The following is a 62402-nucleotide window of genomic DNA, read 5'->3' on the forward strand; positions in this document are numbered from 1 at the left end:
AAAGCAAAAAAGCAGTAAGATGCTACACGTTTGGTCAATACAGGAAAATAATAGGATAAATAGACATTTCAAGAGTTAAAAGAGGTGTTAAACAGAAAAGTTTTTAGACCATTTAAAAAAAAGGAAGTGTTGGGGAAAATCTGAGGGCCTCAGGCAGGTTGTTCCAGCTAACAGCAGCACAGTGAGTAAAGGCGGCCCTGCCCTGGATCGAGTGGATCCTTGATAGTATAATTCAATTTTCCTTTCTAATTGAGACTTGGAAAATGGTCAAAAATCGAAATTGAAGAATGAAAAACAGTCAAATAATTGAAAATTGAAGCTGAAAATCAATTTTCAAACTGAATCGAAAAACACAAAAACAAGCAAAGTCTCACCCTATTTTTCAATTTGGCCATTCCCTTTTTATCATTATTCATTTTGGATTGGAAAAATGCAGAATTAGCCAAGAGTACACTGAAAAGTCAATTTCAAACTTCAAAATTGAAAAATGGAAGTCACGTGACCAGTTCAGAGTACGCCCACTTCAAGGTACGCCCACAGAGAGACAGCAAACGGAAATCAATTGCTGAAAGTAAAAATAAAAGTATGTTGTCACTCTGTAAACTTAGCCTTGGTTAAATTTGGCTAAAGGTCACGATTGTTACTATGGATATACATTTTAGGTCTTGTTTTTCGGCCAAGAAACTGTCATCGACCCGCGCGGCATTATCAATAGTTAACGGGCATTATTGGCTAACTTAGTTAACGTACTTTCCGGCTCTGAACAGCTCGCCAAGGTAAGCCCATGTTAGCCATCAGGCTAACGCTAGCATATCTCTCAGATTAGCGTTAATGTTAATTATACAGTCCCCGTAGATGGTGTAACGTTCATACAAATAGGTTGCGAAGAACATGTTTGTTTTTCAGTCAGAGCTGCGGGGAAAGTGAGTGATAGCAAGTGCAGCCTACTGCCTAGCCTTTCATGTGTGTATTATACTGCTAATGTATATAGGGCTACAGTAGCCTGGACGGTGACAGTACGAATGTAGGTTTAATCACTGATCGTGTCCTCATAACTCTGACAGGCTAGCTGTTATTGATCAGATTAGTATAGTCACAGCTCTACGTCTGATTATAGCCCTACTACTGTAATCAGATCTCTCTCTGTGTGTGTGTGTGTGTGTGTGTGTGTGTGTGTGTGTGTGAGAGAGAGAGATAGAGGTTTTTCTGCCATCCATCAACCTGTCTTCCTCCTCTTCACAAGTCCCTGTGTCAGCTCTTGTACTCGGTGATGATGTTTCTGCAGCGGTCCAGCTCTTTCCTCATGTCTGCCACCTCCTGGCGAAGTGCTGCGTTCTCCCGATCCAGGAAGGCGATACGCATCGAGCTCTGGTTCTCCTTGAGGCGCCGGGCATCCCACGACCGATTGACCGCCTCGTTGTTCTTGTAGTGTCGGCTCCAGTACTTGTTGTCCTGCAGGAATGGGTGTGTGTGTGTGGGGGGGGGGGGGGGGGGGGGGGGAGAGAGCGGGATGAGAAGGGTCAGGAAGTGATTTGGAAACTATCCCAGAAGAGACCGTACGTCCACACAAACATGACGTACTGACATACTCCCGCTTCATCATTGTATAGGTCGCTTCTCAAGCTGAATCCAGGTCTGTGATTACTTTGTGTTTCAGCATAGCGTGTAACACATATGTTGCCAGTTTAGGGTGACCATATTTCCAAAGCCCCAAACTGGGACCCTTAAGTCTACAATTATGCACTGGTGTAGTCTATGATACGCAGGTATACTGACTAGGAAAGCTCCAGGATTTGAGTACCCATGCACTTAAGAATGTGTAAGGATGCATACTAATATAGTTTTGTGAGAGAACTTCCACTTCAGAGAGTTTGTTTAGCAAATAGCGGGTAGATAACTGCAGGGGAGGATGATGTTGTCCAGAGTTCCATGACTATTGTAGGTAGAGAGATAACAGTGAAACTATGATCAAAAGCCATTCTTCTACATTCTTTAATTGTGTTAATGAACTAATGAGTAAGTAAGTAAGGGATAATCGATGATTAGGTATGCATTATACAATTTGACGTGAAGGCAAATAACCACCTGACGCAGGTGCTCCACGAAGCGCATTAAAATCATATAATGCACACCTAGGAGTTGATTATCCCGTTTACTGTATACCATGCTCATTTGCCAACAATATTATTTAAAAGCATTTTTGAATTTTTGGTGCAAGTTTAGTGATCAAAATCTTAAGATTTTCACATGCCATACCTCTATTTACCTATGTTGTGCGTTTATGGGGAGCTGGTTTGGTAATGAATATGATTATCAATAATTCTTAAATTATTAATAATCATATACTTAATAGATTTGTCAGAAAATATGGTAATTCTCTATAAAATCGGGGCACCAGCGTGGATGTGGCCACACATTAGTCTAGTAACCTTTTTATGGCTAACAAATCCAAACCAATAGAAAATCAGACTCAATGATTCATAATAATTGTATTTTGTACAATTACAAGGCTAAAGTCCGTACACTGGAGTCTTTCACAGCTAAGACCACAGTTAGAGGTATGCACATGAATAATCACTGGAGATTCATAGAATGTGTAATAAAAATATGTATTCAATCATAATATTAATGGAAGCATCAACATAAAGATTAAACCATCAATTCATCACATTTAATCTACAAGCTGCTAACAACATCTACAACCAATTAATAAACAATAAACACCAGTGGTATAACTTGATGGAAAATATTACATCAGGGTGTGTGTGTGGGGGGAGGGTAAGTGAGAGAGAGAGAGAGAGAGAGAGAGAGAGAGGGAGAGTCAGAGCGGAGTGGTCCTGTAGCAGTATCTCCTGTGATGTCACAGGGGCATGTCATTACCGAGCCGGACAGTCTGATAGGGTGGAGACGCCTCCTTTCTAGGGATGGGAATTTCGTGCATTTTCCTTAACCGTTAGTTGCGCACCTTAACGATCAGTTAATCGGTTAATTATTAACGTTGTTTCTCTCCCGCAACCCCCCCTTCCTCCCGGAAAAAAAATCACGTTTTGTCTTTCTCTCAGTTCAAGTTCTATTTAACCTCATAGTCACACAATAGCTGCATATTATTTATGTGACATTCATGGCATGAATCACAAATGAAAATGATAATAAAACAATAATTAGCCTAAAGACAATAAGGCTCACCTCCTTTGAACAGCCCCCTGTCCTTAACACAGTCATTTCAACAAAGGGGGACGTGATAGCCTGGTTCAATGAACTTAATGTAATCCCTCGCTGTCCGCCACGCTTAATGGCAGCATCTCCTGTTCCACCATAAAGCAAGGCTTCTGTGTTATTGTCTCTGCACACAGGATGCCTGCTCCAATCGCCTAGTATTTAATATTTAGCTATAACTTTTATGAGTGACAGTGTCCAAAATCAGCGTCCAGCGGTAATTGAACGTCACGTGATGTTCAGCGATGCTCGACAGGGAATAAGAAATTGCCCCTGGAGTTGAATTTTGAGAACAGCGTCGCAATATTTACACATGTACTTTTAGGGCCCTATCTTCCCGATGGCGGTAATTTTGCGTTAGCGCCCATTTTGCGCTGGAATAGCGCCGCACAAAGCCCTAATTGTAGGCGTGTGGGCCCGTTGCACTTTACATCATCTCGGCACACATCTCCGTATAGGCACCCAGCAAGCAAAATTACGTCATGATAACGTTGTGATGACGTGTTTCAGTGACGTTCAGGACTAGGCCGGATCACAGGGTGATTTGGGGATGATTTAGACGTCTACGCGGGAACGTCAAGCTGACGTCGAAATATGACCGTTGCCATGAATGGGCATGTTCAGTTATTCTGCTATGTACACAATGTATATTCAGCAACTTTATACATAAAGCTATAATTATGTCCAGATTAACAATTTATGCTACATTTTCAAAAAATAAAAGACCACCGGGATTTGAACTCGGGATCTACAACTTATGAAACGGCTATTCTACCACTAACCGACTAACTCACTAACCGCTGTTTGCTGAAATGATCTGCTGTATGTTGGAAAAATATAGCCTACCGTTTCAAAACATGGACCGCTTGTTCTTTTTATACCGGTATACATCCATGTATACATCCATGGAGTCGGGACAGTTTTAATACAAACGAAAGCTAATTTAATTCAAACCTTGTCTCGAAGAATCATTGAGGAATTCCCTCAAAATTTACAAGTGTCACCCTATAACGTTTGTTTACCCAGTGCTCCTGTTAGGCTATGAGACACGAATATAGCCTATGTAGGATTATGGCAGAAACTTGTTTTATATTTAAAACGTTGGTGTCAAGTCTTGGATCGGACATCACAGTGTAACCATCTACAATCTGTGTAAGAAGAACCCCGAAACACATTGCAGACAATTGTAGGATTCCCCGCAATTCATCTCCTCGTAGTCCCACCTCCACGAATAAACAGTTTGTTAATCAGGGCAGATTGTCCACATGCAAGTGCTGATCACTTGCATGCAACCATTTTGTTATCCTCATGGATATTTCAGTGATGACCGGTGAGTGAAATTAGTTGGATAGTGATTATACAGTGATAATCTGGGCCAGATCTGACTCGTCATGATATGACTTGAGCTGGCCCCGATTGGGCTCTCTCTCGAGTCGTCCGGGTCCGTCCGTGCTTGCTGGGCGTGTTTATGCGCAAAAGCATTGTGGAGGTGTGGTCATGCTAGGGGTGGGCGATATGACGATCTTAGATCGTTAACGATTAGAATGGCTCCACGATCTGCCTGTCCAGACAGATCGTTAGAATCGCGCTACAGGCAGTGCACATTCTATCAGTTGCATTTCTATGTTTGAAAGATGACTCCCAGCGCCACGCCCCCCCCCCCCCCCCCCCACCCCTTCACAACACAGAGGAGGAGTTGGTTTCACTTGTGATGTGAACACAGACACACACACTAAGTAGCAGGCAGGCATCTTTGAACAAGTTCAATAATAATTAGCCGCCGTCAGCGGCCAACGTCGCGTTGCCTCCACAGTTCAGACTTAATGTTTCGGTCACGCTGCCTGCTTGATACTGTAGCTGACAAGAGAGGGACGTGTTGCTCGCTCGGTGATAGCAGTTCCCTCGCTGTGGTCAGATTGAAACAGTCCAGTGATGGGAGTTGCAGACAGTAGTAACGTCACCTTGACGAGCAGCGCCTTTGATGTTTGCTTCATTTGCGCGTGGCTCGTTAATGCCACCGCCTCTCTCATGTTGAAAATATTGAATGTTTTGCGGCAACACAACCTGCATTTTGCTTGGTCGGGCTTGGTCTGTCTGTTGCAGTTGCCCATGACATGATGTAGGCATGACGCAGCCTATTTCTCCATTAACCAAGTGGCTAGTCTGCCTGCCTCCCTCACCGAGTTTATAGAACTGTGTCAGGCCACCACCAAACTAGTTTTACTTCGTTTCGAACTTGAGCTCTCACTCTAGTGCCTCATCCGCTGCGTACGCAGCCCACTGGAAGACTGTTATTTTTGCTCCAAAAAAATTACCTTTCATTAAAACCGACCACCCACCAGTAGGTGGCGTGGTACCCCCTGCGGCTGAGGCAGCCACCCGCGTGACTACGTCACGTCCGCTCAGTCCAGGGACAGCCACTCACCGTTTCTTCCAGCCAGGACTGAGGACGTGTTATCTCAAAGCTCTGTGTTAGCTCAAATTAGCGCTCTCAGAAGCTAAAGAAATAGGGGCTCGTTCCGTCTCACTTTGCCCACCTCGAGAGGTTTTGCGTGGACGAGATTCTTCAGGCTTCGGGGACCTGATCCGGTTTCTCTTCACCAGCGGCGTCGGAACAAGTCATCTAAAAGCTAAGAGTGTCTTCTTTACACTTAAGACCTGTATAAAAGGCTACCGCCGTGTAGCGTGTTTCGTCTTCCCCGGCTGGGGTAGCGAATGATAGGCTTGAGAGGGGACCAAGGTCCGCTCTCAAAAAAGTGTGAAAGCTAGCTTGCATACGTGCAGATAGCATTAGTACTGTTTAGCACAGAACGATAGTATTGTTGCAGATAGCTAGCGTGCACCCATGCAGTTAGTATCTGTGTGCTAAGTACATTGGGCGCGAGCTACCTCCATGTAGAGCGTGCACGTTTACTCCGGCTGGAGTAACGTTAAGAGAGAGTAGTAGCTAGAGAAGCCACCGTTGCAGGCTTACTGCTAGTTAGCTTACACGGAATAACCCCCGCTAATTCCTGTAAAGAGAGAGGGGGGGACAGCCAGGTGCTGTGTTAGCTGTGAGGCTACGCTGGCCGGTTACGACCGGCACAATGAATGTGTGCACTGCCTAGGGCATGAGCATGCTGCACAGGCGTTGCTGGGACCTACATACATGTACTGCTTGTAGTGTAGCAATTACTGGCGTCGTCCCCGGAGGGGGCGCTCTGAGATATTAGCTGAGCGAATACGCTAGCTAGGTAAGCTCGCTCCACACGAGTGTGTTAGCCGCTTCTCTCAGTACTTACGCCATCTTAGCCAGCTTGCTTGTCTGCTAAGTGTTGCTTTGCCGTCGTGCAAATAGCTAGATCTACTAGATTGTAACTTCTTGTAACTCCTCTGAGGAGTTTCTTCTGAGATTGACTAGCTTCACGGGCCGCTGGCTTTCAGCTTGTGGTCACGCTCGCTTCCTCGTGTTACTCAGGGTAGAGGCTCGCTGCACGGGCTTGTGCGCAGGCTTGTGTTAGCGCACGCTTGTCTCTCAGTGCTTACACTAGCTTAGCTGGTGGCTTGTTCACGCTTGTTCTCTCGGGTTAACAGGTTGTGGGTATTGTTGCCTTCCCTTCGGGCTGGGCTATTACCGCTTACGTTACCGTTGCATGCGCACGTTCGCTAGCCTCTGGGTTGCTTACTGTCTAGCCTGTGCTTCTTGCTAGTTTGCTAGCTTGCTTAAAACGGCACTCCCGCTAACAGGGTGCGGCCTGCGGGAGCTTGCTATTTAGTGATTAGCTTCCTGCTTTCTCTTGGGCTACTGAGCAGGGAAAGTCAGCGAGGGGATGGGCCTTGTGTAAAACTACATTGGCCGAGTATGAACCGGCACGATAGGTGCGTGTTCTGCCTTGGGCGTGAGCACGCTGCACAGGCGCTTTGAACCCTCGGTCTTGCAGCTGCTGGGCTATCTTCATGAGCGAGCCCTTCAAGGGAGCAGTTCGTGAGGCGATGCCCAGGGCTGCAGCTAAGATGGGCACTGCCTGGGCTGAGCCACCCCAGCCCCTGCATCAGCCATAACATGGCTCCTTGGTCTACAATAGACGTACCGCCCCTTGCTGGCGCTACACGTCCAGCAGTGGTTTCAGCTCGCCAAGGTCTGGGCTCAGTGCCAGCCATTGGCTTGTAGCTCTAAGGACAAGCCCACCGCCCTTGGTGCCCAGGGCCCGGGGTGGTTGGGAGCTCTCCGTGGGTCGCATTCCCTTTGTTGGGGCATCCCCTGCAAGCACAAGGAGCCTGACAGGGGGCCCAGCGCACCTTGGTCCATGGCCACGGCCTGGCCTCGGTTGGCAGCGCTCAGGTCAAGCTCACCGGTTGGCTCACCAAGGCTGGGCTCAGTGCCAGCCTGCGGCTTGTAGCTTTAGGGTCAAGCCCACCGTCCTCGGTGCCCAAGGCCCGAGTTCGGTCGGGAGCTCTCCCAGGGTCTCATACCCATCATCAAGGCTCGCCTTGGTCCATGGCTACAGCCTAGCCTCGGCTAGAGGCTACTAGGACAAGCCCACCATCAATGGCACCGTGGGCCCATTGCTGGTCGGGAGCTCTCCTGGGGACCGCACTGCCGGACAAGTCCGCATGCGGCCGGACTCGAAAGAGAACGTTACCTCCGCAGTCCCCCCAGCCTGCGAAAGTCGCACGGCGGGGTGGGGGGGTTGGGGCTGGGGGGGTGGGGGTTTACTTCGATACAACGCACCCACGGGGCGCGTCAGTAGGCGGAGCTTGCGTAAGAAATTCTCCCCCAGCATGCACAGCTCCTACGGAACTGATCATGCGGCAGGGGGGTGTAGCCTCTCATGTCCTGCCCCCCCCCCATCAGGGTACCAGATCAGGTCCCGGTGCCCAACAATATACTCATGACCAGAGGGGCGGGTTCCGCTCCTTCTGGCCACAAGAGACCATCTTTGTCCAACAGGCTCGATGCCTGGGAGCGTCTATGTTCCCCGTCCCCATGGTTACAGCGCACCCTCCAGAAGGGATACGCTTGGGCGTACAGTTTGCCAGGCCCCCACCCACGTTCGACGGGATCCCCGATCCGGCCGTGGAGGGGTCCATGGACAGACTCCACAAGGAGGTTATTTCGCTCCTCGCCAAAGGGGCGATTCGCTCGGTTCCCAAGGCAGAGGTGCGCTTGGGTTTCTACCACAGGTACTTTGTCGTGCCCAAGAAGGACGGCTCCATGCGTCCAAAATTGGACCTTCAGCCTCTCAACAAGACGTTCAGGAAGTTCCCGTTCCGAATTCTCTCTTTTCCCCGCCTGTTCAACGCGTTGGGACAGGGGGATTTCTTTACTTCCGTGGATCTGAAAGATGCGTTCTTCCATGTCCACGTGGTCAAGAGACACAGGAAATACCTGAGGTTCTCCTTCCTGGGGAAGGCTTACGAGTTCTGTGTCTTGCCATTCGGCATGTCTTTGAGCCCGCAAACCTTCATGGTGTGCGTGGAGACAGCCTTGGCTCCCTTCCGCGTGAGGGGGATCCGCGTCTTCCTATATCTCGACGATGCTCTCATAGTGGCCGACTCGAGGGTCCGTGCCACGGAACATACCAAGGTGGTGACCTATCACCTGCAAACCTTAGGGTTTTTGGTGAACTGGCAGAAGAGTTGCCTCGTCCCAGCGCAGGCGGCGACCTTCCTGGGGCTCGAGCTAGACTCCCGGGCCATGCGGGCCCGCCTTTCGCCAGAGCGACAGGCTCGCACGGTGCGGAAAGCAAGGACCTCGGTGTCAGTGCATCAGTGCACAGTCATGTTGGGCATGATGGCCTCAGCACTGCATGTGCTCCCACTGGGGAGGCTACACATGCACCCGTTCCAAATCTGGTTCCTCAGGCTTCGCCTGGACCCGGCCAGGGACCGTCATCGCAGGGTTCCTCTGACAGGTCAGGCCCGGCAGGCGCTGGCCATATGGGCGGACCCCCGTTACCTCTCGAGAGGTACACGGTTGGGCCCTGTCCCGCTCAGGTTGGTGATTCGCACCGACGCCTCCCTCTGGGGATGGGGTGTGGTTTGCGGGCATTTTTCGGCGAACGGCCGGTGGGAGGCTCAGGAGCTTCGCCACCTAAACGTGCTAGAGCTGGAGGCGATTTGCCTGGCTCTGCTTCAGGACAAGCCCACCATCAATGGCACCGTGGGCCCATTGTTGATCGGGAGCTCTCCTGGGGACCGCACTGCCGGACAAGTCCGCGTGCGGCCGGACTCGAAAGATAACGTTGCCTCCGCAGTCCCCCCAGCCTGCGAAAGTAACACTTCCAGTGGCTCATACATGGGCACCATGTTCTGATTCGCTTGGACAATATGGCAGCGATCGCCCACCTGAACAAACAGGGCGGTGTGCGGTCGGGGGCGCTGAACCAGTTAGCGGCGGGGATTCACCTGTGGGCGTATCCCCGTCTCCTTTCAGTGTCAGCGGTTTATCTGCCCGGACGGCTGAATTACGGGGCCGACCTGCTGTCTCGAGGCAATCCCCGTCATACGGAGTGGTGCCTCCACCCTCAGGTGGTGGAACAGGTTTGTGCCAGGTTTGGCCGCGCCCGCGTCAATCTCTTCGCATCGCGGCACGCGACACACTGCCCACTGTGGTTCTCGATCCAGGAGGACGGCCCCCCGTTAGGTCATGACGCGCTAGCACACCCGTGGCCGCGGGAGGGGCTCTATGCGTTTCCCCCCGATCCCCCTGATCCATCAGGTGTTGGACAGGGTGAGGGAACAGCGCCTCCGGCTCGTTCTAGTGGCTCCGTTTTGGCCCAGGCAGACATGGTTTGCGGACCTGGTCTCCTTGGCGCAAGGTCCGCCCTGGGCGCTGCCGGTACGGGCGGATCTCCTATCCCAGGCGGAGGGGGAGGTGTTCCACCCCTCCCCAAGCAGGTGGAAGCTAGCAGTCTGGCTCCTGAACGGGACCATTTGCTAGCCCAGGGCTTGCCCGATAATGTGGTATGCACTATTCAGAGTGCTAGGGCTGCTTCGACCCGCTCTCAGTACACGTACAAGTCGCGGGTCTTTTCGCGTTGGTGCACAAATAAGGGCGTGGATCCAGTGAACTGCAGTGTGCGACCAGTTCTCTGTTTCCTTTAGAGCCTGCTTGATGCGGTTCAGTCCCCGCAGTCGCTTAAGGTGTACGTAGCCGCAATTTCTGCTTGCCACATGGGAATTGAAGGGAGCCCCATGGGGGCGTGCCCTTTGGTCTCGCGCTTCATGGAAGGAGCGCGTAGGCTGCGCCCGCCGTCGCGGTGCATTTTTGCAAGGTCCGCCCTGGCCGCTGCCGGTACGGGCGGATCTCCTATCCCAGGCGGAGGGGGAGGTGTTCCACCCCTCCCCAAGCAGGTGGAAGCTAGCAGTCTGGCTCCTGAACGGGACCATTTGCTAGCCCAGGGCTTGCCCGATAATGTGGTATGCACTATTCAGAGTGCTAGGGCTGCTTCGACCCGCTCTCAGTACACGTACAAGTGGCGGGTCTTTTCGCGTTGGTGCACAAATAAGGGCGTGGATCCAGTGAACTGCAGTGTGCGACCAGTTCTCTGTTTCCTTTAGAGCCTGCTTGATACGGGTCAGTCCCCGCAGTCGTTTAAGGTGTACGTAGCCGCGATTTCAGCTTGCCACATGGGAATTGAAGGGAGCCCCATGGGGGCGTGCCCTTTGGTCTCGCGCTTCATGAAAGGAGCGCGTAGGCTGCGCCCGCCGTCGCGGTGCATTTTCCCCAAATGGGACCTGGTTACGGTGCTGGACGGGCTAACGGGTCATCCGTTTGAGCCCTTGGACTTGAAATTCTGTCTTTGAAGACCGCGCTGCTGCTGGCCTTGTCGTCAGAAAAGACAGTTGGTGACCTGATTGCCCTCTCAGTGCAGCAGGCCTGTATGGTTTTTGGGGATGATGGGCGCAGCGTTACGTTGCGACCTAACCCGGCTTATACCTAAGAATATTAATGCCAGCTTTAGGTCTATGGTCATAGACTTGTCAGCATTCTGTCCCCCGCCGTTCAGTTCGGGCGAGGAGAGGCGCTTGCACATGCTGTGCTCGGCCTATGTGGTTCGTTACGCGCTACAAACCAGTTGTTGGTCTGCTTTGGGCAGAAGGCCCAGGGTGGGCCCCTTTCCAAGGATCGCTTATCACACTGGATAGTGGAGGCGATTGCTTTGGCATACTCTGCCATGGGTAAGATACCCCCGGAGGGTATCAAGGCGCATTCTACGCGAGGCGTTGCGACATCCTCTGCATTGTTGCGTGGTGTTTCGGTGGAGGAAATGTGCGCTGCGGCCTCATGGTCCTCTCATCACACGTTTGTTAGGTACTACAGCCTCGACATGTCCGGTTCGCGTTTTGCGCATGCGGTACTGTCAGGGGCAAGAAAGTAGTACCGTTGCCGCTCTAAAATGTCATACGGTCGGGTTCACCGATGCCTCTCGGGTCGCTCTGTGGGGTGCTCCCGGCAGCAAGGGCGGTTGAATTTGGCACTAAAGTGAGAGCTCGAGTTCGAAACGAAGTAAAACGTTAGGGTTGTACTACAACCCGGGTTTTACGAGTGAGAAGGAGAGCTCTCACTACCCAGCCTTGCTGCGTCGATGCGTCGTTGGTTGCGTCGATTCTCAGCGGGCTGGAAGAAACAATGAGTGGCTGTCCCTGGACTGAGCGGACGTGACATAGTCACGCGGGTGGCCGCCTCAGCCCCAGGGCGTACCACGCCACCTACTGGTGGGTGGTCGGTTTTTAACAAAAATCCAGTGGGCTGCGTACGCAGCGGATAAGGCACTAGAGTGAGAGCTCTCCTTCTCACTCGTAAAACCCGGGTTGTAGTACAACCCTAACGTTTTCAGCTAACGTTATTCAGCGCGTGCCTTCTTGTTAACGTTATTTCTTAGTGTTTCCCAAACTATGGGTCGTGACTCAGTTTGGGTCGTGGACCCGTGGGGGGTGGGTCTTTTATCTTTTGGGTCCCAAGATAAAAAAAAATTGGGAACCCCAAACATGAATTATTGTAAACTCAGCGTAAGAAATGAACGACATGAAAATATTTATCAAACTTTACATGACTTTTCCCAAACTTTTTCTACAAGTTTTCCAGGGCCTGGGAATTGAATTTTAAATTTGACTTTTCCAGGTTTTTCATGACCGTACGAATCCTGAAATTAGTTTGGATGTACTTGTACTGTTCAGTTAAGTTGCAAAATAGTCTTAAAAACCAAGATGAAAAAGAATCGTGATAAGATCGTGGATCGTGATCCTGCCTGAAAAAATCGTAATATGATATTTTTGCCATATCGCCCCCCCCCCCCTAGGTCATGCCCAGGCTAGATGGAAAACATCTACCCGCCAAGCATATTTCTTACCGGCCAAAAAAAACAAACGCATTTTTGTGTCACATATATCCATATATATCAATTTTTTTCAGTACATTTCAAGTAGATAAGGTATTACGTTGAAGAATACACACTTAACACGTTGACTGCCAACGACGTGTTAACACGTTTTCAATATCCAGCTGTTGACTGCCAACGACGTGTTAACACATTGACTGCCAGCCGTTTTTTTTTGCTGTAGGTAGCTTCTGCCAAGCCGTTTTTTGAGGATTATGGCTCATTTTACAAGAGCCGAGGATTCGTTTCAGCTTGGAGTTTGTGAACATACAATATCTCAAAAGTACTAATAGAATGTGTACTTTCTCTGTCTAAAAGAGTTAGTTTGTAGAGTTAGTAGTTATGTAAGCATTAGCAGTTGAATACAGCATGGTTTTAGCGTCAGAAAGAATATTCAGAGATAAACGGCTTTTTGTGAAATTGGATGGAACAGTCACTTTAACCATTCATTTTTGGCTCTCTCTCTCTCTCTCTCCCTCCCCCTCTCGCTCTCTCTCTCTCTCTCCCTCCCTCTCGCTCGCTCTCCCTCCCTCTCTCTCTCTCTCTCTCTCTCTCTCTCTCCCTCCCTCTCGAGTTGCTTCAACTCCTCCCTCCGTGGGCGGACAAGCTTGTCACCAGTCAGTGCTTTGCTGCTCTCCTGTGCCTGCATGTCTGCACGGCCGCTGTTTGAGGAAGTCGGGATGGACTCGCTCGTTTGGAGTTTTGGTTGAGAGAAGCTTTTGCGATTCTGGTCATATTTATGCTGCGTGTTTCAAAGTGTGTTCCTCCACCTGTAATCTATCACCCGATCATAGTAGATCGGCTGAATCTATTATGTAAATTTGCAATCCCGCATCGCCAGCAATCAGCGCGAAAAGGAGAATGGCTGGGCTGAGAATGGCGTGACAAGTTAAAAAAATGCTTTCCTTCCTCTAGCCAGGAGAGCACTGTTGCCACTTAGTGGGTCGGTGGAATGGGTTGTAAACGTTCGGTGGCTCCAATAATTATATAAGAGATGTAAAAGGGTTAGATGCACAACCCACCGTCAAAAAAAAAAAATCGATGCCAAAAACGTGTAAACACGTTGTTGGCAGGGAACAGCTGGATTCTGAAAACGTGTTCATACGTTGTTGGCAGTGAATGTGTTAACACGTCAAAAAAAAAATCGTTTTTTTTTTTTTGACGGTGGATCGTTGATCTGGCCCTTTTGCATCTCCTATTATAGTGTTAGAGCCGCCGGGCGTGTGCAATCCATTCCGCCGACCCACTGAGTGGAGACGGTGCTCAGACTATTGAGAGCCAAGCAAGCCAAGACAGCAGCATGGAAGCCATTATCGTGAAAATGGATGGGGCGAAAACACTTTCGTTTTCGCGCTGATTGCTGGCGGTGCGGGGTTGCAAACTTGCATGGTGGATTGCGGATGGAGCACACTTTGAGGCACGCAGCGTAAATATGACCAGAGTCGCAGGGGCTTCATCGGAGCTCTCGGCCAGGGCTCCGGGAGGCGGGCGAGTCCAGCCGGGCTTCCTCGGGGAGCGGCCACGCAGACACGCACAGCGGCAGCGGGGCAGTGAGACTGGCGACAAGCTTGTGGTGCAGCAGGCAATTTTGCCTTGCAAAATAGCACCAAATTGGAAACAGCCATAAAAGGCTTTTAGAATGGGATTTTCAACCCATTCTTTTTTGTTTCTTTTTCGCTCTAATTTAGAGTAATTTAATTTCTATTCAGAAATTTATTTGAGAGGTCGAGAGTATGAGAAAGTGCATTTGCACAGGTAGGAAAGTGTATGTGACACGGCGCTGCAGCCAAGAAGAACGCCCACGGAGGGAGGAGTTGAGCAGAGGGGAGTTTCCTGCTGTTATGGAGGAAATTACTGTTCAAAACTATTGTTTAGGTCTTACTGATGCCAAAAATGAATGGTTAAAGTGACTGTTCTATCGAATTTCACAAAAAGCTGTTTATCTCTGAATAAATTTTCAGACGCTGAAACCATGCTGTATTCAACTGCTAATGCTTACATAACTACTAACTCTACAAACTAACTCTTTTAGACAGAGAAAGCACACATTCTATTAGTTATTTTTAGATGATTGGTGTTCACGAAGTCCTAACAGAAAAGAATCCTCGGCTGTTGTAAAATGAGCCTAGAATCCTCAAAAACCCCCCTGGCAGAACTTACCTACAGCATTGAAAAAAGGCTGGCAGTCAATGTGTTAAATAAGAGGCCAGAGTAAAATTTTAAGCAAATTATTTTAATATATTGATAGATGATTGATTAATCAATACATGTCAAGTCAATCTTATCAATACATGTCAAGTCAATCTTGAGCTTAAATTGTTGTAAACAAAAGTTATAAATAAGCTAGAAGTAATAACTGCGACAGTCTCAGTGCACTGCAGACAGCGCACAACTTGGGCTACGGACCTTTCTCTCCCACTCCAAACCTGGCACCTGCGTTAGCTCTCCTGCACTCGTTCTCGGCTCCGGCTTTATTGGTGGTAAGCATTTTGATGCTCTTCATCTCCTCATCATACGAGCTCGGCAACAAGCGCGAGCGATTGATTCATTGATTGATTGATTCGCACGATGTAGGCTGTCAATTTAGCAGAGGTTAAAAGACGCTTTTTACCTCCGCTAAATTGACGACTGCATTCCATTCCACTCCAGTCATGTTTGGTAGCCTATACGGCAGAGCCAGAATGAAACAGTCTCACAAACCACTCGTGTTAGCCAGCTGCGCACCAAAACACACATAACTATGATATCCTCATATATACTGTATCATACGAGTGTCGGCAACAAGTGCGAGCGATTGATTCATTGATTGATTGATTCGCCGACGTTAGGCTGTCAATTTACCTCCGCTAAATTGACGACTGCATTTCATTTCAGAGTCACGTTTGGTAGCCTACACGGGAGAGCTAGAATGAAACAGCCTCAGGAAGAACTCGTGTTATACTACCGCACTGAACTAACGTTAATTTCAGACTGTTTCCTTGTATATTGTGCCCTGCATGCATTGCTAGCACGAGCTTGCTGCTAAATTTAGCATCTGTTTGTTTCATGGGCTTTGCTCAATTCACTTCCTACTTCCTCACATGACATCATGCATGACATGCGTGACGACAGGGGCGGACTGGGATCATAATTCAGGCCGGGTATTAGATACCAAGCAGACCAGGCCGATACAGGCCGACGTGCGTGCCAGCGTCCAAAGGGCGGCGCCGTTTGAAGCCCAATTTGGGCCGTTTGAAGCCAGATTTGGGCCGTTTGAAGACCAATTTGGGCCGTTTGAAGCCCAATTTGGGCCATTTGAAGCCAGATTTGGGCCGTTTGAAGCCCAATTTGGGTCGTTTGAAGCCGGATTTGGGCTGTTTGAAGCCCAATGTGGGCCGTTTGAAGCCAGATTTGGGCCGTTTGAAGCCCAATTTGGGCCGAGTCCAATTTTACAATGAGATGCACCCACTTTAACCCTGAATAAAGTAATAAAACCACTAGTAAACCACTAGGCGGCGCCTGGCCTGCTGTTCAGTGAGTGGCCTGACTGCGGGCACCATTTTTTTTTTTTTTTTTGCAGGCCAGGCCACCGGGCATTTGCCCGACGTGCCCGATTATGCAGTCCGCGCCTGCGTGATGACCTTCTCACGTGACCACTCCTTCTGTTGCGCTAGCTGGGTGAGGTACGCCCTCTGCTGGACTGGTATAATTAACATACTGTGAGCTCTGAAGACTGAAGTGATGATACAAAGTAACAATGTTGTCGAAGTATTAGCTTCGTTAGATTACAAACCCAGGCATGAGCATCACTACAGTTCAACATAGCAGAGGACCAAGTGCGCAATCAAATCCACCACAGTTATAATAAATAATTAATTTTAATCGGCTACATTGTTAACGGCAGTTAACCGACTAACAGTTAATCATTACCATCCCTACTCCTTTCTAAGATGGCAGTTTTGCCAGAATTTAGGGAGGATTAGACTGTGGGGAGCAGATAGGCTATAATCTGGCTGCATCTATCAGACTGGTTACTTTTAGCAAGGGAAACCCGGGTCCTTGACCGGCATGCATCTACAGACATAATAAACCAAGCGTGGTCCAATCCACCGCACCTGTCCAGCATGCACAGCGCAGCAGCGACGCGGTGGGGATTCGTTTTTTCACCCTGGAAGTGCGCTTATGTTTTCAGGAGTCGCAAATACACATAGTCCGTCCGGGCTGTATGCCACAGACAGCATTGGTTTATACAGTAGTGTTTAAACGTTATGGTAAATAATATAATGGGATGTGTGGGAGCAGTGGAGGGAAGGAAACTGTTGGTCCGTTTTTTGAGAGAAACTGGGCTAATCACAAGACTGTAATGGAGTAGGGAAACATTGGATGAATTAATCCAGAAGGAGGCAGTAATGCAACATTTTGGATGCCAACTGCCATTAAATCAAACAGAAGAAGAAGACTGTTAAGAACAAACCCTTTTTGTTGCTAGTATATGTCATGAGTGATTAATCTGATGTCAAGTGGATTTGAGAATTATTGTATTATATTGTATTGTCTGTAACAGCTGTTAAAGTTAAAGAAAAATTAATATAATTTAGCCATTGAATGGAAACTAGTGAACCTCAGTCAGGTTTAGACCATCGACATATAATAAAGATGGATGCCGCATGAGGTCCCGTTCAGTGAAGCCGTTGCATGTTAGATCGCCGCTCTGGCGGCTGTAGCCAGTATAGGTCACAATGTTAGTTGTGCCTCCCCCATGTTAGTGGATGGGAAAATCGCAACCGAAATAATCACAGTATACGTCAGATATTTTTTTTCCAAAGGTGGTTTGTATCATTTTAGATTGGGTTGGCTGTGCTGGCTACCAGACATATCAATGGACCGCAATAAAAATAACATTGTTTTGAGAAAGGTGCGCGAGGAATTAACGTTGGTTGGGGACTGAATTAAGTTCAGAAAATATGTGTGTTTTATTAGTTACTCCAGCGTTTTTAACATAGCAATAGCGTTAGCCGCTTTCGCTAGTCGGCTGTTTTTCATTATTTATTGGCTTAATATTACTATAACTTAACAACCGATAACGATAGCTGGAATAACACAATAATATACACATATTTTCAGAACTTACCAGGTTGTCCAACTGTCAGGAAATGTGTTTTATAACGTTAACTCCTGTCCCGGGTAAGATGGGGCCTAGTACGCAACCACCAGCCATGAGCTAATCGCTAACGGGTTAGCCGTTAACGTCACATACAAACAGAAGTTTTATTTTTGGTATTAAAGCAACAAATGTTTTTATATGGATATCTCAGAGAAATGCTTTGACTGTGGGGATGTTCGTTCTTCACAAGCTCCTTTCTTAGCTGTTGTAAGGATATAGTTAACAGAGGCGAGACTAGGCAGCTGGGCTAACGTTACCACTGAGCTATATTAAATGGAACGTTACAGGCTGCCGTACCCACACTATACCAGTAAACAATGTAGCGTAAAGCGTCAAGGTTAGATTTGTAAAACCAACATTTGCTCCAAAAGGAATTAAATCATAAAGTTAATCAAAATGCCACGGAAACATTAGGCTAGCTTAATCAACACAGCAGTGCATCGGATAATTCCCCCAGTGAGAGGCTGAGAGGAGCATCCCTGCCTCCACTTCCGGTTCTGGCTGCTGCTGAGAGCGCGGGCTGCTGCTGAGAGCAGCCCGGAGGTCTTAATCTCCGACAACCAAAATCAGATTTTCGTACAGGCGTCATTTTGATAAACTGATCTCATAGTGGGAATCTTCCTGGTTACTTTTGGCGAGACAAAAAATATTATGACTTAAAGTGCCATATTTACAGAGCTGGACTGTATATAAATACAGAATGCACTGTGCGCATTCTAGAAATAGCCGCTCTACATAAGAAAGTATAGAGGGGGGGGGGGGGGGGGACTGAGGTTTCAACCCAAAAGAGCTAGTGCGCAAACTCTGGTTCACTAATCTGGCAGGATTTTGGCTTCAATAGACCATACAGGGAGGCGATAGGGACACTCCCTCCATTCATATTATATCTCAATGGTTTAGACTCACAGAGAAACAGTGAAGTTCTTGGGGAAAAAACACTTGAGTTGCTCAGTTCGTGGTACACGAAGGGTGCGTTTCTTTTATTGTTCCCGTCCCGCCCCCACATAAGCCCTCGATCGCATAATTTCCAACAAGGAAACACATCTGCTGACGTTGTCGTTAGGTCAACATACAAATCCTTTGATCCATGCATGCCTCTGTTGTGTCCCCATCAACACGGCGGTCATACCTTGAAGAAACGAACAACACCGTGTTATTAATCACTGTATAATGTTAACGTTAGTCACCAGACATCCGAATTTCAGTTACATCCTACGGTGGCATAGCCACCTCGCATACAGTACATCTTGAACTGCTCCATGTTTACCATATGTTTACATTAGCACACAATGCTAATCTTGAGCTAGCATTAGCTTCGTTAGCTTACAAAGCCAGGCATGAGCATCACTACAGTTCAACATAGCAGAGCACCAAGTGCGCAATCAAATCCACCACAGTTATAAAGTTTACCGACAGAAAGTGGTACTGATTTATCTGACATCATATGGGAAAGGAGTCTGTCTGTGGTATCAGAATCAGAATCAGAAAGACTTTAATGCTCCCGAGGGGGAGATTGGGACAATTTACAGCTGCTCGCACTCAGGCATGAAATATCCACATAACACAACATAGCATAGCATAACACATGGTACATAGCATGGTACAACTCTGCTCAGTTACTACCAGCTGATCCAATTCAAAGTTGCTCACCGTCTTCATTATTCCAAGCAGAAATTACATAAGATCTTCCCCTCTGACTCACCATTGTGCGACAGGTGTCAAGTGTCAGAGGGCACACTATCTCATGCCTTTTGGTTCTGCCCTTCGCTAACGGGATTCTGGGCCAAAATATTTGACTGGTTCTCTAAGGCCTACAAAGTAACCCTGCAGCCAGAGGCAGAACTCGCCATATCTCCGGCTGCTCGCGGTCCTCTCTGGACTTCCCTACAGCTGTGCAGCAGTCTCTGATGCAGGGGACAACTATTGTCAAGAAACTCATCCTGAAGGAATGGAAATCCCCCTCTTCACCTTCTTTTCAAATGTGGTTGACGGACATGACCTTGGTTATACAGATGGAGAGACTTAGGTTCCTGAGGACCAACTCACTCAAAAAATTATCTGCCATCTGGGACGCATTCCTGGCCTACCTTGATGAGGTTAGGGGTGACAGGTGACTCGCCCAGCTGGTTGCTCGTGGACCCCTTGCATGAGATCCTTTGGACAATATATCTTATAAGTACATAAGCACCTTAAGCATAGGACCAGATTGTAATATTGCTTAGCAGGCTAGCTAGCAGGCTGGAGCCAATGGTCTCGGCCAACGGTGGAGACAGGATTATGGCCAGTTGACAGCATATTTTCTGAACATGGTCACCTAAATCAATGACTAAAAGCGACGTTTCGTTTTCGTAACTTTAACAGTCTTTACAGACAATACAACAAACAATACAATAATTCTCAACTCCACTTGACATCAGATGAATCACTCATGACATAACTAACAACAAAAACTGTTTGTTCTTTACTTCTAAACACTACTGTATAAACCCATACAGTCTGCACGGACAATGTGTATTTGCGTCTCTGGTGGCTGAAAACAGAAGTGTACTTGCACTTACCGCATCTGTACGTGTGGTTCCATATGCGTGTACAGAGATGTACAGGACAGAAATTAAACTTTATGTCCAGTGGTGCTGTTTAGTAATAATAATAATAATAACTTTATTTATAGAGCACCTTTCAGACCGAAATCACAAAGTGCTTTACAAAGCAAAAGAAAATACAGAGAATACAAATTAGAATAAAAATAGAGGTCACTGAACTAGTGTTCAGGACAGTAAACAATACTGCAAATATCCTACACAATACAAATGGACCACGTTGTTAAAGATACATCTTTCAATAAAACATCAACAATCAACAATCAACAATCAATTGATGCAGGGCAAGATCTGCATCAATCTTTGAAAGCCTCTCTAAACAAGTGAGTCTTTAGGAGGCGTTTAAAGGACTCCACAGAACCAGCCGATCTAAGGGGCGGAGGCAGGCTGTTCCACAGTTTAGGGGCCATGGCCTCAAACGCTCGGTCGCCACGGGTCTTGAGGCGTGTCCGAGGGACCTGAAGCAGGTTTAGATCATTGGATCTGAGGGAACGAGCAGAAGTAAGGGGGTGAAGTAGGTCCGAGATGTAAACAGGTGCCTGAGAGTGTAGTGCTTTGTAGGTGAGGGTGATGATTTTGAACTGGAATCTATAGGCAACAGGTAACCAGTGAAGTGACTTGAGTACCGGGGTGATGTGACAACTCCTGTTTGACCTAGTGAGCAAGCGCGCGGCAGCATTTTGAATGGCCTGCACGCGGCGTAGAGCGGATTTACTGAGCAGTGGGAAAAGAGCATTGCAATAATCTAATTGTGACGATATAAAGGCGTGAATCAGCATTTCCATCTCAGGAAGAGAGAGTGTGGATCGAAGTTTGCCAATATTTCGTAGGTGGAAAAAACATTTTTTAGAGAGCTGTTTTATATGGACGTCTAGTGAAAGAGAGTGGTCAAAAAAGACCCCTAGGTTACGTAGGCTAGGGCGGACGGCAGAGGAGAGAGGGCCAATCCTATTTTTTATCGTGGATGTGACACTATCCGGAGCGATAATGAGCACCTCGGTCTTATCCTTATTTAGCTGCAGGAAATTTTCAGCCAACCATGCATTGATCGCACTAATACAGTCTAGAAGTCTGGAAATCTGACCTATCTCGTTTGGTTTGAAAGAGAAGCGGAGCTGGATATCATCAGCATACAAATGATATGAGATATCAAAACTGTGGATTAGTCTCCCCAGTGGAAGCATATACGTCCCAAATAGGACAGGCCCCAGGATCGATCCCTGTGGGACCCCACAGAACAGGGGAGCGGAAGAGGAAACAAAATTATTTATCTGTACACTAAAGCTGCGACCTGATAAAAAAGACCTAAACCAATCTAAGGCAGTGCCTGAAATGCACTCCTTCCCCTGCACCCCCCCACCTCTCCTTCTCTGCTCTCTCCTCCTCTTTGTCCTCTCGGAGGGGGGGGGGGGGAGGAGGGGGCGGAGAGGTCTGTTTCCCTCCCCCGCCTCCTCCTCCCGCGTTCCCCCTGCACCCTCCCACCTCTCCTTCTCTGTTCTCTCCTCCTCTCCCCCTGCACTCCTTCCCCTGCACCCTCCCACCTCTCCTTCTCTGTTCTCTCCTCCTCTCTGTCCTCTCTGCGGGGGGGGGGGGGGGGGGGGGTGTGGGACGCTCCCCCTGCTTCTCTACCCTGGCTCTCCCTCCCCTGCACCCCCATCTCTCCTTCTCTCCTCCTCCACATTCCTATTTTCTCCCCACCTCCCCCCTCTCCTCCGTCTATATTGCTCATTCTCTCCCCACCTCCTCCCTCCCCCTGCTCTCTTCTCCCCCACACCTTCCCTCCCTTCCCCTCTCCTGCTCTCTCCTCTTGCTCCTTCCCCACCTCCTATACCCTCCCCACCCCATCACTCTCTCACATTCCCCCTGCTATTCTCCCTTCTCCTGCGCTCTCCTCTGCTCTCCCCTCATTCCTATATTTTCTATATTATCAATTGTTCAAATGTTATCTTTATTCTGTATATTCTTGTTACTGTTGTGTCAGCTAGAATTAGCTAGACATACTTTCTGTGAAGCCCTCTGAGACATGCTTGTGAATTAGGGCTATATAAATAAACTTGACTTGACTTGACACCCAGTCACGAAGCCTATCGATCAGGATAAGGTGGTCCACAGTGTCGAAAGCGGCACTGAGATCTAAGAGAACTAAAATCTGGTACTCTCCAGCATCGGTGGACATAAGCAGCTCATTTGTTACCCTCAGCAGGGCGGTCTCGGTGGAGTGCCCCGGCCGAAATCCAGATTGAAATTTGTCGTAGATGTTGTGCATAGTTGCTGGGCGACTACTTTTTCTAAAATCTTAGATAAAAAAGGGAGTTTTGAAATGGGTCTATAGTTTTTAGGCACAGAGGGGTCGAGGTTTGGTTTTTTTAAGATTGGCTGTATGGACGCGTGCTTGCCGTAGGATGGGGCGTAACCTGACGACAGTGATGAATTTACATAAGTTTGTAAAACAGGACCAATAATTGGTAGAATTTTGAAAAATAAAGATCAAGGGATGACATCTAGAGACTTGATGACGGTTTTAATTTGCTGATCAGTTTCACCAGGTCAGCCAAACTAATGGGATTAAAGGAGTTTAAAGTTGAGGGACGACTAAAAGTGCTAGTAAACGGACTGCAGGGGCTAGGAAGAATGCTAGACCTTATGTCCTTAACCTTATCAACAAAGAAGGCCAGGAACTTATTGCATTCGGCAACCGAGGAACATGGGGGGGCAGAGGGGGGGGGAGCAACCAGGTTATTAATAGTGTCAAAAATAAATTTTGGGTTATTTTTAGAGCAGGAAATCAGGTTTGCAAAATATGCAGACCAGGAGTCCTTTACCAAGGCATTAAAAGATACTAAGAGTTCTTTAAGATCGAGACGATGCACTTCTAGCAAGGTGGTTTTCCACAGCCGCTCAGCTTTGCGACACCTGCGTTTTAGACGACGGATGTCTTCTGTCATCCACGGGGTGGCGTTACAGATGGGTTTTACTCTAGCTTTAACAGGGGCCACCTGGTCTAAGATGGAGAGGCAGTAATCATTAAAAGACAGCAAGAGTATCCACGCTAGGGTCACTGGGAAGAGCAAAATTGAAAAGAACGGAGAACTGGTCTACCGAAGCCTGGGTAATTATACGGGAACGGACCAAACTTTTGGGGCAGGGGGGGTCAGAGGGGATAGAGAGGTTAAAGAGGATGCTAAGATGGTCACTGATCAAAAAGTCTTCACAGTGAATATTTGTGATGTCCAGGCCAAGTGAGAAAACCAGGTCTAATGTGTGACCGCCAGTGTGCGTGGCACCAGAAACGTGTTGCTTCAGGTTGAGGGATTCAATTATACAATTGAATTCAGATGCTACATTATTTGAGATATCATTTATGTGCAGATTGAAATCACCGAGTACCAGTAATCTATTGTATTTAATAATTGAAGTCATGAAATCAGAAAACTCGGAAAGAAATGGACCAGCCGGGCCAGGGGGACGATAAATTAAAACACAATAAAACGGATTTAAACGACCCACTTTGGTTAACTGTGATTCAAAGGTGGAGAAAGATTCAGTGTTCACTAATTGACATGAGAACTTGTTATTTCGTATAGTTGCCAGACCACCACCACGGCCAGATAGGCGTGGGGTCCCAATAAAAGAGCAACCTATAGGACATAATTCATTTAAATGGATAAATTCCAAATCACGCTGCCAAGTTTCAGTTATAAACAGGAATGACAGATTTTCCCTAGTGAACAAGTCATTTAGAATGTGGGATTTGTTTGTTATTGAACGAGCATTTAACAGACATATTTTGACTGGGGAAATCAGACTGTCATCAGGATTTGAGGTTAATACCGATTTTGATAGAGGAACAGGTGCTAGGTTGTTCAAATGAATACCTCTATTTGGTCTTTCACCGTGGCATCTAACAGAAATCACAGGTAGAATGGGGAAATCAATTAGAAGGGCTGTAGGTGTTATTACCATGGAGGGGCATACGGGGGCGCTAGCACTGGATGTAATGGGCTGAAGTGGCAACGGTGAAGAAGGAAATTCCGGAGATTCTGCTACGCGTGACGTCAATAGTCAATCACGTGGGGGGCACGTTTCAGAGTGGACAGCGTGCTGTAGATTAGCCTCTAACATGTGACTACCCAGGCGATTCGGGTGGACACCGTCGGATTTGAAGAATGAGCGGCGCTCCCAAAACAAGTTAAAATTGTCGATAAAAGAGATATTGGCAGCATTACAGGCGGATTTTAGCCAGGTGTGGAGGCTTAGAATCCTACTGAAGCGCTCCACTCCACGGGCCATAGTAGGGATGGGACCAGAAATATAGACAGATTTTCCGCAGCTGTTTAGCAACTCCAGGAGGTCATTATAATCAGCTGTGGTCTGCACAGACTGACGACGAGCGGTGTCATTTGACCCCACATGGACTATGATGCGTTTAACAGAAGTGGGAAGTGAGGGGACCAGCTCCTGGAGTTTTCCCAGGATAACGGGGACCGTGGCGCCAGGGAAACAGAGAGTGGTGGCGTTGAAGAAGCGGATATTTCTAATGATGGAGTCCCCAACTATTACCGAGGATGGAGGGAAGAGGGGACGTGGGGGTGACGCTCGAGCATTGGCAGGTGGGGGGGGGGCGTTACGTGAGTCTGTAGTAGTGTCTTTACCTCTTGACTCTGAAGTATAAACGTATTGTCATCTGTGTCATTTCCGTTTTTCTTTTCTTTCTTTCTTTTTTTATCTCCCCGTGACTTACCTTTGGTTCCTGGGCTGCTGTTGACAAATGCTGCACTAGATCATTCCTGTTGATCTTCATCAGAACCTGCTTGATCACCTCCAGAGAGATTTGGTTGTAGGTCTGCACCACCTCCTCCACTGTGTCCTGCCTGTCTGCATTCTCCAGTCTCCAGTCTGGGATGGCTGGGAAACCTTTGGGGATCTCAACCTTTGGCAGGAGCAACTTGAACCTCTTGAATTCTTCATCTCCCAATTCCTCCAGTGTTTCCAAGAGTGTCACCATTGCTTCCTGGTAAGGCAAGGCAAGGCAAGGCAAGGCAAGGCAAGGCAAGGCAAGGCAAGGCAAGGCAAGGCAAGGCAAGTTTATACACAGAGACAATTCAAAGTGCTTTACATAAAATGGATGAATGGAAGAGGGCAGAGTGTTACAAGGTAAGATATGAGATCTAAAGTTCAAGTGAAAAATTATCAACATATTTTTACTTTGTGAGTGAAATCATATGCAGTTTAAAGATTGTCACTAATACAGTGCTATAGCTGAGTGGGCGGGAGCTGCTATCTAAGTGACGGACAGCAAACAGAGCAGGCTGCCAGTGGCATGGAGGTACGTTAAATCACTCTTATCTCATTTTGTTCTATGATATAATAAGAATATGAGCTGCTGTGTGTCAAAAAATAAGGTATTTACAAGACATAAATACAGGCATTGCCCGTTGCCCCGTTTTCCTCTAATTTTGTGTCCTAAAGCTAAATCGTTAAGTTAGATAATTAGGCCTGCTAGGTGATGTTTATGACATAGCATCATATGAGGTTATGCTGTCTTGGTTAATGTCAAGTTGTCATGACAAAGACATCGACAGGTTATGGTGTCTTGGTTAATGTCAAGGTGTCATGACAAAGACATCGACAAGTTATGATGTCTTGGTTAATGTCAAATTGTCATGACAAAGACATCGACAGGTTCTGATGTCTTGGTTAATGTCAAATTGTCATGACAAATACATTGACAAGTTCTGATGTCTTGGTTAATGTCAAATTGTCATGACAAATACATTGACAAGTTCTGATGTCTTGGTTAATGTCAAATTGTCATGACAAATACATTGACAGGTTCTGATGTCTTGGTTAATGTCAAATTGTCATGACAAATACATTGACAAGTTCTGATGTCTTGGTTAATGTCAAATTATCATGACAAATACATTGACAGGTTCTGATGTCTTGGTTAATGTCAAATTGTCATGACAAAGACATCGACAGGTTATGGTGTCTTGGTTAATGTCAAGTTGTCATGACAAAGACATCGACAGGTTCTGATGTCTTGGTTAATGTCAAATTGTCATGACAAAGACATCAACAGGTTCTGATGTCTTGGTTAATGTCAAATTGTCATGACAAATACATTGACAGGTTCTGATGTCTTGGTTAATGTCAAATTGTCATGACAAAGACATCGACAGGTAACTTATGATGTCTTGGTGTCAAGTTGTCATGACAAAGACATTTACAGGTTATGATGTCTTGGATAATGTCAAGTTGTCATAACGAAGACATCTCAAACAATGTCCACTTTGCATTAACAGTGACATAATTGTCACTTAATGACAACAGTCATAAACATTCATAAAGCCTCCTTAATGTTCATGACAGGTGTTATGTCATGGTTATGACAGTGTCATGACAGCATTATGAACACCCCTTCAAAGAAAGTGTTACCAATAGGTGACTTACTTCTTTGCTTCTTGGATTATAACGTTATGCTTGCCGAGTTGAAGAGCGGCACCTGGTAATCCAGCAATTGCCTTTTTAAAGGGATAGGTCGGATTGTCCGACGGACATTCTAGGGTCACGGAGTTATCAAGTTTTACCCCTAAAGAAAGCACGCATGTGTTATGACATCTCATTTCATCAATAAACCCGCAGTCTTGCTGTTGCTCAGAGCGCGCTATTTTTCTACTGTTCCACTACTGCTCCATGCACTGCATCTGCGGTAGTCACTAACACTGTGTAGGCTACAGGTGTTTCAGACAGCGCGCTCTGTAAACAGGCTACTAAAACACACTGGGCTCTATCCTTGCATCGGCGTATAAACTGCGTTTAGTGCCAGGCGCAGCCTAGATTAGTGGGTGTGGACCAGCGCACTTGATATCTTGGTGTCGGCGCAACAGGTGGCCTTAATCATTATAACGACGCCTTTTAAGCATAAATTATCTGCTCATAGGGGAACTGCAGTAAACGAATCACATGCTTCACTTTTCAGTTCCAATTCCACGGAGCGATCCAGTCCGGCTTCAGAAAAGCAGAGGGCTCTGATCCCCCCCCCCCCCCTTTTATCCCCCCTGTCTGTCTCCATATATAGGCTATTATTCCATATTATTCTCAAGCCAATCTAACTGCAGTTTAATTACTGCAAGCATGTAAATATGCTACAAGCAAGATCAAAGTGAAAAGAATGTTCTAAACGCATCAGCTAGAAAAATATAGCCTATCATGATGTGACGGTCCCCTGTTTATTATTTATGTTTCACATTCCCACTGCACCTTCCCTTTGCTTTATGTAGTTTGTTTATATGCTTTGATTCTTATTGTCTTCTGTTTTGCTCTCAGGACTCTGGAAGGGGAAATTGGCTCATCAGCTAATTGGAGTGCACCTGGGCCCGGTGCTCACTCCAGCTTTAAAACTCTGCCCTCCTGGCTGAGGCTGTTAGATTTGATTTCATTCCTTTCTTCTCCCCACCCTGCACTCACCTCAACACTTTGGTTTATCCATGCAACACCCTTCACACACTACACTCATCCACACATGCCTTACACTACTGACTTTACTGATTCTCACATGTCATGGTTTATGTAGTTTAGTTTTGTTTGGGTTTAGTAAATAAATATTATCTTTTGAAGTTACACCGACGTTTTCCTTGTCTTTTGTTATGCCTCATGGTTCCCCTAGGCCAGGGTCATAACAATGATGAGATTAATTAGATTGGTGAAAGTTTGTCCACAATGATATCGTTTTCTTCTCCCCTGCTGCACAGGTAGGATGATGCACATAAATATAGCCTACATTATGTAAAGTCATTGCATACATGTGTTTTTATTGTAAAACTAAAATGTGAAGTAGAGCCAATTTATTGGAGCGGACATCACAGTAGGACATGACAGTAGAACCGCGTTACACTGTCACTCATCTAAATCACATTAAATCTACAAGGGATATATATAGCCAAAATATGACATATATGTTTCACATAGGGTGGTGTTTTCATTTCAATGTTTTATTTGGTCCAATATTGAAATGTTCTACAATTGCAGGTTGTGTTACCATTACACATTATTTAGATCTACCTTTATATCTATTTCGGCTCATTTGGTTGCTATTTAGTAGCGAAATGGATTAGCCCAATGCATGCTGGGAGATTTCACATGCCAGGCAGTGAACCTACAACTTCTTTTTTCTATGGGACGTGTGTTGTGTCTGTCTGAGCGAGGGAGTCAGAGAGAGAGAGTCGTATTGTGCCTGTCAGACTGATGAGCAAGAGAGAGAGAGTGACACAGAGAAGGGTGACAGAGGAGAGCCAGAGGAGCGCTCTGCGCAACTGGCGCACTGAATAGGCCTGGTTTTCAAAAGCGCAAAGCGCTAAATTAACGCCAGGTCGGAATATATCATTAGGCCGGTATTTAAGGCTGAAACGCCCATTCTGGCCCATTCAGGGAGTGCGCCATGCCCATTTCGCCTAAAGCGCATTTGGCGGCCTAAAGCCATGTTGATATCTTCCCGAGGCAGGCGCAAGGCACGTTTTTTGCGCGTAAGGCCAGTTTTGCGCCGAAAGCCTGTGGGAGAATAGGGCCCACTGTCTGACTATGAAAGCGATGGAAGATATGCCCTCAAATACATCCCCTCAAATCTGGCGTAAACTTTACGCCAGATTTGAGGGGAGGTCTTTATGAACCTGAATACACAGATAAGGAACTTGTCAGATTGACCTAGAATAAGCAGAGAGAGAGAGAGAGGCAGAGCAAGAAGACACACATCAACAGAGTTGGAGAGCTACTGCTGCTGAGTAGCCTATATAGGCTATGTATTTTATTTTTTATTTTTTAACTGAAAACATTGTTAGATTTAGGTACTATAATCTCTCGTACCATGGGTTTTGGCACAGCAGTGCTCTTCAGTACATGGGTTTTCCTCCGCTCTAGACGTGCATGTCATAACACATGCATGCATTCTTTAGGAGTAAAACTTGATAACTCCGTGGCCCTAGAATGTCTGTCGGGACTCGTTTTTCTCCACTCAGATCAAGCTAGAGGTCTGCCCATGAGACTCATGGATCGGCAAGTCAGCTCCCCATACACTCTACAACTGGTATCGAGTTCATACAACTTTATGTTAAATACTCCAAACTACCCCTATAAGTCTTTTGGTATGCCCATCAGACCATGCAAGTCAAGTGGGGCAACAGTGTATCAGCCCCTTTTGGGGTTAGTAATGGGGTCCGTCAAGGGGCAATCTTATCCCCAGTTCTTTTTAATCTGTATGTTGATAATTTGTCCAAGCAACTGAATAGTTGTAACACTGGGTACCTCATTGGTAATACCCTAGTGCAGTGGTTCTCAAATGGGGGTCCGCGGACCCCCAGGGGTCCGTGGCACTTTGCCAGGGGGTCCGCAAAAAGTTTTCAGGTATTTATTTTTTATTTATTTATTTTATTAAAAAATTAAATGCTACATGTTACTTATTCCTTCTCAAACTACTTCCTACATGGTGCTAGTCTATCAAAATATCTTGGCTGTCATTGATTGTGTTGCATAGTGGTTTTCTGTACTGTTGACAAATTGTGATATTGTAAGTCGCTTTGGACAAAACAAAAGCGTCTGCTAAATGACGTAATGTAAATGTAATGTAATAAAAAAAAAATTTTTTTTTTTTTTTTTGCAAAATCTTCATAGTTCAACGAATAGTTTATGCTTTAAATCTAAAATGGTTCATGGATTACATTCTAATAACAAACCTATCAAATTAAAAGTCAAGCACGTTACCGTGGAAACAATTAAGCTTAGCCCAAAATCACAAATCAGAATGAGGGGGTCCCCGATATATTTTCTATCTTGTAAGGGGTCCTTGGCTGAAAACCATTTGAGAACCTCTGCCCTAGTGAACCATTTAATGTATGCAGATGATGTTGTTGCTGGTCTCCAGCAGCTCCTCACAATATGTATTGAATATGGTTTGGCACATGATATCAAATACAATGCCAGTAAGAGTGTTTTCTTAATTTGCAGAAAGGAAAGAGGACAAATGTTTGAAATTTCCGGTTTTTAAATTGTCTGATATCATCAATCATCAACTTTATTTGCAGACACAGGGTCCAGATATAACAACAGACAACAATTCAGAGAACACACAAATACACAGTATATCTATAAAAGGCACTTATACCAAAACTTCCACATATGTGATTGGTATCTGACAGAACTAATACCAGTTAGTAGCATGATATTCGAGTTCTGAGAGACATTTAGACGCCCAATAAATTTGTACATCAAGGTTCTTAAAAGTGCCTGAAAAGTGCTGACACCTGCATGGCAGAACAGTTCAGTTGCACTAGTCCACCTGGGTTTTCTCAGCAAAATCCTCATACAGTCATTGTATGCAACCTGAAGTTTGTGGAGGCTAGCTTTTTTATACTTAACCCACAGGGGGGCAGTGTACAAAGGGGTACAGTAGGCCCTAAAGAGACTTATCTTTACCTCCTCAGAACAAAAGTGGAATTTCCTAACCAACATGTTAGCCTGGGCATATAACATACGGCGCTGTCTGTACATGTCGTCATCATCAGACATTTGGTCTGTCATAAAATGACCCAGATATTTAGTTTTAACACAGACAGATAAAACATTATCAGACAAATAAAAAGCAGGAAAAGTGAGATCCCTGAGATAATAACCTTACTGTCTGTGATAAGGTTAAATATCTCGGTCATTTTATTTCAGAGAAATTGTCAGATGATGATGATATATACAGACAATGCCGTAAAATGTATGCACAAGACTTTGGCGCGTAAGTTCAACATGTGTACAGATGGAGTGAGAGTGTCGCACTGCTCACCTGTGGTCAGATTACAGGAGGTCAAGCATGCACAGACTTCAAGTGGCATATAATGATGCCATGAGAATATTGCTCAGGAGACCTAGATGGAGCTCTGCAAGTGAGATGTTTGTCATGCAGGCAGGTGATTCTCAGGCACCATATAGGTGTGACTTGTAATGTGTTCTGTATACCCTGAAGAAGGCAGCTTGCTGCCGAAACGTTGGTTTTCTTTTCTCTGTGTCCTCAATAAATATTGGCACTTTGACTATAGTGTGTGCGGCTACATCTCTGTCTCTCATGAGACAAAAAAACCTCATGCAGGCAGGTGTTAACACCTTCCAGGCACTGTTGAGGAATCTGATGCATACATTTATCTGTCGACTGAATGTCTCACAGAATGTCATTATCAAGCTGTTGGTAAATCCCTGCTGTAGTGATGTCAGATATCAGTCACCTCTGTGGAGACACTGGTATATGTCGCTCTTATGAACACTGCACTATTTATTTGGATATAAAAAAAAATCCCGTACTGTCTGTAGGAATCCTTTTTAGTGTTGTATGTCTTTTTAAATGGACCTTGAGATTGGAATACAGTTTTTGATTGATTGATTGATTGATTGAAGCCCCTTTTAGATTGGCCAAAAATCCCACTAATATGCACAAACTACTGGCATTTTCTTCTGTCTAAAAGTTGCCAAGCCGTCCCATTTAGCCGATGGAGCGACCCTGCAAGTGAGGCCGGTATTAACGCCACGCCTGTGAACGGCATGCGATATAAATGTTTGCGGTGGTCCAATGCGTTACGTGTTCTTCTCCTCCTCTTGATTTAATGTATTTGCCTCCCCTTTTCCGGCATGGATCAGGCTGAAATTCGACTTTCTTAACAGTTAATTACCTTAAAATGTCTTTTCATTGACAAGATGTGCCGACAGAAAAAAAGCATTGCTCCCCCATTTACGGCTGGGGCACACCAGATAGTGCACGAGCGTCAGGCGCTGAGGCACAATGGGCCCTATCTTCACAACGGCGGTCATTTTGCATTTTGCGCTGGAATAGCGCTGCGCAAAGCTCTAATTGTTGGCGTGTCGGCCCGTTGCGCTTCACGTCATCTCAGCGCAAACCTCCATAGGCGTGTTTATGCCCATAAGGATTCACAAGGTGAGATCACTCCCCTTGTACGCCTGGCGTAGTGTTTTTTTTTGCGCTAAGACCAGCTATTTGGTGGCGTTAAAATTGAGAGCACCCGAGGCCATTTTTTCTAACACATTCCGCTGGAACGCCTATTTTGGCACGGTCAACGCCCAAACCTCTCTTTGCGCTCGGAACATACCGACGGTATCTTCGGCAGAGCGCAAAATGACACTTGCGGGAGGGAGATGATAGGCTAGAGGGCCACGGCCACGCCTAGGCCACGCCTACACCTGTGTCTGCGCTTAGATCCCAGCGCAAAACTGGACAGTGGAGGCAGACGATAGCTTAAGACGCTGGGAAGATAGCAATAAGAGGCATGTAAACGGCAGAGCAAACGATAGCGCCGTACGAAGATAGGGCCCATAGAGTGTACATATAGGCGTCAAGTCAACCAGAATGTAAGTAGGTCATCCGCTTTAGGGATTTCAAAATAAAACCCTTGTTGTAACGTTAACATTTATGTTCTTGTTTTTCAACCAGCTTTGTAAAATCAGTAGTATATCGGAAAACTATAAACAGTTTTGCAGACATTTATTTAGTGTGACAGTTATTGAGAGTTGATTTGAGTGAAGTTGTGAACCAGTGATGTCATTCAGAAGGGAGGGAGAACAGAGAGCCCGCAGCCGTGGATAAACTGACTGGGTTGAGAGTGCGATCTAAAAGTTTAAAAGGCGATGCTGTCAGGGCTTAAAATTCACTTTGCAAACTAGGGGGGAATTCCCCCTTATGTGCTTCAGATAGGGGGGATTTATACATTTTGGGGGGGATCTATAGACTTTGGGGCGAGACACTAACCCGAGTTCCCAGTAAAACTGCAAATACTCAACTAAAAATAGACTGAGGTAGAAGTTGAAGTAGGGGTTCCAATCCTTTAGCCTACTTAACTCATATTATAAAAGTACACACAGCACCATGCATTTTACAAATTCAGCAGCTCATTTCACCCTCCTTTTGCTGAAGCCTCAAGCTATGGAAATAGTATGTGTACCATTTCTGCTGAAACGTATCTTTAGGTTTGATCTTTTCGTCTTTACATTATGGGTGCTGCATGTCTCGGATTCATTAACGGCGTTCTCGTTCTCTCGATCATCAACAACGTCGAGACATCACTGTCACTCGGCATCGGGAGAATTAACGTTATTAATGTCATTGTCACTATCGCTTTCTTCATCGTCAATATTGTAAACATCATTGACACTGATACTATGATCCCAATGATCCCATACTAGGGATTGCAACAACTAGTCCTATCAATGAACTCGGTGTTACGTTAACGTTACCACTAGAAGTGCCTTGTTGTTCGACCATTTGTTTTTTCTGAGCGGGTCCCCCTTCTGACAACGTAGTTTTCCTTTTTAGCCAGCGATCAATCACGTTTGCAAGCAGCTGTCTGTATCCACGAGAAACCAGCAGAGGAGCGTTGATGTCGAGAGAGGACTGAGTGGACAGAGCTAGCGTGCTAATGTTTGTTGTCGACTGGCCAAGGAAGTGGAATTTGGCCAGTCCTTTGAATGCAGCAACGTTCCGCACAAACATAGATCGGTCCACACAAACCATTGCCTGATTACTCTTTTTCAATTTATAAATTGAAAAAAATGCGGGAATTCGGGAAAATGTGCGGGATTCCCGCAACCCCGCGCCAAATTTTAAGCCCTGCTGTATGTATTAGTGGGACTTTTGATGTAAAAAAGGTATTATGATCTATCTATGTACCTTTGTAGATCATCAAGAAACTTAAATTAATAACGTTGATTTGTTTAAAGGAATACGCCAACTTTTTGGAGATTTGCCTATTTGTCTCATCACTGTGCGTTCAGTAAAAACTGTGGTACAGCCCTCACTGCTAATAGCTTAGCACTATAATGGCAGTCTATGGTATCGCTGCCTATCCCCGTTCAGTCGCCCAAAATACACATTCCAACAGCAGAAACACTCACATGTACATGTTGTGACTTTTCAGCGGTCGAGCTGTGTATCACAGGTCGCACAAATACAGATCCACTCACAGACCACGCCCACCTTCCTTTGTGAAAAATTGGGTGACTGCTACCCTTTCTTTTCTCTCTCCTGTCTCTCTTTAGTTTCAAGTACCTGGGAGTACCTGGGAGTCAACATCCACCAGGACCTGACATGGGCCAGCCACACCGCCACTGTTGTCAAAAAGGCCCAACAGCGACTACACGGACTCAGACGCCTGAAGAAATTTGGGCTAAGGCCAAAAATCCTCAGGGACTTCTACAGAGGCACCATTGAAAGCCTGCTGACTGGCTGCTTCACCACCTGGTACGGGAATTGTACCACCATGGACCGCAGGGCGCTAAGAAGAGTGAGGCGCGCGGCCCAGCACGTAACAGGATGTGAGCTACCAGAACTGCAGGAACTGTACAATCAGCGGTGCCTCAGGAGGTCCCTGAAGATCATCAAGGACACATACCACCCCCACAACAGCCTGTTCTCCCTGTTACCCTCAGGGAGGAGATACAGGGTCCCAAAAGCACGAACAAATCGCCTGAGGGACAGTTTCTTCCCGCAGGCCACGAGACTCCTTAACACACAAATAAACAATCATGTAGCTGCTACCATTACATATGATAATTATGCCTATGTTATTTGCACCTGTGCAAACAGAATGTTTAATCATGTTTTAAGGTGTCTACGCTACAAAAGAAAAGGAAAAGTTTACTGTTATTGCTTGTTGTTCTCTTGTTTTACTGCATCTACAGTATATGCCCTGTTTTTGCACTATGTTGTAACGGAGCCTACACCACAAGAATTTCACACGTGATACTTGTACTACGGAGTAACAATAAAAATCTGGAATCTGGAATCTGGAATGCATTTTCATTCTTGGAAGCATAAGCCATGCATGTATATAATGGTGGAAGCGAACAAGGACAGTAAAAATAGATACAAAGAAAAGAAAAAAGTCACCTTCAACTTTCTGGTATTTGACCTTCTCCTCCTCAGACCTGTGGACAGACAGTACAAAGGCTGTTTGTGTGTGTCACATAGAGGGAATATCTATGCTTCAGCTCAGATTCTTTCTTTTATTTTACACACTTGACAGGGTGATACAGTACATCATAAGTGTAGACAAATAAAGTGTGCAAAATGGGGACCCCGAGGAAGCTTACAGAGCTTTTGGTGGAGACCCACAAGAAACATACATTGCAAGTATCCTGTGCAGGTATCCTGTACAAACAAACGATGCAGGAGAAATACACAAACAAAACAGAGACAAACAAAAGGGGACTGGCCTAATACCCCTAACAGCGGATAGGTACGAGATGAGACATAACAGACAAGACAATATCCCAATCAACTGAATTAAACATAAGTGGCTAGTATTTGCTTCTTAAGTATTTTTTTAAATGAGGAGATGGAGGGTGAACTTTTTGTATTTTCGTCGAGCTCGTTCCAGATCTGCGGGCCCCTACACGCAACACTAAGATTAGTACAATTCAGTTTCCTGGTTTTACCATGGATAAGATGTTTCCTCCTGGTGTCATGTACTTGCAGAGGCACACAGATTGGAACGAGCTCACGTAGGTGGGGGTTTAGATTGTATGTAACCTGGTACATCAGACAAGCGTTCTGCAAATAATTGTATTCAGTAAGGCGTAGGAGATTATAATGATAAAATAAAGGAGCAGTTGGTGAATTGAAATCAGCCCACGATAGTGCTCTGATTATTTTTTTCTGAAGTGTCTGAAGCTGTCCCAAATGTGTGGGGTAAGTGTTGCACCATACGACATTGAGACGCACTCCAGCTCTTCAACAAGGTGGATGCTTTTTCTCTCTCTCCCTTATCTCTCCCTTCCACTGCCTGCACTCGTCCTGACCGGCTACTTTTTGCACTGTCTCTTCAAAACTACTGAAGGAATTATGGAATTGATAAGCTGGCCTCTCAACGCAATTGACAAGATTTTCTCCACGAGAAGCGTAGGTTCGGGGGAACCTATCTGTCCCGACGGTACCTTTGCTGCGGGCTATGTGATGGATTCATGGATGAAGTGGCGGGTTCTCTGCCTGGCCGTTCTCTCCGTCGAGGACATCGAAGATGTTTATCTATTTGGATTTATGATAGACACTTGCTTCTTGGACTGAGCATTGCTCAGTTTTATCTTTCTATCGAAAGATAAAAATGATGGGAGCTATTCCTGAGAGCCCAAAACTACCCGTCATGTTGAATATGTTAAACGAGGTGGGCCGTGTTGTGAATACTCAGACTGCTTCGACTTCTGATCGGAATCACAAGATGGATGGTGTGATTTCCGATCTGAATCGCAAAATGGATCAGATTTTGGAGATAATTAACGCTCGGCGCGGAAGTGGTTAGTTGTGAGACCAAGCCTGGAGCGATAATCAATTGGAATGCTGTTTTCGCTTCGCTAACCAAAACATCCTATCATTCGGCGCCCCCCCCCCCGTTTGTTGTGACGGAGTTCTCACTTCCTCATCTCGTCGCTTCCCAAGAATGCTCTGTTTCTATAATATATTCAGAACTAACAGTTCCCATTGGCCGCTGAGGGAGAGCCCCCCCCCAGGCTCCCAGCGGCCAATCAGATTAGCGTCTGTGGACCAGCACGCTAGGTTGCGAGTTATCGTTAACTTAACGGTTACTACGCTAAAGAGGACATCTCAAAATGCCTAGACTTACCGAATGCACCTCTGTAGTTGCTGGATCACGTACAGTTTGCGTCGCTCCAGCTAGAAGTGTTAATTTTGTGGCTATAGACAAAATGGTGCAGGTAGCTTGTGTGAGAGAGACCCGCGCAGTATGCGTGAGGAAGCTCGTGACGTCCCAATTCCCCTCTGGGCAGATGAAGCGTTTGGGGGTGTGGCTTGGAGGAGACTGCAGGGGGAAGCTGGATAGGGACAAATCCAACTGTGGCAGTTCTGAGCTTGTGACCACTCATTACAGGGAGGGCTGACAGCAGTATATATGCATTTACAAGTAAAAACAGCTTTGGCACGGAATGGGACCTTTAAAAATGATTGATTGATTGATTGATGATGATTGATTGCAATAATTCAAGTGAGGCTCAAAGAGTGTTTTATATAAAGTCAGAAGGGCAGAAAGAGGAAGAAAATGTCGTAATTTAAAGAATAGACCAACATATTTGCTCAGTTTTTTTACATAAAGCATCTATGTGGCTCTTGAAATTTAAAAGCTCGTCTATGATGACCCCCAGGAATTTAGTGCAACTGACTTTTTCGATGGCCCGACCATTTATTTGGGGCCGGACAAGTTCAGCTTTGTTATCATTTTTCTTTGAACGGAATAAAATATAGTTTGTTTTGCTAATGTTAAGAGAAAGTTTGTTACAGATGAACCAGGTGGCAACATTTGATAGCTCTTCATTTAGGATTTGATCTAGCTCAGTTGGGTTTTTGTGGAAAATGAATAGATTGGTATCATCTGCAAATATTATTTTATGGAAAACTTCAGTAGAGTTGACAAAATCGTTAATATATAAAAAGAAGAAGAGGACCCAAAATGGAACCCTGGGGGACCCCATAGTTGATGATTTTGAGGGAAGATGAGACATTGTTTATGGAGAGATATTGTTGTCTGCAGTTCATGTAGCTTTTAAACAAGCTAAGTGCTAGCCCTCTGATGCCATAAGGATGAAGTTTATAAATTAAAATATCAAAATCAATAGTATCAAAAGCTTTAGACAGATCTAGAAAGACACCCACTCCACAATCACCTCTGTCACGGGCATCATTAACTTTTTCAATCAAATCAAGGACGGCCATGCAAGTGGTACTCTTCTTCCTGAAGCCATACTGAGCAGGCACGATGATGTTTATTATTTCCAGATATGACACTAGTCTGTTGTAAATAATTATTTCCAAGATCTTAGAGAGTGTGGGCAGCATGGATATGGGTCGGTAATTGCCTAGGTTGTTTTTGTCACCGGTTTTGAAAATTGGAATGATTTTTGCTATTTTGGGTACAGTTCCGGAGTTAATTGAGAGGTTGATACAATATGATAGGGGTTCGGCAATGACATTGGCTATAGCTTTTAGAATACGGCTGGAGATTTCATCAGCACCAGATGAGTTTGAACTTTTCATATGCATGATGATTTTGAGAACTTCGTGCCTGTCAGTTGGCTCCAGGAAGAACGAGTTAATGAAGTTGCCAGATAAAAATTGCTTAAAAGATGCACCTATTGGTTTGTTTATGTTTTTGGCTAGGTTCTCTCCAATGGAAACAAAATAATCATTGAAGCTATCTGATAGACCGGCTGACGAACTATGCCAGAGTAAACACATGTGAAAGAAGTAATCTGGAGCACATGTTCAAAGTTAGGCAATTTAATAGGTGCAAACAAGCAGACTGTTTTGACACGCAAGGTGTCAGAGTCAGAGTCAAACAGATATGTGGTATAGATGACTGGTTTAAATACTCCCACCAAAAAATAAAGCAAGTCCCTCATTGGTGGGGCATGGTTAGTACATCATCAACACACATCCAATGAAACTCAAAGGACAAGATAGCGCAGAGTGCAAAACATAACTTAAAGTGTAACTAATTCCAAAACACATTTTTTTCAGCTTTTAACCAATATATATGGCTTTTGGGGTGGTGTGTGAAGAATTCTGGTCAAAATCTCCACATTTGAAACCAAACTGTAATTGTACAAAAATGCATCAAAGTGCCCTCTATGGGTTGAAACCTTCTTTTTTTTGGGGCGCTCTAAAATGACCGGTTCCTGGTTGTGTGTCACGTCACGGTTATGTGTCACGTCACGGCCAACTCCCGCCTTTCCCACTAATGTGAAAAATGTTTTTTTCATGTGATCATTACTGTAGTTCACGCCAGGAGAGTTGCAAGAGCTCCATTCACTCCAATGGACCAATTTTTAGTGTGAGCCCTTTAACAACACAAGGCATTATGGCTAATTGCTACTGTGGCTAATGCTAGCGGCTAACGTTAGTTATGTTACATGGCAGTAAAACGCCACTGAATAACCAAATTGATATAACTTTTAACCATTTCCAGTAACACTGTTTCCATACGGACCACCAGCGTTAGTTTGTTGTTTATATTATGGCTATATTTATAACGTTCTCTATCTCTGATACACTGAAAATACTGCCTGTCATACAAAAAAAAGACAGAGGGCTGGGAGGCGGGCCATAGCGTCTCTGTCGATTATTTGATTTGACAGTTCTGGGCACTGGCGTTGGCATTGGCCAATCCTGGCGTGTTCTGCCCCCAAATCGATGTGTTCTGGCACTAAGCGAATGGGTTCCAGGACAACCAGGCTCTCTGAGGCAGGCGCCACCTACGTTAACGTGGAGCAGTGCGGTAAATACAATATTCCTCAAATGCAAGTTTAACGAACCAGTTACATGTCCTCTGCATTCTACATCAAATGAAGACATTACCGCTTGTTTTATTTTGTATGTTACATACTTATTGGCCAAGTTATTAGTTTGTTTATGGGCTAGACATTTTGCCAGGGTACAAGGGACTATAGGCGGCCATCTTGCCTGCAACATTTTCAAATCAAGGAGAATACCGTTTTGCCAGAAATCTGGGGGGGTAAGTGCCCCTTTAAGCAAAACATATGATAGAAAATAAAGTGAGTACAAGTCAATTAATACAGCAATTAATTTGGGAACACAGAACAATCACAGGAAGCAGGATTTAAGACCAGGGCTCATGGTTGGCCTGATCATAGTGACGTGCAATAGGAGTCAAAATTTTTACTCCGAATGGCCATCTTGTGTTCGGCTATCCTGGCCTTGAGGATGCGTTTTGTTTGCCCCACATATGTGACGCCTACCGGCGGGAGGTTCCGCAATTCGGCCGTGGCAGTTCTGTACAGCAGAGCGTCAAAAGTAATTTCTTGAAAAAATGTGGTTTTGCTTTTTTTCAATAGTACAAAATATATTATTTGAACTATCCATTCCATATAAAATGAGGACGTTTTGGGATCATTAAATGCGTTAATCTTGTAAAATAAAAGTCGAGTTGTTTTGTCTAAGCAGACGGAGGAAACCAGGCTCTGTCTTGGATTTGCATAACGTCGGTGTCGGGCCAGGACCTCGAATGTCACTTTTTTCACTTTCTTACTTTTTGTCATGAATCAATGCCATTGGTCACCCTTCACGTCTCTGTGTGGTTTTTAACAAATGCAACCAATGGAAAAGCATTAAAACGAGCTTGTGAGTAAATCTCGTAACGCCATTCGCCCTCAATCTGTCAGTCAAACCTCGAAATCCCCCCCCTACCTCCGTGTGTACCCCCCCACGCAGGACACTAAACCCGGAAAAGACACACGGCAGACGCGCTGTGTATTTCTCATATCGTTTTGACTCATCCTGGCTTCCTCTGACGTTAATATATCAATCAAATGTTTTCCAGTTATTCCTAGGCTGCAAACTTGTTTTAACATGCAAATCGGAGTGCTTTCTGACGAGAATAAAGTAACGTTAACGTTACGTTATGTCAGACTATTTCTCACCCCATGCGAAAGCCCCAAATCGGCCATGAGAGGCGAGGGGCAATGCTGTTGCTCCTGCGCGCGCGCCCGCGGCCTGGAGCTTGGGGGCTCGTGCATGAGGATGCGGCTGCCTCCCGCTTGACTGGCCATGAGAAAGCGCTTCCAAGTCGGACTGATAATATAAACAACATCATTTGAGCTTATCCAGGTCAGATATTTATAAAGTAATGACACATTCAGCGGGAAACTAACTATAATTAAGACATGTGCCAACTTTGACGACATTTGGTTCAGTAGTTTAAGAGCAAACAGGTTTTTTTTACTTCCTGAAAAGTTTCTGTTTTGGAAATTCGAGGTCCTGGAACGACAGCAGCGATAAGTAGTATCGATTGGGTGTTGGCCGGCCTTTGTTTGTATCCGCCAAACAGGGCGCGCGATAGGACGCGCATCCGCATAAATATGCAGTAGCCACCTGAGCTGGTCACAACACAGACATCAACAGAACAGCTGAGATGGACAAGATGGATAAGCAGCAGGCAAGAATGAGGAAGAATGACACGGCGGTTGCTGCCCTCCTGAACAAATTCACCATTCCAGGCGGAATGAACAGCGAACAATTGATGAATTCCTATGTCCTGGATTACATGACAGGCGACACACAGGATGGCGCTGGTGAAAGCGACGATGACGACGATGAAGAATATTTTCCTGAAGACGTGGTCGCAGACCCAGACCCAGACGGAGACCCAGACAACGAGGCGGACATCACCGACAGCGCAGTCATTGAAAGCATGGAGGAGATTTTAACATCAGTGGACCCCATAACCGTGGACACTGATTATGATCAAGAAATCCAGAAAATACGAAACTTTGATTGCAAATGCCAGGCCAGACGAAAAGAGAACTCTATTCATCAGCCAATCTCCTGCAGTAAGAAACTTTGTGACAACGTCATTTACAACACGAGGCTGGATTACTCTGCTATGTCGCCAGAATGTAGATATATTGCTATTATGGCTGTGTATCACGCTTTGACAAATGATTCTGACATGACTCAAGCCACAAAGCAAGTGAATAAGAAGCGACAATTCAACCGAACGCAATACATGGTTAAGGCGACTGTCGTTTGCCGTGAGACGTTCTGCTTTGTGTTTGGGTGAGTTTCATATCTATCTTAACAACTCGTGTGTGTGTGTGTGTGTGTGTGTGTGTGTGTGTGTGACTCTGCCCATGTTTACAGTTCAAAGTACAAAGTTATTGTGTTGCAAGATAAGCGTACAGAGCTGCCATCTTGGGTCATTGTTGGTCATTGTCAAAATGGCGGCAACGTATGTGTGCAAACGTGCAGAGCCGCCATGTTGGGTCGTCTTTGTTTGTTTTGCGCGCCAAAATGGCGTTTGCGCTATTGTTTCACAGCACTGAAATCTCGACTCTTGCATTAAATACTTTGTAAGCTGATAGTCGCTAGTGTTATTCTAACCTTGCAAGCAAACAGATTTAGTTTATTGAAAGAGTTTATTGAAACAGATTGAAAGTTTTGAAACAGTCTTTGTTATATATCCTGACATTTATAGCCTAAGCTAGTTTGCAATGTTTGTCCCTTGATGTTATAACAAAATGTACAAAATAGTGGACTATGGAATACAGCTGTATTATAAAACATAAAACATAAAAAATATACATCTGATTGATTATTAATGTTTTATTTTGTTTATTCCAGCATCAGCACAAAGCTTCTGAAAGCCCTTATCAAATCCTACAAAGAGAATGGATTGGTCCCACGGCAGAGGAAGACATAACCACGCACAAACAAGAATTACCTCGGCTATGATGACATCAAAAGAGTGGTTACATTCATAGCAAACTATGCAGAGGACCACGCTATTCCTCTGCCTGGGCGCCATGCCGGGTATAGATACTTTAGTGCTAAGCTTCTGCCAACTTCTGCCTCTAAAGCTTCAGTCTGGCGCCTGTACAAAGATGCTATGGAACAGCTTGGTAAGTTTGTATTAGTATTCAAACTTTCTCACTCACTCTCTCTCTCACACACACACACACACACACACACACACACACACACACACACACACACACACACACACACACGTGATGATGGTGTGTTTGGAAACAGTCTGATCTAAGAACTACACACATCTCTAATGTGTTGTGACTTTACAAATAATTAGGCCTAAACAATTAATATTAAATGTATTTACTAGGGGTGTCACGATACACTCAGTTCACGATACGATACGTATCACGATACTGGGTTCACGATAACGATACGATACGATACGATTTTAACAATATTTTTTTAAACTTGAATAATGACAATATATGACTGGAAAAGTAGTATTTTATTTGAAATGCACAAATACAAAACATGCTGTTGTGGGAAATTGTTATTACAATAACAACTAGAAAAAACATGAGATTGGAGATAAGGCTTATCTTGAAATAGAATGAGTTACACCGTCACTTAGATTTACTTTGAACTAAAAGGTTTCTCAGCAGTATAAATTCTCATTATGCATCTTCAGTTTTTCTTCAAACTCAAACAACAAGACTTTTCTTAATCTATTTTTTATGCATCTTCAGTTTTTCCTGTCAAGTAAACAGTTTTGCCAGAAACTCAATTGAATGGTTTCTCTCCTGTATAACTTCTCATGTGTCTCTTCAGAGACTTGTTCAACTGAACTACTTTCCACACATTGAACTTCAACAAACAAAGACGTTTCTTAGTCTATTTTTTGAAGAAAAAAAAAAAAAAAAATTTTTTTTTTTTTTTTTTTTTTGCGATATGAGATTTCATCTCAACGATACATATCGTGACGTTTTACTATCGCGAAATTTCGTGGGACGATATATTGTGACACCCCTAGTATTTACACATTGTGCACAAATTGCATTCATTGTGACAAATTTACAATAGTTAATATCCAGCCAGAATCATTGCAAATGGATGTTCAAAGTAACAGTTGGCAATAGCATTCAGTTAATCCATGACAGCCAGATTCCGTTTTAAACTTTAAAACAGAAAAACGGAAAAACGTTTTTAGAAAAAAAAAAAAAAAAAAAAAAAAAATGGGGGGGCCAGTTTGTTGAATGGGGGGGCCCGGCCCGGTCAGGCCCGCCCCTAACGCCGGGCCTGGACAGAGGGACCGGCGTCGGGCGTTTCCGCTCATCAATGTTCAGATGGGGCTTGACTCCTAGTGCGACCTGTGAGGGCGGTGCAGAGGAACAGACAGCAGACCATGTCATTCTGGAATGCCCGATGTATCGGGCTCCCAACGGGATGCATGGCCTGCTGTCTGTGGATGACGATACGGTGACATGGCTGCTAGAGGTGTGCCCAGAAATATAGCCCAGGTGAACCCCCCCCCAGGCCGGGGTGGTAAAAGGATAGCCCCTCGGCCCTGTACCTGGGGGAGTGGAGAGAAATCACCTAACCCAAACGACAGAGAGAGAGAGAGACAGAGGGAGGGGGACAAAACCCTAGACTCGCCTGTTGCCATCATTCATGCTGTGCCACATGCCGTTCAGTCGGAGATGGTGGATGGGGGTAAACTTGATGCTGATTTTAAACCTTTTGTTATGCAGGGTTTTGTCTCTCTGGCTGACAGTGGGGTGGGCGGGGTGCCGATTACCATTTTGCGCGATACCGGTGCAAAGCGCTCGGTGGTTCGTCGTGGTGTTTTGCCGTTTTCAAATCATTCATACTGTGGATCAGACATGTGGGTGAGAGGAATTAAGATGAAGGTGGTGCGTGTGCCCCTACATGGTGTTCATCTTTCTTCTCCACTTGTGTCAGGCCCGGTTCAACTTGGTGTTTGTCCTCAGTTACCAATACCTGGCATTGATTTAATTCTTGGTAATGACAGGAGGAAAGGTGTTTCCTCGCCTTGAAGTGGCGGAGAGTACTGTGTTGTGCGTGGGTGACTCTGCCTCTGTTGGGTGCTCGTCCCCAGTCCACCCAGCGCGTGCTGGTGCGCGTGCCCGCAAAAAGAGGAGGCGTAAGAGGTCTCATGTTTTAAGGAAATAAAGGTTATTTTTATATAGGCCTGTGATCTTTAAAAAAAAATATATATATATATATATATTTTGTTTGTTAGGTGAACAGGCTGACATTTGCATAGCCTGTTGGCCAAGGCCGGATTAACCATAGGGCAACCGGGGCAGGTGCCCCGGGGCCCTCGGGGTGAAGGGGCCCTCCAAAAAAAAAAAAAAAAAAAAAAAAAAAAAATTTTTTTTTGGAGGGCTCATGTTGGGCTCCACAGAACTATGACACAAATCTAAGACCAATCAGGACAAAATAAAATGTGTTTCCAAGAAGAGTAAGTCTGATGATTTAGTCTCATTGGATGCCTGTGGGCAAGTGGTAACCAGGGGCGCGGGAAGTGGGGGTGCTTGTGGTGCTGCGGCACCCTCTGCTGTTTTGTATTGGAAATGTAATGTCAATTATTTTTTCATCATTGTAAAGCCACAGCACAGTGAAGAGGATATTAATGTGAAGATTAGCCTCTTCCTTTTGCTCTCAGAGTGCATCAGATTCATGCATTTTACTTTAAAATGCACAAAATTTCTTTGTCCGGGGGGGGCACAGCCCCCCCTAGAAACCCCCCAGTCAGACTAATATCTTTATCCTGCTGGTGCTACCTCTTTGCAAAGCCTAGAATCGCCTATGAGTGAGTGAGAAACGGAATCTCAGAAACAGAATAATAACATAACAGTATAATACTGATGTTAATTTAAAATGAGATATTCCTCTAAATATGGCGAAAAAACATCCAAACATCCGGACGATGGGTAGGGGGGCCCCTGGGAGCTTCAGTGCCCCGGGGCCCCTGGGGGTGTTAATCTGGCTCTGCTGTTGGCATTCTCTTTTTTCTGCCCTCAGGGAAGTGACTGGTCTCATGTGAGCTTTTAGGTGAGTATCAAACATTTCTTGTGGGGGAAATGTTTGATATTAAGGGGGGGTGTTATGACCCAGGGGATCATTAGGTGTATTTGTATCCTGATGTGCTGTGTTCTCCCTCCCTGCCTGGCGTGGAGCTCTCCAGTGTACTCTTGGATTCTTACTGCAGGTCAACTTTCTCTCAGATGGACAAGATATTTCTACAGGTACAAGTTTTATTTACAGATGTGCAAGTTCAAAGTTCAAGTTCAAAGTTTACAAACACACAAACACAACATCTCACAAGCACAGCATCTTAATGGCCCTCATTTGATCCCATAATGTTAAACCTTCCTAAAACAATCTATATGCAAACAGTGCAATCTCTCTTTCTCTCTCTCTCTCTCTCTCTCTCTCTCTCTCTTTCATCTGTGGATAAAACTCCAGAGCCTGGTTTTATAGGGTGAATCGAAAGGTTGTGGGGGAAGGGGGGCGTATACACCCACACAGTCTTAGAGCAGAGGAGAGCAGAGAAAGCTGCTTAGTTTTCCATGATTTTTCAAGCATCATTTTATATACTGTACTTATGGTGACTTCAAATCTACTTCAAATTTTGCTGGGTGGTTAACAACACTGTTCACTTTGGCACGACTTTCTGTCGTGGGACACACTCAAAACATAATTTATGCTTGGGTTCCAGGCACTTTATGTACTGGAAGATGATAGAGATTGACAGGGTGGGAAGGACTTTCCCTCTTTCTCTTACCTTTGAAGATCAGCAGTACCACAAGAACCACAGACACAGACGCAGACATGCATCCACCTTGGCGGGAGAGAGGGAGAGTGGGCGGAGAGAGGGAGGGAGAAAGACAGCAAGTCAGAGAGAGAAAGAGTTAGAGGGGCATACAATGTTATAACAAAGAAAAATCATTCTATTATTTGTGAAACTCGCAGCTACTATAACATTTGCAGATTAAATAAATGCTGACATTGATGTGTAAACATGTTTGTTAACCAATTAGAGATATTGACCATTGTAACTGATAGTTCCTCTGCAGATATACCTGTATGACCGTGTCAGCATACATCTGACAACTTACAGGAGGTGGACAAACTTCAGGTAGGCCATTAAGATACAAACTAAATAACAGAGGAACAGGCACAACATACTTATCAACCATTAAACAGTTTTATGATCAACACAAACACTGGTAATGTTTCATGCATTTAATTACACTAGTGCAGTGCCCGTTCCCCCATGCACCACCCCGTGGGCGCTTCCCCCCGCACATGCACTGCACTCTGTCAGGTCCCCCTAAGCGCAAGTTTTAAGTCGATCCGACAAACGGTTCTGGAGATACGTGAAGGACAGACATACAGACAGTCCTGGAATAAGTCAAAATTGCATGAAATGCAATGAAACTGCTTTTTGTGTTGCCAGTAGGTGGCGCTATGTCAAATTGCAAGAAATATAGCGCTGCACTACTTCGAGTTCCCAGGAGCACACTCCCCAAGTTTAATCGGATTAATGATTCTCAAGATAAACCACTTTTTGTGTTGCCAGTAGGTGGCACTGTGCCGAATTGCACAAAATTCGGCAGTGTTCTATATCAGGTTCCCAGCAGCGCAATCCCCAAGTTTGAAGTCAATCAGATGAATGGCTATCGAGATAAAGCGCTTTTTGTGTTGCCAGTAGGTGGCGCTATGCCGAATTGCACAGTATTCAGCTGCCTGTACTCCCTTGAGTCCCCCTAAGCACACTCCCCGAGTTTGAAGTTGATCAGACGAACGGTTCTTGAGATAAACCGCATTTTTTATGTTGCCAGTAGGTGGCGCTATGCCGAATTGCACGTAAACAGAGCACTGCACTCCATCAGGTCCCCCTCAGTGTCGATCCGACTACCAGTTCTTGAGATACGATAAGGACAGAGAGACAGAGAGGCCTTAGTGCAGTCATAGTCCATGCTCACGACAGACTTGATGACACATGAATATTAATGCTGCTTATTCAGCTTACAAATACATGTTCTACTATTCTCTGCTCCTTTCATGCTGCCCTCCTTGGAACCTGAGGAGGGATGCTGCCCCCCTTCATTCTCACCTTCCCTCAACGTTTACTAACAGCAATGTTTACTTTACCCAACCCCCCTCATTATCACATTCATTCTCAACGACTCTACTTACAGCACTGTTGAAGGAGCACAGAATTTAAGACATGTATTCATATTGAACGTGTTTCACGTCCGAATTGCACGAATTGCACTCCGTGAGGTGCCCCTTAGTGCACTCCCAAAGTTTGAAGTCGATCCGACCAACGGTTCTCGAGATACGCGAAGGACAGAGAGACAGACAGACAGACAGACGCTGGTGGCATGATAGTGTATATTAGGTGACTAATGAAACTTTGATAACTTGGTAATTAGAACCTCATGATTAACTGTATCAAAGGCTTTTTTTAATCAAGGAAGACAGACCACATCACTACCACACATCCCTTGTCCAATTTAACCATATTTTCCAGAAGAAAAAGGTTTGTAGTCTCCCAACATGTTCACAGGCCACTGTGGTCCTCAATCTGCCCTGTGACCTTTTCCCAGCTGGCAAGGCCGGATTAACCATAGGGCAACCGGGGCAGGTGCCCCGGGACCCTCGGGGTAAAGGGGCCCTCCAAAAAAAAAAAAAAAAAAAAAAAAAAAATTGGTCTGGCTCATGTTGGGCTCCACAGAACTATGACACAAATCTAAGACCAATCAGGACAAAATAAAATGTGTTTCCAAGAAGATTAAGTCTGATGATTTAGTCTCATTGGATGCCTGTGGGCAAGTGGTGACCAGGGGCGCGGGAAGTGGGGGTGCTTGTGGTGCTGCGGCACCCTCTGCTGTTTTGTATTGGAAATGTAATGTCAATTATTTTTTCATCATTGTAAAGCCACAGCACAGTGAAGAGGATATTAATGTGAAGATTAGCCTCTTCCTTTTGCTCTCAGAGTGCATCAGATTCATGCATTTTACTTTAAAATGTACAACATTTCTTTGTCCAGGGGGGGCCCAGTCAGACTAATATCTTTATCCTGCTGATGCTACCTCTTTGCAAAGCCTAGAATCGCCGTACAAATACTTCGTTACTGTACTTAAGTAGATTTTTCGAGTATCTGTACTTTACTTGAGTATTTAATTTTCTGACGACTTTTTACTTTTACTCGTTACATTTTAACACAAGTATCTGTACTTTTCCTTGTGTACATTTTCAAAACAGGTTCGTTACTTTTGTTTAAATGCACGAGGATGTAATTCAAAAACGAGTAGAAACGGGAGAACGGAGCAGAAGTAATAGACGAGTTTCCCAGCGCTGCTGATAAAAGCTCATTCCAGCTCCGCCAATAGTATGACTTGGCACTCCTCCGGGGCGTGGACAAAGAAGAGAAACACAGATTTTCTCTGAGGGGAGACACACGCAGACATTAGGAGCCGTGCAGACAGCCAGCACTTATTAGCGCTCCTCTTTTTGCAATTCATTCTCTATAAGTACGCGCTTAGCGTGCATCTCTTTCAAGAAGCATTTCATCGCGTTTAAAAGCTGGTGGTGTTTTTTTTAGCGCAGCGCTCTGGGCGCTGAAAGCTGAGGAAAGTTTAACAGGAAAAGCGCCCTGCTCCTCTTCACTCCTCCCACCTCGAGTCTTCTCCCAGGAGAGGAGGATTTTCATCTCGCTGCTTCCAGAGTTGCCAATCATCTGGCTTTTCCAAGGGTTATTTTTTAAATAACCACTCCCTACATTCAGTTTTTGCACTGTCAACATTCAGCTAATATGGAATATGGTGGTGTTCTAACACCAGAGACAGTTCTGTCTTAATAATAAACCTTGAATTTGTGAATGTGATCAACCTGTGGACATTCAGTTCCTTATCCATTAGGTATCAGTATCATATCAGTCTCGAGTATTGTGATTCTGCACTTTGTAAGGGACACCTTGTAGGCCTATCCAGCAGTTAAACTTGTCTAACTATTTGCACATTCATATATCATGGAAATATTAATGAGGGAGGACTAGATATGATTTTAATGGGGGGTTTTTGTGTGGAAAAACCATAGCACACTATTTATTTTTTATTTTATTTTTTTTATTTATTTTTTTCCCCGATTTTTTATCCCATTTTTATCCCCCGTTTTTTAGTGCTCATTTGAATTACTCAATCCTGGTTGCTACTCCATCCTCTGCCGATCTGGGGAGAGCCGAGACTGATTCCATGCATCCTCCGAGACATGGGCAGTCAAGTCAGCCGCTTCTTTTCACCTGCCCGAGGAAGCTTCACCGGTAGGACATAGCACGTGGGAGGTTCACGCTATTCCAACCAGTTCCCCTCCCTCTGAACAGGCGCCCTTAACGATCAGAGGAGGAACCATATAAGCAACCAGGATGTTGCATGTTTTTGTGAAGGGGGTTCCTATATGAAGGAGACCCCTGGGAGGCACGGGGAGAACATGCAAACTCCACACAGAAAGGCCATTTTGCCGACCCCCACCCGGGTGGTGGGCACTCGAGGACATGCGGACGGGCACGCATTCCTTCAGTGTTCACATCGGCCCAGGTGGGAATCGAACCCACGACCTTCGAGCTGTGAGGCGATAGTGCTTACCACTGCACCACCGTACCTCCGAGCACACTATTTAAAGTAGAGTTTTAAGATGTGTAAAACATTTGTAGGGGATCTTTTATCCTCAAATTATATTCTATGATGTGAGGTTCAGTCATTCAGAAAGATACGGTAAAAATACTTTTACTTTTACTCGTTGGGTACATTTCAGAGCCTGTACTTTTTTACTTTTACTTGAGTAAAATAATTGAATCAGTACTTCTACTTTTACCGGAGTAGTTTTTTACACAAGTAACTGTACTTCTACTCAAGTACAGAATGTCAGTACTTTTCCCATCTCTGCAGAAACGGAATAATAACATAACAGTATAATACTAATGTTAATTTAAAATGAGATATTCCTCTAAATATGGCGAAAAAACATCCAAACATCCGGACGATGGGTAGGGGGGCCCCTGGGGGCTTCAGTGCCCCGGGGCTCCTGGGGGTGTTAATCTGGCTCTGCCAGCTGGACGTGCCTGGCTAACCTCCCTTGGGAGGTGACCTATAAGCAGTGTTGGCCAAGTTACTTTAAATTAGTAACTTAGTTACAGTTACTAGTTACTGCTATGAAAAGTAACTCAGTTACTTTAAGTTACTCGTTACTTTCCAGGTAACTAGTTACTAGGAAAGTTACTTTTGAGTTACTTTTTTTTAAACTCTCAATTCTCTTATTATTGCACACACATTATTTTGGGGTTGCTGTAGCACAGTGTGGGAAAAGACAACTGTCAAATGTGATCATTGTACCCATTATCACTACGACGAAAAGTAGTGGAACAAGAAAACACAACATTTTAGGCATTGAGGCATATTTATTATTGCCTTCAAAAAGTAGCCAGTACACTTTTGGCAGTGTATAATTAACAACTGTATCAGTAGTAGTCTATAATATCCTGGCTAAACAACATAAACACTGTGGTTACCGTTTGTAAAAGCGGAGTGACACTCAGCAGCAGAGCCCAGCGCTGCCTGCGGATAGGGACAGAGCAGAACCCCAAAGCAGCCGCTCATCGCGGCTGCCTTTAATAGCAGTTCATCTCCAAAAGGCAGCAGACTTGCAGGCATTTTTTTCCCATTTCATGACCAAACAACACAAAACACATCGTGAACACCCTCCAACGCGAGGGGAATCTGTAAGTGAGAGACGAGTGCTGTGCTTGCCTGGGTGCAGCAGGGCACTGGTGACAGACAGCCTGAGAGAAGCGAGGAGGAGAGGGCTCCATGCTGCTGACTCGCCAAGCGGTGTGAAGTGAACACCGCTACCGTACACAACACAGCTTGTGCAAAATGACCCGTTTCACTATCAGAATTTGGTCCAGTAACATTAGAAAGTATAGAAGTGCCGCACGATTAGCCTACTTCCTCATCAGACCGCCGTCAGACTTGCATTTTCCTCTCTACCCTCGCTGCTGTAGGTCCCGCACAGAATCGTGAAGTAACGAGTAAACGAGCCTGTTTAAACCACAATAATTGTAAGTACGTTACGTTACTGATGAAGTAATTTGTTACAGTACTCGTTACCGCAAAAAGTAACTTAGTTACTGTAACGCGTTACTTAATAACGCGGTAGTCCCAACACTGCCTATAAGGCATCCTTACTAGATGCCCTAACCACCTCAACTGGCTCCGCTCTATGTCATAGCCTAGATCACTAGCCGACTTTGACAATCGTAGATGATTATGAAGAGACTGGGGGCCCTATCTTCCCCCTGGCCTCAGGCGCTAAACTGGCGTTAAACGCAAAAAAACACGCTTTGCGCCTGACTCGGGAAGATAGCATCATGTTTTTAGGCCCCGAAATGCGCTTTACGCCGAAGAGGCATGGCGCAGTGCCAGAATAGGCCAGAATGGGCGTTTCTGCCTTAAATACCGGCCTGACACTATCTTCCCCCCTGGTGTTAATTTAGCGCTTAGCGCTTTTCAAAACCAGGCCTTATTCAGTGTGCCGGGGACAGGCTAGTGAATGGAGAATAGAATATAGAATAAAATAGTTTAGAATACAATATAATAGAATAGATTCGGAGATTACAGCATGCAGTGGCAACCCTTCTCAGGCTTTGGGTGAAGCTGTAATGCACAGTTGATTTATTTTGTTTAGGCTACATCCTAATAATCCCCATATATGTCCAGACACACAGCAGCAGAGTTGCTAGTGTCTTTGACCTTTTTCAAATGGGATACATGTCTAACTACACATATTTGATGTATTAAAAAAACATTTTTCATTTCAGAACATTTTGATTAGCAATATTAGGTTTTATTACCCCCCCCCCTTCCCCGAAATTAACAAAAAATATTACTAATATTCCTAATTAATATTTATTATGATTAAATTCAGAGAATTGACTTAGGCATGTCTATCGTTTTATGTGAGAGAAAGGGAGAGAGAGAGAGAGAGAGAGAGACAGACAGAGAGAGACAGAAACGGGAGACACTTTTGTATGCTATATGTTCATCAAACCCCACTCTTCCAGCTATTCATTACAGAATTGTCTGTTGTATTTATTTTTTCTGCGTGCAAAGCATAGTAGTTTGGATTATTTCAAAATGTTTCCCCCTGTCTGTGGCAGCGGAGCTGTCTGAGGTGCTGAACAAGCGGGGGGATGCTGGCCGCAGTCACCTCCTGCTGGGGCTCAGCTCGAAATCAGGGTCGCCTGTTCTTGCAATGACAGGCTGACAGCCGAGCTGACGCTGGCAGCTATTCTTCGCCAGGCCTCAGTCCTCCCGGCGGGGTAATTCCTCCAACAGCTGTTCATTGTACTTTTTAACCTTGATGGATAGATGAATGAATCACTGAGTAAAGAGTTGTTTTGTAGCTATTCAAAATTGATGGTGGACAGATATATCACCTCATGCGCCAGCACAATTTTCTCACTAGAGAACCTCACTGGTCTGTTTCTGTCTTCTGCCATTATGCAATTATTGATCATATTTGTCAGAGCCTGTGGGTATGCCCCGGTAAGGGGGGGGGGGGGGGGGGGGGGGGGGGGGGGAACATATATAGGAAAAATAAAATACACCCAATACTAAAATAGTTAGAATCAAAGAAAATAATAAAATCCAGTAAAATAAATAAAATAAAATAAAATAATCAGATCCAGCAAAAGTGAAGAATGGATTCTGGATTCACTTTCTCCTGCATCGGAGCTTGGAAGGGAAGATTGTGATTCGTTTACAGGAGGTCACCAATGACCACAGTTGTGAATAATTCTATGCTTAAAAGGCGTGGTTAATGCCGGGTTTAGCACCGAGGGGAAAATCACGCCCACTAATAGGGCTGCGCCTGGCGTTAAATGCTATTTTAAGGCCATGGGGAAGATAGGGCCCTGGGAGTTTACACTACACGACTGGTTCATTAAGACTTTTTATCACGACTGAAAAACTCACTGAAATACATTACATGACTGGAATCACAGATCAAAATACACTACCTGACTGTGCGCCCAGCAAACTCACGTCTTCCAAGTTAGAAGACGGTATGGTCTTGAACCCACAACACAAATAACCAGCAACCTGACGTGACCATACTAACCATACGGAAGCTATAGACATCATTTTAGTTTCAAAATAAAAGCGCCAATGTATTACTGCATGACTCACTACGGGTTAAAATTGACTTTTCGAAGCCACATTACGTTAATTTAAAACAGGTTTCTATGCAAATGTGTTCTTTATTTCCTCTTTGGTACTTGGGGGGCTCTATCGTTGCATCGGCCTATAAACTGCGCCCAGCGCCCAGCTCAGCTCAGATTAGTGGCCGTGGACCAGCCCACTCGATATTTTGGTGTCGGCACTACAGGCGGCCTTAAAGGGATAGTTTGGTTTGTTTGAAGTGGGGTCCTATCAGCTAGTCAGATACACTAACTTAATTAGGTACAGTGTTCTTGAAGCGGGGCGCAGCGTCGAACGAGATCCGGCACCCAGAGCAGCAGCATCACCAGCTTTTTCTCTCTAAGTCCTGGGGGTCAACAACTAAACAAAAAAACTTAATTTAGCCACCTAAAACAACGCCCACCTAAACAAATCGATATCCGTGTACATGCACGCTCTATTTTGACAATTTTCAGCGCTTTACTTTTCCGCAAAACAGCAGTTTCATTCGGCACTGCTTTTTCTCCCAACCGTACAACTACCGTATTCCTCCGCTAGAAGCCTGCACAAAGCCGCAGCACTGGATTACTCCGCAGTTATTTGGGGGTATTTTATTTCTCCCGGTTTGTTAGTGAAGACACAACAAATAGAATACACGAACGAAAATATGAGTGCTTTTGATAGCGAGGATGATATGCCATTCACCTTGGTGACAAGATGATACAATTATGAACCAGAGAGAATACAGAAGAGGAACTTTTGCAGAGAGTGAACAGGCAGAGAGATGCGCCTGCTGCCTAGATGCCAGGGTGCCCTGGCTGCAGAACTTTTTCACCATTCCCAGGATAAATTGTGGAAAACGTCCCAGACCAGAGAGGCCGGGTGACTTGTTGTCTCTAAAGTAAGTTTTATCTCTTCTTCTAAGCCTTCCTGTTCCTCTGTGCTCTGTGCTGGCTTTTAGCGGAGGAATACGGTAGTTGTACGGTTGGGAGAAAAAGCAGTGCCGAATGAAACTGCTGTTTTGCGGAAAAGTAAAGCGCTGAAAATTGTCAAAATAGAGCGTGCATGTACACGGATGTCGAGTTGTTTAGGTGGGCGTTGTTTTAGGTGGCTAAATTACGTTTTAGTTGTTGACCCCCCGTACTTACAGAGAAAAGGCTGGTTTGGCTGCTGCGCTGAGTGCGCGGTCTCGTTCCACAATGCGCACTCACTCCTGAACACTGTACCTAATTTAGTTAGTGTATCTGACTAGCTGATAGGACCCCACTTCAAACAAACTGAACTATCCCTTTAAGCATTACAACCAAGCCTTTTAAGCGTAAAATTGTGCACAGTCTGCTCATTGGAGAAGTGCAGTATACGAATCACAAGCTTGCCTTTTAAGCTCCAATTCCACGGAGCGATCCAGTCCGGTCAGAAAGCCAAGCGCTCTGATCTCCCCCCCTCCCTTTCATCCCCGTCTGTCTCATATATTTTATTCCATATTATTATGCTTCTCAAACCAATCTAACTGCAGTTTAAATACTGCAAGCATGTAAATACGCTACACTAGCAAGATCAAAGTGAAAAGAATGTTCTAAACGCATCGGCTAGAAAAATATAGCCTATCCCTATGTCATGATGAGATTAGATTGGTGAAAGTTTGTCCAGAATGATATCGTTTTGCTACCTTTTCTTCTCCCCTGCTGCACAGGTAGGATGATGCACATAAATATAGCCTACATTATGTAAAGTCATTGCCTAAATGTGTTTTTATTGTAAAAGTAAATGTGAAGTAAGCCTAATCTTATTGGAACGGAGCGGACATCACAGGACATCACAGTAGAACCGTGTTACGGCTGTCTCTCATCTAAATCACGTATCTGCAAGGGACAGGGGCGCCGTATAGGGGGGGAAAAGGTAGGACGATTCTAAGGGCCCTTGAAGCTGACAGGGGCCCTGTCAGCTTCAAGGGCCCTAAAAGCTTGGACACTAGGCAATTTTTTGCAGTATTAAATTATTAACCTATTGTAATGAATATACTATTTTATTCAATGTACTAGTAAAACGAATTGCTTCTTTTTGGCAAAAAAGAAAAAATCCTCTTGCACACACACCCCCCTTCGATTTTCAAGAAATGGTTTCTCCCTGCCTGGCTGACACTGACAGGAAAAATAGGCACGCCTCCCATCCAGGCAGCGTGGGGCAGCAGCAACACTACGCAGTACGCGCTGAGATCAGATGAGAGGAGAGAGCAGAGAGGAGACGCAACCAGCAACATGCCAAAAGCAAAGTCAGGTTTCAAAAAGAGAAAGGATAGGCAAGAAAGAGAGCAGAGAGAAAAAAGAGGACAACAGTGCCTCACGCAGTTTTATAGGAAGGCATGTGAGTGAGCTGGACTGGTGCAGCTGTCTGCCTGTCTCTGTGTGAGGCGAGGCAGATAGCCTACGCTACGTGAATCACTCTGTTAAACTAGAGAACTGTCTAGTCTGTCTGGCGCCATCTGAACATTTATTCAACTTTTCTTAACTACTGGAAATGACCCTGTTAGACCTTAGTGAAATATGCTTACTTCACAGAGTGTTTACATTTCCCTCCTGTCCTGTCTAGCGAACATTTAATCAATGCAAACAATTGTTCGCAAGCCGTTCATATAAATCAGTTGTCCCTCCCTGCCTGGCTCTTGCCTAACACAACAGATGCAGAATCAGACACAGCCCCCCCCCCCCCCCCACCGGCACCTTCCAATGAACCAGTCCTCCTAACTGATGAAGGAGGTGAGACACACACACAGGAGCAGCATTGTGTTGAATGACATGGTAGTTGGCACAATTGCAGTGGGTCTGTGGGGATTTATTTGTAATAATAATAATAAATATAGCCGCAAGCGGCGATGCGGGGTCCAAGCTTCTGGTGACTTGGGGGTTATATGTCAGATAATATAGACACTGAATTGCACATTTAGTCAGAGTTGATATGTGCACAAGTGTACCAAGTTTGTAGTAAGTTATGATGTCATTTATGATGTCATTTATGATGTCATTTATGATGTCATTTATGATGTCATAACTGACGTCGTCATAGAGAAGGTGACAGTCTTGTGACATCACTGATGATGTCATCTATGATGTCATCTATGATGTCATCTATGATGACATAGTGTCAAAGTTTAAACATTTATCATTTCAAGACGGTTTCACGTATCCAAATTCTTTATACAACTTTAGATCAGGGAAGTCCAGAGATGACACAGAAAAAGTTTGGGCTCATTCGGGCAAATGGCCTAGGACGAGTTCGTTTTTTTTTTTGGAAAATCTAGCAGGCTTAAATGGGTGTGAGTTATGGGTCAATACGCAAAAGGGTCTGTTATAGCGCCACCATCTGGCCAATATGGCTAATTTTTTGTCTCTGAGCAGTGGGGCACATTTCCAACCTATGTGCAAGGTCTGGCTACTGTAGCCCTTACGGTTTTTGACGTGCATGCTGTTTTAGGGCAGAATAATAATAATAAACGGAACAGATACAATAGGGATCCACGCACTTCGTGCTTGGACCCCTAATAATAATAATAAATACAATAGGGATCCACGCACTTCGTGCTTGGACCCCTAATAATAAATATAGCCGCAAGCGGCGATGCGGGGTCCAAGCTTCCGGTAGCCAGACCTTGCACATAGGTTGGAAATGTGCCCCACTGCTCAGAGACAAAAAATTAGCCATATTGGCCAGATGGTGGCGCTATAACAGACCCTTTTGCGTATTGACCCATAACTCACACCCATTTAAGCCTGCTAGATTTTCCAAAAAAAAAACGAACTCGTCCTAGGCCATTTGCCCGAATGAGCCCAAACTTTTTCTGTGTCTTCTCTGGACTTCCCTGATCTAAAGTTGTATAAAGAATTTGGATACGTGAAACCGTCTTGAAATGATAAATGTTTAAACTTTGACACTATGTCATCATAGATGACATCATAGATGACATCATAGATGACATCATAGATGACATCATCAGTGATGTCACAAGACTGTCACCTTCTCTATGACGACGTCAGTTATGACATCATAAATGACATCATAAATGACATCATAAATTACATCATAAATGACATCATAAATGCCCTTCTCCTGGTACTATATAAAGCCCCCATCACCACAGCTTAAATCACACTTGTGCAGTCATCACTCACCTCGTGCCAGCATCCTGCATTCATCCAGCATTTCCAGAGCAAACCTGCGGCAAGTAAAGTAGCTCATCCTTCCTCTACATAACATCAGCTCTCGCAGTACCTCATCCACTCCACAACAGCAAGGAGGCAAGTAACTTGTGTGTCTGAGTGTCTGTTTGTCTGTCTATCTGTTGCCCAATGGAATTACAAAATTGAGCCCACAGTGCATCAAAACGTTGAATTCTGGTCCCGTGTGTCCCGTGCTCTGGAAATGCTGGATGAATGCAGGATGCTGGCACGAGGTGAGTGATGACTGCACAAGTGTGATTTAAGCTGTGGTGATGGGGGCTTTATATAGTACCAGGAGAAGGGCATTTATGATGTCATTTATGATGTCATTTATGATGTCATTTATGATGTCATTTATGATGTCATAACTGACGTCGTCATAGAGAAGGTGACAGTCTTGTGACATCACTGATGATGTCATCTATGATGTCATCTATGATGTCATCTATGATGACATAGTGTCAAAGTTTAAACATTTATCATTTCAAGACGGTTTCACGTATCCAAATTCTTTATACAACTTTAGATTAGGGAAGTCCAGAGATGACACAGAAAAAGTTTGGGCTCATTCGGGCAAATGGCCTAGGACGAGTTCGTTTTTTTTTTTGGAAAATCTAGCAGGCTTAAATGGGTGTGAGTTATGGGTCAATACGCAAAAGGGTCTGTTATAGCGCCACCATCTGGCCAATATGGCTAATTTTTTGTCTCTGAGCAGTGGGGCACATTTCCAACCTATGTGCAAGGTCTGGCTACTGTAGCCCTTACGGTTTTTGACGTGCATGCTGTTTTAGGGCAGAATAATAATAAACGGAACAGATACAATAGGGATCCACGCACTTCGTGCTTGGACCCCTAAATATAGCCGCAAGCGGCGATGCGGGGTCCAAGCTTCCGGTGACTTGGGGGGTGTATGTCAGATAATATAAACACTGAATTGCACATTTAGTCAGAGTTGGTATGTGCACAAGTGCACAAAGTTTGGTTGAGATCTGGTGACCTGACGGGGTTCAAGCAGTAGTAGCAGTAGTGTTAGTGTATATGTGAGGAAAGTGTGTATATGTGTGTGTGTGTATATATGTGTGTGTATATGTGTGAGTATATATATGTGTGTGTGTGTGTGTGTGTGTGTGTGTGTGTGTACATGTATATATGTGTGTGTGTGTGTGTGTGTGTGTCTGTGTATTTATATATATACACAGACATCTTATATATATATATATATGTGTGTGTGTGTGTTTAGTGTCAGGGCATGTGTGTGTGTGTGTATATATATATATATATATATATATATATATATATATATATATATTTAGATAGATAGATAGATAGATAGATATTTTTATTCAAGTGTCGTGCACACAAGGTGCCCAGCCCGCATGGGCTTATAAGACACTAAAGACAACAATCTTGCAAGGTGTGTAAACAACTTGACATAAACATACAGTATGTATGCATACATATACACACACACAATGTGTATGCATATATAAACATATCCACACTGGATACATATACACAAACGTACACATTATAGAACTCAAATCAAATATACAGCATATTTTTTCTCTTTTCCCAGGCTTTAGAAATGAAATTAGCTGCATGGAATGCTCCCTTTCTAAAACATAATTCCAATTTTTTATAATCATCCAAATAAAAAAAATCATTATATAGCAAGCTCATTTTCTCGAAAAGCACATGTCTAAATTCATCATACAGAGGACAGAAGAACATAAAATGAATTTCATTTTCAATCTGTTCTAGATCACAGAACAGGCAAAGTCTCTGTTCCTCAGGTACACCGCTAAACCTACCTGTCTCTATGGCAAGAGGCAAGGTACCTGAGCGTAGCTGGGCACAGAGAGATCTTTGTGTTTTGGATAGATTTTGTTCAACATATTTTTCTACTTCATAAATATTTTTTATAAGACAATAAGTTCTTAATTTAGGCTTATTCCATATTTCTATACTCCATTTTTCTTTATGTAATTGGAAGAAAGCTTTTTTAATTTCTTGAATATTACAACGTAGTCTATTATGAAATATGAATGACAAATCAGAAATATAAAATAAAGATTTAACCTCACTGGCCCAGGGAGATAGTTTTGATGTTTCCCAATTGAAAATATTTCTCGTCAGCCTATAATCAGGCATATTTACCAGTCTGTTCCATAAACGAAGCATTTCACATTTATGCCTGACATTGGACGGTTCCCAGCCCATGTCTCCACAAATGGCTGCTATTGGAGAACGTTTATGAACTCTCAAAAAGGAGCGAATAGCCCTGTATTGTACTGTGTTAGATTTGGTCTGTTCGTTAAAGCCCCAGACCCCAGCTGCATAGTCTGAAACAGGACATACACAGGATCTATACAATTGAGTAAATGACTTAAAACCTAGGTCTCTACAGTTTTTGACTTTGTTCAGTACAGTATATATATTATGTGTGTGTGTGTGTGTGTGTGTGTGTGTGTGTGTGTGTGTGTGTGTGTGTGTGTGTGTGTGTGTGTGTGTGTGTGTGTGGTTGAGATCCGGTGACCCCGTTCAGAGGTACAGTACACAGACGGTGGTTTCCTGCCGGCTGGCCAACTACAGGTAGACGCTTTGCGGTGGTGGTTTTAGCGTAACCTATGTGGGGTTTGGCATAACCTTCGTTATTTCGAATCCCACATAGGTTACGCCAAACCCCACATAGGTTACGCTAAAACCACCACCGCAAAGCGTATACCTGTAGTTGGCCAGCCGGCAGGAATGTATCGCGGGACTTCACGAGACTTGGTGACCGAGATCACGTTTGAGGTAATTTGATCCCTGTGAAAGTCCAGGAAATGGCCTGGGGCGAAATATCACTCTGGTGGATGTTGAGGGATCACATTATTACCATATGTGGCGAAAACGGGAATAAAAATAGCTATTTAGATGCAGGAAAGACAGGCTCACACTTGGCCCCAAATCAGCTCCATTTTACAACTGACTTGGACGCTATTGATCTCAAAACTCAACTCTTGTGTGGAAAAATAACTAACAACTTTTTTCCAGTTTCTGCTTGCATTATAGGTGGATAATATGGCCAAATCGATAAATGTCATAATAGTATGGAACTCATGTGCAATTATCACTCATCATAGGTGTCACCCAAGAGAATAAAACAGAAGTCTTATGAATTACAGTATAGCATTAAAAAAACGTTTGGACTTTTACTTTGGTCTATGACTCCTCATTTCTTTTTTATTACTTCCATATATTTATGTAGTCTATGATTTTTTTTTTATGTTTTTTTCCCGATTTTTTTATCCCATTTTTATCCCCAGTTTAGTGCTCATTTGAATTACTCAATCCTGGTTGCTACTCCATCCTCTGCCGATCTGGTGAGGGCCGAGACTTGGGCAGTCAAGTCAGCCGCTTCTTTTCACCTGCCCGAGGAAGCTTCACCGGTAGGACATAACACGTGGGAGGTTCACGCTATTCCAACCAGTTCCCCTCCCTCTGAACAGGCGCCCTTAACGATCAGAGGAGGAACCATATAAGCAACCAGGATGTTGCATGTTTTTGTGAAGGGGGTTCCTATATGAAGGAGACCCCTGGGAGGCACGGGGAGAACATGCAAACTCCACACAGAAAGGCCATTTTGCCAACCCCACCAGGGTGGTGGGCACTCGAGGACATGCGGACGGGCACGCATTCCTTCAGTGTTCACATCGGCCCAGGTGGGAATCGAACCCACGACCTTCGAGCTGTGAGGCGATAGTGCTTACCACTGCACCACCGTACCTCCCTATGTAGTCTATGATTGTAACATATGAGGGGAGTCATACACCAAAGTAAAAGTAATAATAAAAAAGCTAACCTAAAGAAACATAACTACAGATAACAAGTATTACACAAATTAACAGATTGGTGAGGAGGGAGAGAGACTGCAAGTTCTGAAGGTCTTCTTAAGCTTAATGAGTGCACCAGATCCAGGTGCACCCAATCAACCTAATGACCACAACACCAGGCCTGTGCAAGACAGGACCAGGAGAATGGGAAGATTACCATTTTATGTTGCAATTTATGATCATATCATATAATGCCAGTATTAAGAGTAACTATATTATGTTTAGACATTTACAAAATCAAGAACATCTTAATTGAAGTAATCCATTTTATGTTTCAGTAGGTATACATTAGATATTAGGAGTAGTAGTATGTTAAAGGACAGCGGTTGATGCCGTTTACTTCCATTGCATGCATTGTGTTGCCCCATGTTTTGCAACCAGCTGACCTAGCAGCATTAGCATTTAGCTAA

At 44.8% G+C, this 62402-nt stretch overlaps 1 protein-coding gene across 1 annotated transcript; it reads right to left on the minus strand.

Moving 5' to 3' along the window:
* Window positions 1-1093: 1093 nt before the first annotated feature.
* On the minus strand, window positions 1094-46494 carry LOC310784767 (uncharacterized protein). Its single transcript, XM_083645814.1, has 4 exons — window positions 46445-46494; window positions 35251-35288; window positions 25063-25332; window positions 1094-1452 (listed from the first exon to the last, which is right to left on the minus strand). The coding sequence occupies exons 1-4, from the start codon at window positions 46491-46493 to the stop codon at window positions 1252-1254; spliced, it is 558 nt and encodes a 185-aa protein (XP_083501940.1). The 5' UTR covers window position 46494; the 3' UTR covers window positions 1094-1251.
* Between the last annotated feature and the right edge of the window lie 15908 nt (window positions 46495-62402).

Source organism: Poromitra crassiceps (assembly GCF_964638095.1).
Source record: "Poromitra crassiceps genome assembly, chromosome: 11".
In the NCBI taxonomy this organism is placed as follows: domain Eukaryota; kingdom Metazoa; phylum Chordata; class Actinopteri; order Beryciformes; family Melamphaidae; genus Poromitra; species Poromitra crassiceps.

Coding starts and splice junctions, on each gene's coding strand:
- LOC310784767 (XM_083645814.1), bottom strand. CDS start 46,493: ATGTCTGCGTCTGTGTCTGTGGTTCTTGTGGTACTGCTGATCTTCAAA. Junction 35,289..46,444: donor GGTACTGCTGATCTTCAAAG/GTAAGAGAAAGA, acceptor GTCTGTCCACAG/GTCTGAGGAGGAGAAGGTCA. Junction 1,453..25,062: donor CAGCAGCCCAGGAACCAAAG/GTAAGTCACGGG, acceptor CCATTCCTGCAG/GACAACAAGTACTGGAGCCG.